Source organism: Panthera leo, chromosome B2 (assembly GCF_018350215.1).
Source record: "Panthera leo isolate Ple1 chromosome B2, P.leo_Ple1_pat1.1, whole genome shotgun sequence".
NCBI lineage: Eukaryota > Metazoa > Chordata > Mammalia > Carnivora > Felidae > Panthera > Panthera leo.
In genome coordinates this window covers 35,896,707-35,966,547 of record NC_056683.1, presented here as the reverse complement: position 1 = coordinate 35,966,547, position 69,841 = coordinate 35,896,707, and the positions used below count along the sequence as shown (strand labels likewise).

Below are 69,841 nucleotides of genomic sequence, written 5' to 3'. Positions count from 1 at the left end.
TTTAGAACAATTTATTTTGTGCCAGGCACTGTACTGAGCACTTTGGATGCATTTTCTCACTTAATCCCCCTAATAGCTCCGTGAAGTCAACTATTTTTGCCACGCTTTTACCCACAAGGAAATAGACCCAGAGAAGTTAAGTGACTTGCTCACAGTTGCTCAGCTAGTAAGCAGTAGAGCTGGGGTTAAAATTAAGGACTCCTGAATACCGCTGTCAATTAAACCCCTATAATGGTAGAAACAGTCTCTCTCCCTATTGTCCAATAGGGTGGCCACTGGTCATGTGCAACTATTAAGCCCTTGAAAAGTGGCTACTATGACTGAATTAGCTAGTGGCTATGTGTCAGCCAGCACAGCTATAGGGTGTTAGCCTTAGGCCCTCTTCTATGTCAGAGGCAGCACCAAGTAAGGGTGAAGAGTGTGGACCCTATAGCCTCTGGAGCCAGATTATCTGGTTTGATAATCAGTTTTGCCACTTATTAGCTGTGTAAACTTGGGAGAGTGACAACCTCTCTGTTCCTCAGTTCCCCCATCTCTAAAACGAAGATGATAAAGCTCCCTGCTCCTTTGATGGCTGTAAGTCCTGGGTTAGCCGACCGAAATGGAAATGGAGAGACGTGGGGATACACTGGCCTCACAGGGCTGAGTGGGAGGGTCCGTTGGGTACCCACTCCCACGGCGGGGACCATATGTGGCTCTGAAGGCCCGGGCTAGTGGTCTTGGACGATCCCTGAGGAGAGCAGGGAGAGCCAGATAATGAGCCGAATTCATCAAAAAGGCAGCAAGTCTCTGGGGCTCCCAGTGTGTGCGGAAGGGCGAGCCTGCGAGCCTGCGGGGCGGCCAGGACCCCTTTTTCCCTGACTGCGTCCTGCGGGGGTGGGGCGATTAGGCCTGGCGTGACCCGGAGGGGAGGGGGCGGAGGGTGGGTTGGAAGTGAAAGGGCGGGGGAAATGAGGCACAGGATGGGTTGACACCAGCTCGTCCTGGGGTTGGCTCCGAGCAGAGGGAGCTGAAGCGGGGCCACCACTTTGCACACTGGGGTGGGAGGTGGGCGCCATTCGTGTTGTATTCTGTGTAAATGGCGCCCCCTGGAGTTTATGGCACGCGGTCCTGTCCCTGTGTGTGCGTGGGTGTGTGTGTATGTGTCTATGATTATTCCACTCCAGATTTCCTGCCTCTCACCCCTTTATATGGGTCAAAAAGAGGTGATGACAAAAGGAACGAGAATTTGCTGGGGGAGGTTAACCAGAAAGGAAGCAAGAAGAAACACCTGCCTGGTACCTGGGCCCAGCCCTGGCCCTGTTCCCTCCCCTGATTTCAGCTTCACTCCCCGTCCTGCCCTTTCCTCCTTTCCCCACACACCCTAGCCTGACTTTTCAAGCTTGAGAACATTTGATCCGGCTTCCTTCCGAAGAGCTGCCCTGGAGAAGGTGAGAAAGACCAGCTCAGCGAAACTCGATGCTTTCCTTTGGGGCTGCTGGGGCCCTGGGAGCAGATGCCAGAGGACAGAGCCCCCTTCAGCCTGGCAGAGCCCGGGGTCTTCAGGAAACCCACCAGACCCCCACCCCCACACCCCTCCTAAAAAGCATCCCAGAATGAGGCAGAAGTGGAAAGTCACTTCCCCTGCCCCTTGTTTACGCAGGATTTCCCAAAACCTTCTGCCCCTCGTTTGCCTACTTCCCTAAGAATCTGCTTCCCCTCAGCCTGTACATAACACAAATATTTCCTCTTATATATTTATTATTTATATTTGTCCCTAATCTACATATTGTCTGGATAGTTTGGGCTTCCCTTATCCTGGTAATTCAGGTCTTGACCAGAGCCTGTTTTTGTTCGAGTTAGTGTAATCCAGATCAGCTCATTTTAATGAGCGGACATCAAGTGGCTACTGGGTGCTCAGCCCTGCACTGGGCTACCTAATAGGAGTGGGGCATCCACCCTGCCCTCGAGCTCAAGGCACAGGTAGAAACAGAGCACATGACACAGATGCCACCTTGAGCCTGGGGTCAGAGGTGACATCCATGAGACCAGGTGGAACCTTGGGAGAGTTGACCTCCAGGTGTTCTGCAATCCCTTCGGCCAGATGTGTCCCTAGGGAGGCTAGTGGACTGAGGCAGGGATGGGGTTTGTTGCTGGGCTGGGGCCTGGCCCCCAGAGAGAGTGGGTTTTCTTCCCTACAGGGGCTGACTGCTACATACCAGCCTCACAGTCTTGCCTCCAAACAGGCCTGGTTCCCAGGAGCCCAGAGAGACATTTGCATTAGGAGAAAATACCCAAATAAAACACCAGGCTGCTTCCCCTGGGCTTGGTTGAAACTTGGAAGGCTGCAGGCAACCAGGCTTAAAGCAGGGAACAATCTTGCAGTAAGAGCCAAGAAGTCAGTGTAACCAGCAAGATGTCTTCCTTGTTCCCTATCTCCTTAGCGATTACTTTATCACTGTTACAACATATCTGCTCCTAGATCTATATCCTGACTCCATTAAAAAAATTTTTTTTAATGTTTATTTATTTTTGAGAGAGAGACAGAATGCGAGTGGGGTGGGGCAGAGAGAAAGGGAAACAGAATCTGAAGCAGGTTCCAGGCTCTGAACTGTCAGCACAGAGCCCGATACAGGGCTCGAACTCACCACAAGATCGTGACCTGAGCCGAAGTCGGATGCTCAACCGTCTGAGCCACCCAGGTGCCCCCTGACTCCGTTTTTATAGCAGGATCTGTAACTCCATAGTAGCAGTCTCCTCTCTCAGACTGGGGCTCCCTGAGGCAGGGCTGTGTCTCCTCCCACAGACTGGGACTCCCTGAGGGCAGGGCTGTGTCTCTCCCCTCAGACTGTGTCTCCCCCTCAGACTGGGACTCCCTGAGACAGGACTGTGTCTGTCTTCAGACTAGGGTCTCTGAGGGCAGGGCTGTGTCTCCCCCCTCAGACTGGAGCTCTCTGAGGGCAAGGCTGCGTCTTTATTTGTTGATATCTCCAGCAGAATATCCAATATGATGAAGGGACAACACCTGGCTCAAGAAATATGTGTTGAATTAATAAACAGTCAAGAGAACCCAACTTTTTCAGCCTGTTCACCCCCTTTCCAGACCAACCCAGTGGGGAAGTAGAACCGGGTAAATCAGCTCCTTACACGCACTCAGAGTGGGAAGACCATGTGTTTTCCAAGCCGGTGTTAAAACCAAACTACTTTTGATCCATTGGAACATCAGCTCAAAAAAATTAAAACTCCCCCGTTCCAATATTAGTGTGGACAAAGGGAGCTTGGGACAGCTTAGGTGACCCTCACCTGAGAAGCACTGGCATTGATAACAGGACACTGACACAGCTCACAAGCATTTGGAGTTTGGGCTGGGAGCAATCTCAGGGGAGGCGGGGCACATCTGCTTGTTGTGAAAATGTGAATTTGGAGCCCAGAGATGGAAGGCCGCACAGTGAGGCATGACACGCTTGTGGAAAGGTGGCCAGAGAGGGGAAGGGACTCCTATCTCTTTTGTGTCCCCACCCCCACCATTCCAGGACTGGTATTTTCAATAATTAATTGTTAAGCCGGCCAGCAAATGTCTCTTTGGCTCAGTCTTCACATCTGTGAAATGGAGACCACATGTCTTACCTCACAGGCACGTTTTAAGGACCAAATAGGGTAGTGGGTGTGGAATTCCTTGGAAAGGTCAAATGTGAGGGTACCCTTGGTGGTTGTAAAATAATTTACAAGAGGACCCATATAAACTGGACTTTCAAAAGTGATGTTTCCCCGTCTCACAATCCAGCCCCATCAAGTTTTATGTGCCAATTCATATGACAAGCATTTATTGAGCACCCACTAAGTGCCTGGCACTATGCCAGGTGCGAGGGATACTGTGGTGCCCCCATTAGTCCCTTACACAGAGCCAGAGTGAGCCTGCTAAATTCAAGTCAGATCCTCTCCCTCTTCTGATCAAAACCCTGCCAGAGCTCCCATCTCCTGGGAATAACACCCAATCTCCTGCAATGGCCCTAAGGCCCAAAAGACCTGTCCCCTTAACCCCTCTGATGTCAGCTCCTACTACTCTCGGGTCACCTATTCAACTGCAGCCAAATCCTCTTTCACCACTGCGGGGCCTTTACACCTGCAATGCTCTTCCCCCAGATATTGGCACAGGTTGCCACCCCCCCCCCCCCCCCCCCCCCCGCTCTTCTTCAAGGTCATGACTCCAGTGTCAGCGGAATCTAGTCCAGATACCCTCTCTCACATTTTGGGCCTCCCACTGCCTCCTCCTCTTCCTAGCTGTAGTATTTCCTTGCTATCTAAATACGATTTCGTTTCCTTATTCATATAGTCTTTTGCCTGCCTCTTCACCAGAAAATAACCTCCTGAGGGTAGGCTCTGGTCTGTTCATTCACATTGAATCTGCAGTGCCTGGAGCAGTGCCTGGCACAGAGACGGAGATACTGGTTAAGTGAATGAATGGTGAACAGACAGGCTCCCACAGCAGAGGATCTGCCAATGAGGAGGGAGGGGAGGGGCTACAGAACCTGGGTGTCGGAAGTCTCCTCCTCTCCAAGGGTGTCATTGCAGGACTGCATTGTCACTAGTCTTGAGAAGCACGTTTTAGAACGGGAGTTAACTGCTTACTAATTAGCAGCTGGAACCACTAATTGGCTATTTGTTAGAGCCTGAATTAATAAACTGGTCTTCCTGCGAGGTCATAACTCTGCTCATTCTTTACCCCTCCCAGTCAGCCTTCACCCCACCTGACCAGAAAGTGTCTTGCCCTGAGATTGAATCGATACCTGCCACTGTATGATTTTCAGAGACAATCTCCCTCGCAAAGGCGACAACACCATTTCCACAAAGACTTCCTCTCCCTCTCTCTTTCTCTCTCTCTCCTCCTTCTCCTCCTCCTTCTCTCTTCTCCCAGGCTCTAACTTGCCTAAGGCAGGAGGAGATGGGGGAGCTTTCTAGGAAGGAGCTCTCACAATAAAAGCCCTCAGCTGCCCTGCTTGGCCAAAGTCTGGGGTTCCTGGTTCCCTGGCCTGTCACACCCCCCCCCCCCCCCCCCCCCCCCCCCCCCCAATCAGCAGCTAGTTCCTGAAATCTCTTGGAATCCAAGGACTGGGATTTCTCCGGGGCAGAAGAATAGGGTTTTCCTAGACTATCTTGGGTGGAACTCAGGAGTTGACATCAGGTGCTACCCACGGAGCCTCCAGGCAGCCCAGCCTCAGTCGGGCTCAGGTCCAGTGGTCTAGAGCTCATATCCCCACCCCTCAACAGCCCATTTGGGGCCCAGTGAATTGTTCTCCGTGTGTGAGGAGAATAGGAAACATTTCTTGTGAAAACATTTACTAGGCACCTAAGCCCTTTTCAGTATAGAGCAGTAGGAAAGAGCAGTGTCGTGGAGCCCAGCTACCTAGGTCAAAGCCCGGTTTGGCCACTTAGCTGTGTGAGTCACTAAATCGTTCTATGTTATTCTATGAGAATAACAGCCCCATCTCACATAGTTGTTATGAAGATTAAATAGTTACTGACATGTAGGGCTTAGAATAGTTCCCGGCCCATGGTATCAGCTCTTATCCACTCCTGTTTCTCAACCATTCTGTGCGATAGGGATCCTACTCACTTTACAGCTGGGGAAACTGAGGCCTAGAGAGGTTAGGACTGGAACGTCGGGCTGATGGTTCTCAAGTCTAGTACTTTTTCCCTTCTCCGGGGTTGCCAGACAGAGGGCCGTGTCAGAGGCAGCAGACCAGGCACACTTGGGGGAGGAGATGGCTGAATCTACAGGCACACGCAAACAGGATGTCAAGGTATTTACACTGCATACAATTAGCTGCAGAGTATTCACAAGTGAATTAGCTACAGCAAATGTTCAATCCCAGCCTGGCTCCCTCACCCCCCACCCCTCCTCCTGGTCTCTCCCTGACCATGAGTCTTCTCTCTCCTTCAGGCCAGTGTGTGTTCAGGGAGGGCAAACTCAAATGCATGTCAGCTGAGTCAGTGGGGTTCCCTGCTCCTCAGTAATACATCCCAAGGCCAAAGAGGAGCAATCAACTGCTGTCTGGGGTTGGACCAGCTAATTGAAAAATGGGAAGGCAGTCTCCTATGACATGGATACAAGGTCATTTAATTCAGAATGGGCGAAGCCAAGGAGAGCGGGGAATCACCCTGAGAGCTTCCTGGAGGCGGTGAGGGTTTCTAGGAATTTTTGAACAATGGGAAGGAGATGACAATAAGATATTCATCATCACACCCTCCATCGATGCCACTTCCTCTTCAGACTTCCCGTGGAGCAGGAAATGGATTTTTCTCTTTGGGGTATTGGTTTGGGGTGGAGCGTAGAAAGGATGGCTGTACGGAGGGTATCCTAAGTCTGTGGTCTCTGGCCTTATGATGGGTATCACTCATCCATTCATTTAGCAGATCTTCAGCTGGCCTCTGCCAGGTGCTCAGCACTAAACTGGATCCTCTTATTCAGCCTTGGATCCACAGGAAACGAAAGAGAGAGAAGGGGGTGGGGGGAGATGAAGAAGGAACAATCAGTTGGAGGGGGGCTGAAAAATAAGATTCTTCAGATGTTTTCGGACTTCCCAGGATGGACCGAAAGGGAACTGAGGAGGTGCCAACTGATGGCACACCCCCAGTGGCGGCCTGGCATTTCTCCCAATACCTCCCACTGCTGCCCGGTCACGTTCTCCGGTGAGCAGTCCCTTGAGGGTCAGGGGAGGGGGGACCTAGCAGGAAACAACCTGGGGAAGGGGTGGGTTTTATTATTTTTTAAAATTCATGTTTTAATTTCCATATTGAAAAATTAAATCTTTTTGGTGTAAGTTCTTTGAGTTTTGGTAAATGCAGAGTCGGGTAACCACCATCACAGCCCAGATACTGAACAGTTCCGGAGAGCGGGGGAAGGAGGGTTAATAATCTCCCCGCTTGTTAGCTGCTGCGGTTGTCCGCGCTCCCACGGGCCGCCCTGATACAGTCCTTGCGCACAAGCCGAGATAAATAACGGCGACAGGTGGAGCAGGTGAGATTAGCAGGACCGGGGTAGGGGGACGCGATCGGAGGCGCAGCGGAGGCAGCCCTCCCGGCTTCCCAGCCGACGCCCCCTCCCTGCTGGCGTTTGGGAGGAGCGCTCTCCCCACCCCAGCTCTTGGGGGCGGGGTGAGGTAGCGGAGTTCCGGAGTGTCTGACGCCCGCAGCTGGAGGGGGCCCCGGGCTTGGCTGCCGGAAGGGAGTGCTCCCCTGGGGCGCTTGGGGGCGCTTGAGGTCCTAAGGAGAGGCAGGATGGGGAGAGACAGGGGCAAGCCGGGGAGAATGTGGGTGGCCTCGGGGAGCTCCGGTGGCGGGGTCCTGCGGACAAACCTGTTGGCAACCTGTGGGCCGAGGCAAGGGCTGGAGCTCTAAGCGTGCGCTCTCCGCCCCCGGCTCAGCCAGCTGCTCTGGCGGTGGCCCCCACGCCCTACGCAGGGAGAGGCCGAGGCTGCCTGGAAAGGGGCGGGGGCTCGGCCGGGGGCGGAGGGACTCCGGGGCCGCGCAGACAGCCCTGCAGACCGACAGCAGGCGGCCGGCTCGCGCGCCTGCAGGACCCCAAAAGACGCGGGCCCTTGGCCTTTCCTTCCGACCTCCGCTGTAGTTCCAACCACCAAAAGTGCAAAACATTTACAAAGTGTGCAGTGCCCCGCAGGCTTCGGTCCCCGGGGCGAACGGCCGTGCTTGCCCCGCGAGCTTACTGGAATCGGTGTACCCGGCTCGGCAGCCAGTCTGGGTGTGCAAGGGCGGGCGAAGAGCGAGCGTGAGAGCGTGCGAGCGCGCGGCTGCAGAGCCCGCGCCGAAACCCACGTCCCTCCGCCACTGTCCTCGGGATAGATGGATCCATTTCTGCTTTCTGACATTTTCCTGCTGGGGGGGTGGGGGGGCGGAGAGAGGGAAAGAAGGGGGAGGGGCAGAGAGAGAGAGAGAGAGAGAGAGAGAGAGAGAGAAAGAGAGGGAGAGGAGAAAGCAGGCAGTCTGCTTCCCCCAGCCCTGTTTTGTTTTCTCTAATTGGTCCTGGGGGAGGCGAGGAAATTGGACAGAGGCTGGGCCGGGCGAGCTGGGCTGCCTTTAATTGGCTCCTTTTTTTAACTGGAGGGGAATCAAACAGGAGAGCGAGCGACAAAGGGTGGGAGAGCGAGAGACCGAACGAGGAGACGCGAGGAGGAGGGAGGAGGAAGGGAGGGAGGGAGGGAGGCGGGGGGAGCGCGGAATGAAAAGCTCCGAGGGGGGAAAAAGCAGCACAGCGAAGCTCAAGTTGCCGAGCGAGCGGAGCGCTCCCGCGGCCCCGAGCCCAGCGGCCGCCGCGCCCGGGAGCCCGGCCCGGCCCCGCCCGCTCGGGGCCCCCGCTGGCCGAGGCCGCCGGGCGGGGGCGGGGACGACCAACTTGGGGCGCGGCGCAGCCCCACTCTCCGGAGAGCATCGAGACCGGGAGCGCCACGGCCGCGGCCAGACGGCGGGAGCGAAGCGCGACGAGCGGAGGCGGCGAGCGGCGCCCGCGCCGCAGCCCCGGCCTCGCCGAGAGCGCGAATATTTTTCAAACGACTCAAACTTTCCTCCTTTCCCCGCTTTCCCGGGTCTCTCTTGGCTGGAATTGCTCTCCTGATTCCCGCGGGGCGCCGGGGCGCGATTCCTCCCCGGGGCTCCTCGGTGGCTCGGGTAACTTCGCGGACCTGGGGACCCGTGGATCTCGCCCCTTGGCCGAGCCCAGCCAGCGCTTCTCCCCCGCTCAGGAGGGCCGGGGCCGGGGCTCCTTCGCCTTTGGGAGGGCGCCCAATCCGGCCCCCCTGGGTCGGGCTACTGAGACTCCAGGACCCGCCGCAGGACTGGAGACCGCGGATTAACCCGAGCGAAGCCCGGGCCTTCCAGCCCCCACTCCGCGGAGGGGCGTCCCCTGGGCGGGGAAAAAGACAAGTTTGTCAGTCGTCGGTGGCCTGTTGGATCGAAGAGCCCCTGCCGCCGCAGAGGGGTCCCTGGCGCCCAGCACACGGAGCAGACAGCCCTGGGGACCCGGGGCAGATCGGCGGCCGGGCTCCTCGGGCCGGGGCGCTGGCTGCTGCGCCGGGCGCGCCAAGGCACCCGGGGCCGGGCCAGCGCCCCCTGCGTCCCCACGCGGGCAGCGGCCCCGCCGGAGGAGAAACCCGGGTCGCCGCCGCAGCCACCGCCGCCTCCTCAGTCTCCCGGTCTCCGTCGCCGCCCCCTCTGTCGCCTCTCGGGGAAAGGGGGGACGCAGGGGGCTTCGCGGGGCCCCGGCGGATGCGCCCCCCGCCACCTCTCGGGCTGCGCCGCCTCGCGGGGATGAAGCACCGGCCGTGAAGATGGAGGTGACCTGCCTTCTACTTCTGGCGCTGATCCCCTTCCACTGCCGGGGACAAGGAGTCTACGGTAAGATCCCGCGTCCCGCTCCACGCTGGCTTAGCACCGCGCGGAAACTTTGCAAGAGGCGCAAAGTGCGCGCTGCCGGGGTTTGGTGGGGACCCCGGCTCGGACTCCGGAGTGGATGCCCGGGTCCCCGCCCTTTTCAGGGCGCGAGGAGATCGAGCTCGCTGTTTCAGAGCACGGAGACAGGTCGTAGGGTCTGGCGTGAAGCCGGGGATGCCAGGGGGAGGCACACACTTCCTCAAACCTTGCCGGGGGCCGGAGTGACTCGAAACCCTTGAGAGCACCCAGTGGGCTCGGGAGATCCCGACTGACCCCAAACCCGAGCCTGGGGCAGCGACTTGCACGGAAACCTAGTCCTACCCTGGCTCGGCCTCCGGAGTACAAGCCGAGCGATGCACGATCCGGAGTTGCGCGCGGCTTGCGGGTGAGCTGGCTGCCAGCACGGCGGCGGGGCGGCGGGCTCGCCTTCCCCGCTCTCGCTGCGGCTTCGCTTCTTTTACTCGCTTCTTGACTGCCAGAGCGGATGCCAGCATCCCCTGGATTGGGCACCTAAAACCCCGGCATCCGTTTTCGGATCTAGCGTGAGCCAGTTCTTCCCATCCCCGGTTCCCAGCTACAAAACCCCAGCCCCACCTTCTTTCTCCCTGAGCGCATACACGGAGGCATTCAGCCACCGTCCCCAGGAAACGCAAACACGGCACGCACCCATCGGGCTACGTGTTCAAACTCTGCCTCCTGCCACGCAGCTTTGCTCCTGCGTCCCTACGCCTCGCTTTCCGGCGCTAAGGGGACTCTGGCTGGTTACCCCTTCTCCTGTCTCTCCCGTGGGTGTTCCTGGGGAGAGGTCCTGAGAGCAGGCATCAATGTCCAGGATCACCCCAGGGCTCACCACTCTCAGGGACCCTCCTTCTGAGTTCTAGTAGGCTTCAGTGCCCTGACCTTACAATCTCAGGGCCTAGTGGCCCTTACTCTGCCTTCTGACTGCAGGATGGTCTGCACAGATCACTTTTTAATATTGTATAGGTGGGGTGGGAGGGTTCCCCGTCCCTCTATCCTGAGTCCAGGGCCTAATTATTCATCTTTAGATCAGGGGAGAGTTTGACCTGTTCTGTTGGTGTGGAGGCAGAGACATTGTCCCCCCAGCTGCCAGCCTGGGGCGCAGATGTTAAATGCTTCCTTCTGGGGGTGGCTGGCGTTGCCTCCTGGTACCTCGCGAGAGGCAGGGGTGTCCTGAGGGGTGTCTGGGAGGTGACATGCTCCTGGCTCTATACAGCTAGCTGGCTTGGGCATAATTCCCTGGGGAGGCCGGCCCAGGCATCTGGCCAAACTCTGCTCTTAATTAGTTTGTGTGTCTCTTACTGCCTGGCCCTTTACATAGGCCAGAAGAGGAAAAAAGAAGGAAGAATGTAGCAGGGACCTAGAGAGGCTGGGTTGTGGGGAGGAGGCCACTGAGCTAGCCCCAGAGGCCTCCCCGGGGGCAGAGGAAGACACCAGAGGGCTGGGGTGGGGGTGGGGGTTCTTTTTCTTCGTTGTCCCCAAGGTTTTCTTGTAGCTTCACTGCCTCCTTAAGAGGTGGCCTAAGGATGGATGTCACTGAGGTCTTTACCTCCTCACCACACCCCAGGGGCTCTGAGGGTGACAGAGAACCCTCACTATTCCCTACTGTCCTCTACTCTGCCCCTCCCCCCTAAGTGTCCTTGGGCAGATCTGGCGAACTATCTCCTGGTCATCCCTCTCCTTGGTCCCCTCCAGCTTTTCCAGACTTCTCCAGGGCTGCACAGGGCCCATGTTGGGGAAGCCCCTCTGAGCCTAGCCTGGAAACCCCAGCAATAAGGGCAGGGTTGGGGTCGGGTGGGGGCTATGGAAGCAGTGTCTGTAGACCCTGATTTCAGAGTCCTAGGGGACCAGGATTTAGCCATTGGCTTATCTGCCTCTCATTTTCTGTATTTTCTCCTCCCTCATGTGCCTGGATCTCACTTTTTGTTGCTCTCCACTTAGAGCAAACCAAGCTGGGTGTACTGGGGCCAACCCCAGGGCTCTAGGGTGACAGTCTTTGCATCTTCCCTTTGAGGTGTTGGCTCCAGGGCAGGCTGGGGCCTCAGGGAAATTGCAGAGTGAAGCATCTTTATTGGGATAGATGGGGAAGAGGTTAAGATCTAGTATGAGAAGGAGGATGGCAAGTGGCTGCTGAGTTCTTTGTGATGCTAGAAGCTTTGGCCAGAGACAGCAGAAGGGGGAACTATGGTACTACCGTAGTTCTTCTGCCCACCCCCCCCCCCCACCCTGGTTTCCCTCTCTGCCTAAAGCAGATGAAGCAGCGTGAGAAAGAGTAGAGTGTAGGGGTGAGAGATGGCCACTTGTGTCCATCATTGTATCCTGGCATCCAACATGGTGCCGGGCACACAGCAGGAGCTCGGCAAATGTTTGCTGCAGGAATGAAGGGCCATGGTTGCAGGTGGCAGGGCGTGGGGGGAGGTTGAGGAAATGCTTTTTGAAATTCTTTCTCCCCAAGAAGTCTGTCTAGGATGTTTTCCAGCAGGGTAGTGGGGCACACTCTGAGGGTCTCTGCTTTAGGGAGAGTCACAGATTCCTAGACTGGCAGCTGTAGGAGACCTCAGGGAGGAGGAGAGAGAAGAGGCTGAAAGCCCAGTGCTGCCTTGGCAGTGAGGAGAGGCCGGTTTTAGCCAAGGCACAAAAGAAAACATGTGTCCTGGGGAGGGAACCCGGCCCCTTCCCCTCTGCCTAGCCCTGCGTGGCTGAGGGAGGGGTAGATTAACATGGAAGCTGAATCGAGAGGGCAGAAGAGCAGGAGGGCAAAGCCGGCAGGATCTATCTAGCTTGGGCTGTGGGTCTCTGTTGAGGCTGGTAGGAGGCAAGTGTCCAGAGCCTATTGGCTGCTTCCATCTGAGGGTCCTGTTGCCGGGGTCTGAGGTCTGCTGTCTACAGCAGGGCTGGGGAGGTGCTCTCAGTCTGGCCAGGTGGTTTTGCTCCTTCTTTGGGACACAGATGCTACGGCAGCCCAGTGCTGGACCAGATGGTCCATTTGGAGCTGATCTCCTCTTCCCTCCCTGCCTCCCAATCTCCTGGCCCGGTTTGTTGTGCTCCGTGGTGGATTCTGCAGTCTGTTTTCTGGCCGGCCAGGGGGGTGGGCTGGCCCCAGAGGCCTACTCCTGGGCAAAGGCAGGAGCCAGGTGATGGAGGAAGGGCATCCCGTGTGTGGAAAGCATCAGAAAACACCCGCTCCTCCATCCTGGCTTCCGCTTCTCCCCGTAGCTGCCGGACGCCCGGCCAGGGCAGGTCAGTGGGATTCCACTCCCTTACAAAAACACAGCAAACCTCTGGATTATTTAATATGCAGGAGTAGGAATTGACATTATCCTTAAGACAGGTTGTTTGCAACTTACTGGTGGAAGTCAAAATATTTCACCAAAGGTGTCATCAGAAACTACCATCCTATGCTAATTTTTGTGGGAACATGAAGACAGATGTTGAATAATTTGACAAGAGCAACATAGCTTACAGAATTATCACCAAGTCAGGGTTTTTTTCCCCCTCCTCTGAGGGGTGCAGAGAAAGAATTTCAGGAAGTGCGTCTCCCAGTGCTATCTTCTGGGTGTTGATCCTGGCTGTGGGCACTCTTGGGATTTCTCACTAGAGTTTCTACCACAAGTCTTGAGTCTGGCTGTCCAGATCTAACCCTGCCCTTGGAGAAGGCATGCCATCAGAAAACTGGTCCCCTAGGGCTAATGGAAGGCTCTGGGGGTTTCTAAATGTCCTCAAGAAGGTTCCAGCCTCTGTTCCTTCTTCCTTCCCAGTTATGGAAACTGCATGAGAGAGAGACGGAGCCTTGTGCCCACAAGTCAGGCTGGTTTCTTTGCCTTGCCAGCATTGTCTTCCCACCCCCCTCCACCTTTCCCTGCTGAAGTTGATGTTGGCCCCTGAGCCAGCCTCAGGACTCCCCAGGTCCAGTAGCAGAGCCTGGAGAGCCCCACTTAGGGTCAAGATCTGCACGGTGCCCCATCCTACACTGCAGGCAGGGGATCGGTGTTTCATGGGTGGTGGTGGGGCCCTGGTGAGGGGGTGGTTAGAGAGGATTTTATTAGCCAGGAAAGCACCCTTGAGGGAGTGTGCTGGGGACATGCTAGGGGCCCACTTGTAATTGGCCAGGCTTGGCTGTGAGTTGCTGGGGCCGGGCGGCAAAGCTTCCTTTAGAGCCTGGTATTAGCTCTGCTTTGCTAGAACAGGGAGGAACGGGGCGGGGGGGAAGGGGTGCTGTTGGCAGGGGGAGTGCTCCGGAGGGAGAATGGAAGGAGCTAATCACGGCCGCCAAGGCCCGGCAAATGAATGATGCAGGAAATCAATACCTGGGGGCGGGGGTGGAAATCCGGGCAGTGGTAGCAGCCCCAGCGTCTCTAGCTGCCCAGGAGGCACGGGTGGGCCTGGGAGTAGTGAGATAGGCTGAAGTGTGAAGGACCCCTCTCTGCTACCTCCTCCCTTCCTCCTTCCTCATCACTTCTCTGCCTTTCTTCTCCCCCACTCTTGTCTTCCATCTCCATGTTGGGTCAGGCAGTGCTGCACCCCACAAAGGCAAGGGGCCTGGGAGAGAGGACCTTGGGCCTCTCAGTCCTGGCAGGACATTGCCCTGCCCCCTACCTACCGCTGGACACCTGAGCCTGACCAGGCCCCAGGTGCAGGGAGCGTGCGTAGCTGCCCAAGGACTGTACCTGATGCTGCTGGCACTGCCACTCCAGATGTGGCCAGCAGGGGGAGGGCTTGGCCACCACATTGCCTTTTCTGGGCTCCCTGGGCCTCAAGCCTCCCGGTGGGATGAGTTATTCCAGTTCCTCAGCCTGGGGTCTTTGGGAGCTCCTTAAGGCCTTCTGATGCTCTAGGCCACCTCCACCTCCCACACACCCAACCCCCTGTCACAGGGCATTTGCCTGTGGCCAAAGCCACACTTGCTGTGCCCCATGCCGCAAGAGAGCTCGGCAGTAGGTCTCAGCTCTGTGGGATCCTGCCCAGGTGGGGCGGTGTGCAGAGCTGGGACTGTATCCGTCACAGAGCTGCCTCTTTGTGAACCTGGGGTGTGGCCCCTGTTCTTCATCTTCCTCCCCTTCTCAGAACACTCTGCTTTGCAGGCACACAATCTGCCCATGGCAGGAACTAGGTATTAAGGGACCCTACTGCATTTGAATGCCGATACAGGAGTCGAGACCAATGCTTAATAACAGAGGAATCTTTTTTAAACAATGGAATTGTTACCCCCACCCCCCACCCCCGCAGTCAATGAGTAACACGTGCTCTTTGCAAAACAATCAGAGAATACAAAAAATTATAAGGAAGAAAGTAAAGCTCACTTGATATCCCACCCTGCATTTGGTGATGGTTCTTTCAGGTGTCCCTTTATGCAAAGAAGAATGACTCTTTTCGAGAGAATCATTGGTTATTACAACAATCCCTCATAGGGAGTAAGTGTCATGTGCCTTTACCCAGTGCTCGTATGCCTCTGATTCCCGTAAGGTTCTGAGAGGTTAGCATAGCATGTCCTATTGTCCGCATTTAAGAGAAGAGGAGACAGACACTTAAGTGACCTGCTCAAGGTTACACAGCTGGTAAGAAGTGGCCACGAGGCTCCATCGCTGGGGACCTTCTGATTTGGAGGTAGGAAAGATGGAGTTTCCTCCCTCAAGGAGAAGGGGAGAGGAGTTACACACAAGATGGTTCCTGAAGATCTTGGTAAATGCCATGTGGCAAGGGCAGATAAAGGACTGAGGGAATTCAAAGGGTTAGGAAGTTACTTCCAAGGTCTTGTGAAGGGGGCGTTTCAACTGGCTCGATGAATAGAAGTAAGGCCTGAGGAGAACATCACAGATGGAGGGCTCACTGTGGCAAAGGCATGGAGGGTAAAGAACCTGGTCTGTGCAGGGAGTAATGAGTTGTTCCGTCGGGCTGGAACATCGTTTGAAAAAGAATGGGCACTTAGAGTTGGCACAGCAAAGGAACAATCATAACAATGGCTAATGTTTACTGCCTGGGCTGAGATCACAAACGTGCATTCACTACAAACATGCAGTCACTACAACCCTTGGAGTGAGTCATTTTCAGCCCATTTTACCAAAAAAGTAAACTGAGGGCTCAGAAAGATGAAGTCACCTGTCCAAGTGCTGGAGCTGGGCTCAAACCCATATCGGATTACGGAGCCTGTGTTTGGGTGTAGGAGGCTGGAATTCTGGGTCTGGGAGAAGCTGTCAGGAAGGTCCTGAGCAGAGAAATGGGTTGATGTCAGCCATATTTCAGGCTGCTGTGCAGCTGTGTGTTTTGAAGAGGGTATATATGGTCAGGAGGAGGGAGACTGGTTGGGAGGTTCCGCGGTTGTCTGGGGAATTCATAGGGAGAACTCCATCCAGGGTGGTGGCTGTGAGAATGGACAGGAGGTCTCAGGTACAAGAACCACAGGGAGTAAAGGCTCTGTATGGAACACGAGATATCTGGCGAGAGAAATAAGCTCTTACTCTCTTAGAGTTTGCATTCACGCTGAGGGGAGACAGACAGTAAACAGTAAACAAGTATAAAATGCATCCTATGGTGATGGGTTCGATGAAAAAGGGGAAAGGAGCTTAAGGGACAAGGAGGGGTAGACTGTGGTTCAAGTTCACATACAGAGTGGCTGGGAGGCTTCCTTGTATAGGTGCCACCAGAACAGAGAGCTGAAGATGCGGAGGGAGGAAGCCCAGTGGATATCTGCAGGAAGTATATTCCAGGCAGGAGATTAACCAGTGCAAAGGCCCTGGAGTAGGAGCCTGCCTGGCCTGTTTGGCAACAACGAGGAGTCCAGTATGGCTGGAGCAAAGTGAGCGATGCAGGGGGCGGGGGGAGGAGGTGGCGTGAGAGAGTTAGTGGGGCCTGGTTGTTTGCAGTCTTGAAGGCTATGTAAGGATGTTGGCTTGTATTCTGAGAGGCGTGGGGGAGCCATGGGAGGCTTTTGAGCAAGAGAGAGACATGAGTTGACACCTTTTTAATAGAATCCCTCTAGCTGCCATGTGGAGAATAGACTGTAGGGGGTAGGGCGTGGGGGAAGGGATCCGGTTAGAGATTGTCGGAAAACGCAAGAAATGAGACTGTACAATCATTAGGGTCCAAAAGGGCTTCAGGAAGAGCACAGGCAAGAGCTGGGGCTGAAAATGGCTGTGAGGTTTGGCACACAATGGCAGAGCAAAGGCCACAGAAGTCAGGCAGGTTTAGGGCAACGGCGTGACGTAGTTAAGAGCTTGGAATTCGGGGTAAGAAACCAGGGCCGAACCCCAGCTCTGCCCGGCACCAGCCACGAGAGCCTGGAAGGTTACATCAGCTTTCTCAGGCATGGCTTTTCCGCTTGTCGGAATGTTTACTGCCGACAGTAGTAAACTGCGGTGGGTAGTCGAGCCCACCGCACGGGTTTGTGATAAGCATGCCATGAGACCGTGCTGGGGAGCCCTGGGCACTGTGCTCGGCACTCAGCCAGGCCTCAACACATCGCTTTATTCTAATGACTGACGCCCGTGCAGTTTTGAACTTTATGGGATTGTGGTGTGGGATGTGTGGGAGCCCTGGTGGTGGGGTAAGTGGACACGAGTGTTCATGCTCAGGAGAGAGAGCATTCTGAAAGAGGCTGATTTGCACACGTGGATTTATGTGCACAGAACAATGTGGGTTGAAATCATGAGTGGACTGAAATTGCCAGGGAAGAGAGAGTAGAGTGAGGGGCACTGGACTGAGACCAGCACCCTGGGGGTGGAAGGAGTGAGAGGAGACAGAGTAGAAGGCATCAGGGAGGAAGAAGGAGACCTAAGAGGGGACAGGGATCAGAAAGCCAGGAGAAGGGCCAGGGTCTGTGGGAGGAAGGGCCATCTAAGGTGGAGGAGGAGACAGAGTAAGGGCCATCTGGGGACTAGGAGGTTGGCAGAGAGGCAGCAGGGCTCCTCGAGATCCTCTGGGGACTTGGGGAAACCTCAGATGCTGATTCAGTGGGTCTGGGGCTAGGCTGAGATTCTGCATTTGTAACGAACTCCTCGGTGTGATGCCCATGCTGCTGGTCCAGTCGCTCTTTGGATAGCAAGGGCATACAGGAAGGAGGTCAGACTCAAGCGGCAGACTTGGGATAGAGGGCCAAGTAGGTGGCTTGCTGCCTGTGAGGGGCTGTGGCCCAGTAGCCTCACCTCCGAGCCTCAGTTTCCCCATCTGGAAGGCCGGTTTAGGCATGCCCGCCTCTTAGGATTCCAGAGAAGCCCAACAGTGATAATGCTTTGCAAGCTCTCAGGCGAACTCTGGGGACTCTGTTTCGCGAGAGCAGAGGGGGTGGCAGGCAGATGGTAGGGAGCCCCGGGTGTGGGTGGCCTGTTGAAGCAGGAGGTGCGGGCTGCGCTTTTGAGAAACGTGGCGGGCCAGGGAGGGCTTGAACAGCAATTCCTGCTCCCCTTGCCTGGCCTTCCGCCTGTGGGAAGCTGGGCTGCAGGGGTGGGCGATCTGGGTCAGTGGGTGGTGACCTGGGCAGGCATGAGGACGCTGCTTGGCCAGCTTTGGAGATTCCACCCCGCGCTCTTCTGGGTTCCTTTCCAGTCCAAGAAACTCTGCTGAAATAGACTTTGATTATCTGGAGGGCTGGAAGCTGCGTGGAGAAGTGGTTCTCAACCCCAGGGGCATGGCAGAACCACCTGGAGAGCTTTTTCAACGACAGATGCCCGGCTCCACCTCAGACCTCCTGATTCAGAAACTCTGCAGGTGGCATCAAGGCAGCTGTGGTTGTAAGAGCTCTCCATTCGATTCTCGGGCACAGCTGGTGTAGACAGTGCATCCGAATGAGTCAGGCCCAAACAGATGTCTTCTTCCCCTGGGTTTTCTGAGGGCATTTCTGGGTTTTCTAGGTCACCGCCCAAGCTTTGTTTCAGCCAAGCTCTGGACCCTGGGGTTTTAAAAAAAAAAACCCTATGCTTATTATTCTGTAAATTAGGAGCAGGGAGGCTTTCTAGTTTAAGAGTTCTAACTGGCAAGTGCAGGTCATGATCTTTGGGAGAATGGCCCCTCCCTCTGCTTCTGACCACGGGATTTCCAGTCCCGAACCTAGAGAGCCTGAAAGAAACTGCCCCAGAAATGCTGTTTTCATTGATTTTCAGTAGGTAAATTCTGTTACCATGTTGAAACGTTACCCTTTTGTTTATTCTTTCCTCTTTTTGGTTTAGAGAAAAATGAAAATTTCAGAGCTGGACCACATCACAGCAATTCAGTGTAAACCAAGCAAATATTTAATGAATATCTATCTGCCAAGTGTCTGGAAGGGTAGTGGGTGCCGTGGCTGCAGGGGTGAAGGGCACCTGCCCCCGGGGAGCTCACAGTGGAGCAGGAGAGTGCAGTCCTTTCCAAAGCCCTCATTTTGGAGAAGCTTGAGTGATTTGCCCAAGGCTGTAGGGTTAGCAGGTAGTGGAGTAAGGATTTGCACTCAAGCCTGCCCAGTGCAAAGTCTAGGGTCTGCCTGCTGCCCCACATGTGAGGTTCCTGAAGGAAGTATCTGGCCATTTTTTGTTCCCCAGCCTGTGTTGTGGAGGATGGGTTGGCTGAGGACCCTCAGTCTTATATCAGATAGACATCACATTCTGTTGCTAGAAACAAAGTCTTGACTATGGAGCCTCCAACAAATTAAAGCTGACTTTCTTAAGTCGAGAGGTAGACTATCCATGACTGCTATGGTGACTCCCTGGTCAATGCAGATCCATTCTCTTTCCATCTTATTGCTCTGCTCTCTTTACAACGGTGCTTCTCAAACTCTGCCACGTGTTAGAATTACCAGGTTGGGTGCTTAAAAATCCTGATGCCTAGGTCATACCTCATACCAGTTAAATCAGAACATCTGGGAGTAGGAACCAGGCATCAGTGTGTGTGTGTGTGTGTGTGTGTGTGTGTGTGTGTGTATGTGCACACACACACACACACACGTTCAGCATAAAGAACTCCAGCCTTAGAGCATTTTGCTTCAAAGTCGCCAAAGGGCTGCTGGGGCTCAGCCATCGTGACACATTCCAGGCAGGAGGAAAGGAGGAACATTTAAAAGGGTGGACCTGCCAGCTGAGTCAGCTTCTATTAAAGAGCTTTTCCAGAAGCCCCCTCCCAATGACTTCTGCTTGCATCCCATTGGCTATTCTTAGCTGCAAGGGACGCTGAGACATGTAGTCTTTTAGATGGGCACATTGTCACCTAGGAAAATATCAGGTTACGTTAGAAAGAAGTGGAGAATGGGTATTGGGTAGGTAATGAGTAGTCTTTACCACAAATCCCTACCTTGGGGCCAGTTGGCATTTCTTGAAATGAGAGAGGATTTAGATGGATGTCAGCGCTGCTCTCACCCCTCCCTGCCAGCCTAGCTCAGGGGCTCTGGCTGCTCTGAGGATGCCCAGAAGAGACATAGGGAGGAGAGACATAGGGAGGAGACTTGCTTAGGGTCACCCAGACATTCATGAGGGGTCTAGTTTCCCATCTGCCAGTGCTCCTTTTTTTTTTTTTTTTAAGTTTATTTATTTATTTTGAGAGAGAGAGAGAGAGAGAGAGCGCTCACACAAGCAAAGGAGGGGCAAACAGAGAGAGAGGGAAAGAGAGAGAATCCCAAGCAGGCTCCGAGCTGTCAGTGCAAAGCCTGACGCGGGGCTTGAACTCATGAACGGTGAGATTATGCCCTGAGCCGAAATCAAGTGTCAGATGCTTAAGTGACGGAGCCACCCAGGTGCCCTGTATCTTCCAGTGCTCTTGTTCCTTCCTCCCCACCCCAGCACCATTCACACTTGCTTGAGGTTGTTCATTTCTGCTGGTCGATACCCCTTTCCACTAGCAGGTAGCTCTTTTTGCTCACAGCCACCAGGAGGGCACTGTGGATTTTTAGACCAGAAACTGAAGGTCCATACTAGAAGCCAGGGACTGGAGAGTACTGTAGAGGTGATGATCTAGCTCATTTTCTCCCTCTCAGGCCCACACCCATCTGGGACCAGGCTACTCCATTGCTGTTTGCTCAGTGTCTCTGGTCCTTGTTGCTGGAAACTTCTCATTGTCTGACCCTATTTCCACTCACCTTAACATAATCTCTTATCAGAAAGATACAGGAGCTGAGGCCTTTGAGCTGAACTTGAACATCTCTTTGGCCCTGAGACTTTCCCTATGTGATTCTTAAGGAACTCTTAATGAAGGCACCTTTTCCCATGTCTGAGAGGGACATCAGGAGGGTAGAGGTAGGGAGCTGGATTCTGGTGGCCCCATCTGCCTGTGTTTGGTTCTGGCATTTCAGTAAAATGCAGAGGGACCTTGGGGGAGGTCACTTTAACTTCCAGTAAAGTATATAAGCCCTCAAGGCAAGCTGGAGGTGGCAAGGCCTGGCTTTACTCTCCTTTCTGGAATAAGGCCACAGAGTAGACAGAGGGAAGGCCATGAGATGGGGTCTCAAGGTGTGGCAAGGAGTGAGCTCATCTGCCAGGCAGTTGCCTTAAGTAGTGACCCAGAAGCAGATTTTCGAGATTCAGTGCAAGAAGAAACAGACCAGTGAAGGTAAGTGGCTTGCCAAGGTCACACAGCAATGAGGTGTCAAAGCTGAAGTTAAAAGCCAAGGGACTCTACAGCTGCATCTTTCTCATTCTCCAGTATCACCTCGTAGGTTCAAAGAGAAGCCAGGACCTGTCTACATGGTATTTACAAACTTTTTTATGTCCACACCTTTATAATTCTCCCATCACCCCTGTGAATGCTATGTCTCATTCCCAGGCCTCATTACATCTGGACTGTAGGATCTGGGGCTCATTCTGGGTCCAGGGCTCCTGCTTAGATGTTAGAAGTCCTTAATGGAAAAGTCAGGGAGGCCCCCCCTTGTGGGTAGAGGAAGCAGTTGGCTTGGCAATGTGAACTGCTGCCAGTCCCCACCAGGCCCAACATCTCTGTCACACTGCCTAAGTCTCACCTTAGAGTTATTGACAAGTTAGCCAGCAAAGCATGGTCTGTGTTACCAGAAGGTTGTTCTGGGAGTACCTGGCAGCCCTCAAGCCTTCCTCCAGTGGCCCAGGTTGGTTGATCAGATGAGTTGGATCTTGAAGTGTTGGTATTCATGCAAGGAAGTTTCCAAGGAAGTCATGGGTGGAGGTAGGGAAGCATGGTAGGTTATGTGATGTTGGTGGGTGTGATTGTTAAGCAGTATGAGGGTCCTGGGTTGTGGCCATGTGAGAGATTTAATAGTGGACACCATGGTGATCAGGATTGGCTTGGGCTCCCTGTCTTAGTTTGGGCTCCCCAGAAGCAGATGCCGAGATAAGGAGCCAAGTGAGGTAGTTTATTTGGCAGGTGAGCTTGGAAAACTCTGGTAGGGAAATGGAGATGTAAGACAGGGAACCAAAAAAAGGTGCACCGTCAAGCCAGTCACTACTGTGTCCCATTGGGGACCTCTGGGACACCATGTAAAACACTCTCCCACCATGGTGAAGGAGCTGGGGCATGTATACACCAACTCCTATCTGTGTTGGTTGAAGGCTGCTCCTGGGGGTATTAATTTCCTGGTACTTCTAGCCCAGTAGGCATGGAATGTAAGCTCTAGTGGCCAGAGATGGCCTCAGGCAGAGAGAAGCAGGTTCTGGCCAGTGTGCAATGAGGTGGTCAGGGGAGAGGATGTGGTGCAGAGAGGGGAGGCACCAACAGCTGTACGACATCCTGCCTAAGCCATCGGTCTTGCTTTTTCAGATCCAGCCTGTCTTGCTGAGCTCTTTGTTCTTAGGTCTTGCCTTCTAGATGCATGTATAAGCCCTGACTCCGGGATAAAAACTCTCCCTTGCGGCCATCAGACCTGTGAGCTGCTCATTTACTTCCTAGGATTTTGTGACCAGAACCCCAGCACATCGATTTCCCCAAGACCTTCCTGATAGAGTCCAGGCTCTCCCTGATGGATTGAAGGGGGCCTTACACTTGGGGAGGGCAGGGTTGGGGGATCACTGAGGACAAACTCAGAGTCTACAGGTCTTTTGGGCATTGCCACGAGAGGCATGATCTTTAGCTACCCACCTGCTGAATTCAAAACTAAGAAAGAGGTGGGGACAATCTCTGAGACTAGATCTCCGCAGGCAGAATTCTGTGTGGGTGAAAAAGTAGATTGCTTTCTGTCCACCTCCTTCTCCAGGAACCAAACCTCCTCCCGTGGGCAGACTAGCCTGTACTCCTGAACATCCCTGGGCCTAATGGGTCCAGATCAGAGCACCTCCATCCTGTTGAGAATTTTTGTGTCTCTTCACTACCCACCTGAGATTAACTAATTAGTCAGATATTTTATTGAGCACCTCCTATGTGTCAGACACTGTTCTCAGCACTGAGGATACGGCAGAGAGCAAGACAAAGAGAAGATCTAGAATCACAGGCTTGTAGAGTCAGAGCCAGGAGGGATCTTAGGGCAAATCTGATCATTTGTTCGGGAGAGAAACCTGAGGCCGAGAAGGAGCAAGAGAAGCCTTCATGCCACAGAGCAAATAGGGAGCCCAGCCTGGAATCATGGAAGGTCAAAGATAATGGGCTAAGAGGTCACCTTTCCCTAACTGCTCAGTTTTTAGAGGCAGAAACCAGTGGCCAGAGGCAAGAGTCACACCAAGCTAGTGGCATGGGTTTTGCCTGCCAGTGAACACAGCATTCTCTCCTGCATCCCTTCCAAGCCAGACTTGGGCTCTGATGTACTGAAGGGAGTGTGTGTGTGTGTGTGTGTGTGTGTGCACGCACGCGTGCATGCATTGTGCCTGTGCCTGTGTGGCTTTACATGGGCTAGGGCAGCCAGCAGGAGATATGAGTGGCTTTCCAGTGATCAAGACATCCCACCTCCTTCTGGGACATACAGTGAGCTCTCCCCTCCTGCCTCCTCTAGCTCTCCCATACAGCCATGGCCCCTGGCACTGCCCACTGCCACAGTGACCTCGGGCAATGCTGGGAGGGTTCAGTCCTGAAGGATGCCCTGATGTGCCTGAAGCATCAACATCCCTGACTGCCTCACTCCCTTTTTCTGGAGCTGAAGGAGCAGAGGCTGTGAGGCTGTCCAGGGCAGGGGTGGGATGCATGCCTCCCAGTCTGCTCCCCCTCATTCTGTTGGAGCTGGGGCAGGTGTAAGGAGTGGCTCTAGAGAGCCAGGCTGAGAGGCAAAAGGGGAGGTAGTTCTGTGTGCTGGTAATCAGTGTGTGTGTGTGTGTGTGTGTGTGTGTGTGTGTGTGTGTGTAGGACCATTGGCATGAGATAAACTGCTCCCACTGGGTACCTTGATAGGAGCTAAAATACACACACCCCCCCCCCCGTTCTCTCTACCCTGTGCATGTGCACTTTACATGTATTTTTTGTGTACCCGTAAATACACCAGGGCATACATGTGCTGAAAGTGATGGTGATGTACAAGAGCCTGTGTACAGGGGACCAGATGTGTACATGTGGGGAGACTGCTGACCTCTTTCGGGGGCCTTCTCTGGGTCTACCTTTATCCCACTGCCTCTCCAGGCAGCCCTTGGCTCCCAGGCAGGGGGCAGGAGCGGGCATCCAGCACTCTGGGCCGCCAGCTCAATGCTTATATCCAGCCTGGGTTATGGCTCACCTCCCCCCACCCCGCTTCTAGGAGACCTGAAGTGGGGGCCAGGGGCAGGCCGAGGCTGGCCTGGAGCTCCTGGCTAATTTTCCCCGGCCTCCATCGATCCAGCAGCTTCTCCTGAGTCTATTAGCAGTCGGCGAGTGAAAATATCCCCCATTGCGAGCCCTGACCTGAGACAGGGAGGAATCCATAGCAATTTGTTCAAACAGAGGAAAGCGTTTCCTTCTGATTTGTATTCCAATTTATTCTAGGCAGGAAGGGGGTCAGGGTGGGAGGGGTGAACCCTGGCTCACCAGTGCTGGGCCCGGGCCCATCCCCCTCAGCCCCCCATGCCAGCCAGGGTGGCAGCTGGTGCTCCCCATGGTTCCTGGGGTGGGGGCTGAGGAGGGGAGGGTGGGCCCCAGCAGGGGGACGGGAAGAGAGGCCCGCCAGCCTTCCCAGCAGGCCCTGCTTGGCTGGAGAGCTCAGTTGTGGATTTGGTTTTCACAAAATACAAAGCCGCCTGCTCGGAGCCTCTCTCCCGGGCACTGGGGCCTGTGCCAGGCGTGCGCTCACCCGCTGCGCCCGTGCCAGGATGGGGGCTGGGCCGGGCCCATGGACAGTGGCCCCAGCTGAGCTGAGTGGCAGGAGGGTCTATTCTCCTGAAGCCCTCCCCAGCCAGCCTTGCGGGAACAGAGCCGCTCAGGCTCTGAGGGGAGCTGAGACTTTGGAAAAGCTGCTGTGCAGGGTGGAGAGCCCCTCTCCACGGGAGTCCCAAGTGCATCTTCCTGGCGCAGTGCTCAGGCTTCGAACCTGGTCTGAGCGAACTGGGGCTCACTGCTGTCCTGCCCAGGAAGACTCTTTTGAGCACTTATGATAATGACAGCTCTGACTGACATTCATTAAGTACCTACAGTTTGCTGGGCACTGGGCTAGTGCTATTGAGTAACCAGTCCTTGCAGGTGCCAGGCCGCCTCGTGTGCCTCAGTTTCCCCCTCTCCCACATACTTCTGTCACCCCGCCCCCCATCTCTGCTCAGTCTCTCTCACTTCCTCCTGAGAATCACTTCTCCCTTCCACCTGAGGGTGGCCCTGGTGACAGAGTCTCAGTACTGACGCCTCTGCAGCCCCCTTTTCCAGAGGGACCCCATGAACAGGCGAGCTCCTTTTCTTTCAGGTAGCTTTCCTTTGGCCCCACCTCACCCTCACCGCCAGGACCCCGGCCTCTGCAGAGGTGGCACCATGGCAACAGGAGACAAGGATTCTGGGAAGGGTCAGCCAAGTGGTCCTACAGCCACCCCCCTCCACTGCTTTCCTTCCTTCTTGGGTCAGTGCCCGCAGGGAGGGGAGTAACCAGAGCCGTTCTTCACACCCAGGTGTCAGCGACTCGCAGCTCTGAGGTCAGCTGTTGCACATGATTTGCCAGGCTCCATGACACCACCAAGCCTAATTTCAGAAGCCAGCAACTAAATATACCAAAGCTGATGAATAATCATCTCTCTCAGGTGGGAGCATGCGGCCTCAAGGAGCAGAGGCTTCTGAAACAGATCTGGGTTCAGGTTCTGCCTCAGCCGCTCCCTGGCTGTGCGATCCCGGGCAGGTTGTGCTCTGTGCCTCATGTACAAGATGGCATTATAATAGCACCTTCCTGAGGGGGCAGTGGTGAAGAGGGAGTGGGAATGCATGGGAAGCCATTCTTTTTTTTTTTTTTTTTTTTAATGTGTTTATTTATTTTTGAGAGGACGAGCACGAGCAGGGGAGGGACAGAGAGAAGGGGAGACACAACCCCAAGCAGGCTTCGTGCCATCAGTGCAGAGCCCGATGTGGGGCTTGAACTCATGACCTGAGCCGAGATCAAGAGCCTGACCCTTAACCGACTGTACCACCCAAGCGCCCCTCGAAAGCCATTCTTTGCCAGTGTCCGGCGCATGGGAAGTAAGTGATGGCGACTGTCCAGGGGAGGCCCTGCTAAGTGGGTGCTTCCAGTGCCTGGGCCTGGCTCAGGAAGCTAGTGAGTCACAGAGGCTGCCACCAGGGAAGTGGCATGTGAGACTCTGTGTACGGGCATGTGACGCATTATCCGGAGAAAGAGGGAGCAAGACCGAGACCCTGTTCCAGGAGAAGGGGTGGCAGAATTCCAGCCCTCCTCCCATCTTCCTCTTGGAAGTTTATGGCAACAACGTTCCCTTTCAGCCACTTTGTAGGTGGGGAGACAGGTGTGTTTTGCACCCAGCCCTTTACTGCACCACTGCCTATTCCAGACCTCAGTTTCCTCCTAAGAGGCAGCCGCCCCCCCCCCCCCCCCCTCCTCAGCCCCTGGGCACTTCCTAACAGCAATGACTTTTCCGTCTCTGGCTGTGATTGAACTCTGGTCCAATTGGCCTCCCCCATCCCCAAGTTCTTCACAATTCTCCCCCGACCTACTGGGTTCCAAATCATTTACAAGTTGTTCAGAGGCTCAGCATTATAATCAGATCCTACGGTGCAAGCCACTTACGTGGTTTCTAAAATTTTAGCCAAAAAAAGGAGTGAAACCCTTCAGTGATGGAGAAAAAAACAATAATGAAAATACTTAACAGGGGGGCAGGTATTGCATTTCTTGATTTATAAATGTACTCAATGCTAAAGAAAATATGTTCCCAAACTTTATGCTTCCTGAATTGACTCTTGGAAAAAAGGAAAAGAAGATTGTTCATCCTTTTCAGGGATTTCACATGCTTTCCCTCCCAGGGGTGTTTGCCTTTTGAAAGGGACACAGAAAGAGAATAAATGAGTGACTGTTTAATATGCAAGGTGTAGATGAGTGTTATGAAGAACACAGCAGGGAAGGGATTGAAAATGGTAAAAGTGGGGGCAGGCATGCTGTTTTAAATGGAGTGGTCAGGGAAGGCTTCTCTCTCTTGAAAGAGCTGTAGGAGGTAAGGGAGAGCGAGTTCTGGAAATCTGGGGAAGAGCAGTCTGGCGGCAGGAGCTGCAAGTGCAAAGGCCCTGAGGTAGGAGTGGGCTCGGCCTGCTTTGAAGAACAGCAGAGAGAGCAGTGTGGCCACAACGTGGAGTATAGTAGAACCCAAGGGAGCAGATGACAAGGTGGCATGGTAGCCTGTTGAAAAGGCATTGGCTTTGACTCCACATGAGATGGAAGTCATGGTAGGGAAGAGGAGAGGAAGCAGAGGAAGGATGGGACCTTAGTGTTGTAAAGGGATCCTCTGGCTTCTTGCAGAGAACAGACTGAACCTGGCAAGGGAAGAAGGAGAGCAGACCTATCAGGAGGCTGCTATGGTAATTGGGGCAGGAGGTGGTGATGGCTAAACTAGAGTGGTATCTTAGGGGTCAGAGTTAGGATCAGTTTTTTGTTTTCAAATTCATTTTGAGAGAGAGACCGTGTGAGTGGGAGAGAGGCAGAGAGAGGGAGGGAGGGAGGGAGGGAGGGAGAGAGAGAGAGAGAGAGAGAGAGAGAGAGAGAGAATCCCAAGCAGGCTCCAAGGCAGGGCTAGAACTCATGGACCAACAGTGCAGAGACTGACACGGGGCTTGAACTCATGAAACCATGAGATCATGACCTGAGCCGAAACCAAGAGTCAGATGCTTAACGGACTGAGCCACCCAGCCGCCCCTTCGAGTTGGGAATCAGTTTTGAAGGTCAAGCTGAGAGGGCTTGCTGATGGATTGGGTGTGGGGTGTAGGAGAAGGAGAGAAGTCAGGGAGGACTGTTTCTCGCTGACAGCAAGGGACAGAGTGTTTTCACTAATGGGGGTGGGGATGAGGAATGGCTCTTCCGCCTTGGAGTCCTGGGCGGGGAAGTAAGTGCTGTCCTTCTGAGGTCACTGGATGTGGAGAGAGGCGTAAAGTGAATCAGGCCCTTACATCTCTGCTCCCTGATTTTTAAACCTCAGAGCTAATCTTCCTGCCCCCTCTGAGCTGGGGTGAAGGCCAGCCTGGAGGGGCCGTGAGACATTTGAAGCAGTCAGGTTGTGGCACCTATAAGTCCACCCCACGGCTGGGTGGGATGATGCCTGGAAACCCACAGCGGCCTGGGGCGGAGTGGGGGTGGGGGTGGGGGTGGGGTGGTCAGACTGCTGTCTGGCGGTGGTAGGCTCTCCAGAAACACTGTCCTTCCCTCCCCTGCTTTCCCATCCTGGGGTCTAAGGCCCCACCTGCTCTTAAGCCACAGGATTGATTTTGCTTTCAGGGTTGTTATTGTTATTATTACCCACTTAAACAACTTCATAGGGGAAAAAAAAGGAACCCAATGACCATCAAACATTAACCATTCATTCTAAATTCCCTTCCCATACCTGTCAATACATTTTTACATAGCGGTAAACAGTCGTCTGTTCTGCTTTGTCGGCCGACTTTATCTCCTACACACGTCTCCTGGTATTGACTGAGACCTCGGACCTGTCACTTTAATAGCTACAGGGCACCCCCTGCATCGATACTCTGGAGCCTGGTGACCATCTCTCTGTGGCGGAGTGTTTGGGCAGGTGCCAATTTCCCCTTCTTCTAAATAGCTCTGCCGTGAATATCCTTATGTGAATGACTTTTTCCTTTTAAATTATGTCCTTGGGGCCTGTTCCCCAAAGTGAGATTGCCTAATAGGTCATAGGATAGGAACAGTTTTATGGTTCTCATTTTGCACCGCCGGGTCGTGCGACAAAGAGTTTGAGCCAGCTTTGCACACAGCCCAGCCGCAAAGGATTTGATCCTCCTAATTTATTTTCACTGGCTTAATAGGTGCATTATGGCTTGTTTCTTAACTTCCAATTTTCACTTCCTGAAGCCACGTTTGGGTCTTTGAGCACCCAATAAGACCTGATCTGTGCAGAACTTCAAAGTTTACATGGAGCTTGCTGATATGTCACCTCAGTTAATAAGGCGCTGTGAGTGTAATATTATTGGCTTCTGTTTTGTATGGCAGGATGGGAGTTTAGTCAAGTTAAGTGCCGTAGCAAAACCTCCAAACAGTTCTTGCGGGTTTGTTATATAGGATTCCCACCCACCTGTCCCCATCCCATTCCTTCTGTGGGCCCAGGATCCGCAGGTACCCATTTCAGCCCAAATATAGTGCCCTAGCCCTGTTGTTTCCCATTGGCTCCCACAGCCAGCATGGGCCAGGCCCCAACCAGTGCCCTGCGCTGCCAGGTTGGGTCTCAGCTCCGTGGGGCTTAGAGGAGGCCTCTGCATTTGGGGGTCAGGTGTGGCTTTGGGGGTCCTTCAGCAAAGCCATAACTCTTTCCATTGCCTGGCCTAGGACTGGTCCAAGCTCTGTGTTCTGGGTTGGGGGTCTAGACCTGGCAGCATGTCTCTGGTCCCACCCAAGATGTGCCCCAGGCCCAGTGTTGTACCTAACACAGGTGCACTGGAGCCTCGGTGCACCTAGGGACAGGGTCACTCAGGGAGCTGTTGGGCTCTACATTGGAAGCTGTAACTCTCAGACCAGGGGCTTCTCATGGCAGACACACCAGAGCTGTGAGTTTGGTTTTATTTTGCTCCCTTCTAGCTATAATTCTTGAGTATCTACTAGGCAGCATGCACTGTGCTTGGCGGATGGCATTCTTACCGTATTTCACACTCACAATAGAGAGCGCGCTTATGCCCATTTTATAGTCAGGAAACTGAGGCTCTAGACTAGAGGGTTAATGATTTGCCCCAGGCCACACAGCAACTACTGCAATGGCCTGGACAAGAACCCCATGCCCAGGGCTGTGTCTACTCCAGTAGGTTTGGATCCTTCCATGGGTTTGGGTCAATAGGTGTGGGGGCTTGGTCATATCTAGTGTCCAGTCTCCTGCCAAGGTGGGGAGCCAAGTGAGCGACAGTGATGGGGTCCCCAGGACTGGCAGAGCTTGGCAGGGCTGGGTAGCTGGGACTCAAGCAGGAGAATTAACACGAGTGACCCCGTGTCCCTGGGCCACACATCCCTGGGCCCGGCAGCTGAGGTCCTGGGTTCTAGAAGCCATTCTCTGCCCTGATGGGTAGCAGACTCTCTCTCCCACTGTCGTCCTGTATGTTCTCTTGGGGAGATCTTTCCTTCCCATGATTACCTCCGTTAGCCCACCTTGCTATTCTTATCTCTTGAGATCAGGGCTCTTGGCATTCTCCCTAAAGTAGACCTCTTCATCCAGTTTTACATTTTCTTTTCGCAGGCCCTTTGAGCAGGTTCCCGAAGAGTCTCGGGCTATATTATCAAATGGAAAAGGGACTAACATTTGTTAGTACCTACTAGATACTAGTCATTGTGTTATGGACCCAGTGTACGTTTTCTCATTTAATTCTTGCAACCCAGAAGTTATCTCCCCTAGTGCCTGAGATGTATTTTCTCCATTTGCAGATCGAAGAAATTGAGGCTTCTGTTTCTTATAGTAATTAGATGAGAGATGGAGTCCTGCCTTTGGCCCCTCATACCACACCATCCGGGCAGCCCCCCAGGCTTACATTTACAGCCTCAGGTCAAGCAGAGCCAGATTTAGGGCATGTGCCTTCCTCCTCTCTCCCCTGAGCATCCTACCTTCACTGCTTAGAGCTGCCCTAGGTCCCCTCACTGTTGAGAGTTTTGATCCTGGTCTCCTGTGACCCAGGGAGAACATCCCTTATAGCTACCCTCAGGGACCTCAGAATCCCAGTTTAGAGGGCTTTCCCCATGGCCTGTCCCGACATCCCAGAGTTCCCTAAGTGGTGTGCCTATCACACTTCTGTTGATGCACAATGAAGAGCCCAGGAGGATAACCTGGCCCTCTCGACAACTATGTGCCTTCTCATGAGGCCAGGATATAGGTGCAAGGGTGCTGAACGTTCTCTGGGCCCCGGGGCACAGGTGGACTGGCCACCACTTCCAGCAGAGGAAGTGTGTCAAGGGCACCAGGCTGTGCCAATGGCACGAGACCCCACCCCCAGTATCGGCTCCTGAAGATGGAACCAGGCCCTGCAAATAGTGTCAAGCCCTGCCTCTGACCACGGAAGCAGACTTTTCATGCTCAGCCGTGGTGATAGGGCGGCAGCCTGTGTGCTGATCCTTCCTGCGATGGCTGCTCTCGTATTCAGTGACAGCACCTTGTACTTGGAGGTCAGAGACAGATACGCTCGGGTCGGGCAGAGATTTTTGTGGTCAGAGAGGAGGTCGGCTGCATATGGGTTTGGTTCTGATGGGCAAAAAAAGAGCTTGCGGTGGGGAGCAGACTCTACTGTGGTCTGCCGCAGAGCGAAGACAGAAGTTCCTCACTGAGGATGGCTCTGCCTGATTCGGCTCTGATTCTGTCCGATGCCGGGGCAGGACATTTCACACAATAGGTGCTCAGGAAATACCGCAGAACAAATCAATGAATCGATGGCAAATAAACAGGCAATGTGTGTGTCTTTGAAGCGTTGGGAGGCAAGGAACGAGAGGGAGGGTGGTGAGGGAATCAGCTTGCACTGAGGTCTAATGGCCCGAGAGAATGACCGGAGTGTGATGGTGCTTCCCCTCAAGATGACCAGCATTAAGGTGAGGCCAGAAGAGATGGGACGGGATGGGAGAGACTGTTTCAGACTGGTTTTCCCAGCGTAGAACTGGAGCCTCCCTTAGACTTGGAGTGCTCCTGAGAGGTCACCTGGTTCATTCTGGATGGGGAACAGAGGACAGGTATTAGCTTGCTCCACAGACAGCCAGGGCTAAGGGGAGGGCAGGGCAAAGCCCTGCTGTGGAGAGCACAGAAGGGCTAATTTTCCCAAGAGGTCCATGTTTGATGGTCCATGGTCTGCTGAAGAGGTACAGAGCATTGTCCCGTGCAGAAGGATGCCCAGGCCGAGCTGGCCAGGTGCCCTGCCCCGAGAGCCTCCTCCAAGACCCTGGCCACCATTCTTTGAGCGGCTAATTAAAAGAGAAAAACCTGTTAATATTTCAGCACTGTTAACTCTGCTAAATTATTAAGTGTCCATTTGCATTACATGTATAAAAGGATCAATAAACATGTGCATACCAGGAGCTGGGAGGGCGAGGGAAGGATAGCTTCCAAGGATGCTGCCTGGGACTGGCTCAGGTAGCGACTTGGAGACTGTGCCCTGCACCCTGAGCCCTAAGTCCTCAGCACTGTGTCAGGCACTTAGGACCTGGAAATGCATGGGGCTTGGCATAAGAGTGAGAGAACCAGACTCTAAATCGGCAGGGCATCCTTGAACAACGTACTTAACCTTGCTGAGCCTCTGTACGCGTCCCTAGTTCTCCCTGGCATCAAGCTCAGCACCTCATATCCATAAGGATGTGTTGATCAGAGCGCAGATCCTGATTCCGTATTGCCTGGCCCAGAGCACTCAGTGGTGCTGTGGGAGGCTGTTAGGATGATGGCATTCACCCTGTCCGCTGGTAACTGGGCGGAGAGAACCAACTCCAGGCTGGGAAGTCTGCAGCCTGCTTCCTTTCTCTCGTCCCCACCTCCTCTGCAAGTGTCCCAGGCCTCCTGCAGACGCACACTTTCCCTGAAAGAGTCAGGGGCAGAAAGCACGACAGCAGCCCATACCTGACTATGATTAATCTTTTTTTTTTTTTAATGATTAACCTTTTTTTTTTTTTTTTTTAATTTTTTTTCAACGTTTTTTATTTATTTTTGGGACAGAGAGAGACAGAGCATGAACGGCGGAGGGGCAGAGAGAGAGGGAGACACAGAATCTGAAACAGGCTCCAGGCTCCGAGCCATCAGCCCAGAGCCTGACGCGGGGCTCGAACTCACAGACCGCGAGATCGTGACCTGGCTGAAGTCGGACGCTTAGCCGACTGCGCCACCCAGGCGCCCCATAATGATTAACCTTTCTAAATGTGGGTTAGGAAACCTGAAGGAAAGCTGATGGAGCTTTAAATTAAGGTTTTCCAGGGGCACGTGGCTGGCTCAGTCAGAAGAGTGTGTAGCTCCAGATCTTGGGGTCACGAGTTCGAGCCCCACATTGGGTGCTAGAGATTGCTTAAAAAAAAAATAATTTATTAAGGTTTTCCTATTCATTTTGCTATCTGCCTGCTTTACATGGCTCTACGTCTTACCGTCTCATCCTTGTGCATTTGATAGCACCCTCTGTACCCTAGCTCGTGCCGGGGAAGAAATTCTCTGATGAGGGATGAGGTCCTTGATGAAATTTCCCTTCCAGGTTCCGGTGACAATTCTCTTCCAAAGCCCAGTGGGCAAGTTGGAATTCGTCTTAACATGAGTCCTTGAGAGTTTGTGGCTTCCTCCCTGGGCCTGCTGGGTGCTAGCTGTCCCTACCCGCCCCTCACCTGGAATTTGGGGTCTGTGTTTTTTTTTTTAGGGGAAAGGAGTACGCAGATAGGCCAGAAGCACTCTACCAGGGACTCACTATTTCTGCCTCAGCTGAACTCCTTACGATGTTGCCCGGTGGGGAACATCTCTCATGCTGGCTTGGCTGTTCTCGGACACAGGCTGGGGAAGGCCATGTTATTTGTCTCCATAGCCATTAGTTTTATATACTGAGCTTTGGATCAACATTTCTCCACTCATTTTACACAACGCTTCTAGCTGTCACGATACTAAGAGATCCTCTGTGAAGAAAGCACTACACGGTCAAATTTCTTTGGAAGGCACTGGCTTAACACCAAGTTACATAGGTGTGTTTACTGCAGGACTTTTCAGAGCCTTTAATAATACACACTTGGGTGCCGACACACTCTGGGAAGGAGAGAAGACACAGCATCAGCATACTTACTCCACAGAGGACTATCGATCAACACCTTACGGCACACAGCTTGGGAGACACCATTCTCCTTTTCCATGGGGGTTTGTGGCTAGAGCTCAGGAGAGTGAAATAGGAAAAGTCTCATAGACAAGAGGCAGGGAAACATACTTGTTTCCAAAATCCCGCCCTATTTTCTACCGATGTGGTGTCAAGCAGAGGGGATCAAATCCAGCCTCCCGAATTTCCAAGAAGCTTGTTACAAATACAAACTCTGAGGCCCGTCCCTGAAGAGTCAGGGCTGGTGGTTCTGTACTGTGACAGGCTCCCTGGTGACACAAGGCAGGGGTAGGGGAGTCCGTGGAGGACTGGGACAGTGAATGGAGTGCCAAGCTAGCAGGTGAAAGGCCTGGGTTCAAGTCCCAGCTCCGCTCCTGTCCTGTGTCAGTGAGTGACGTGGACAGGGCATTTTCTTCTCTGGGCCTGGGTTTTCTTCTCTGCCGAAAGAGGCTAAATAGGACTTGCTCCTTCTGCCTCTCTGAACGAGGTGAGGAGCTTGGAAATACACACAGTGGACCGCAGGAATGTATCACTCCTCACCATCTGTGGCGGATAAGGCAGGGTCCTCTTGTGCAGAGGGCTTGCAGGCCCCCAGGGAGGTGGATTCTTGAAAGGAGTGCAGGATCATTTCTAGAATAATGATGCCAACATGTGTGGATGGTTTACTGTGTGCCAGACACTGTTTTAAACACTTTGTGTGAGTTACTGATGTATTCCTCACAACAACCCCGTTTTACAAATGAGAAAATTGAGGCTTAAGTAACTTGCTAAAGTCACAAAGTAACTTGCGAGAGCTAGACGTGCTCGATGCTAAGAGGGATGCTCAGAGGGGTCCCATCCCTCCCCTTGCTCCCAGCTCCTCTGAAGCCATGCACAGCCCGCGACATGAATTTTAACATATTCGTGAAACATCCCTGTCGGCTTTCTGTCTGTTTTGAGTGTCTCCGTGCTGGGATATAGAGGGAGCCACAGAGGGTGGTCTCCTGTCCCCATCTCTTGTCCCTATTTAATCATCTCAGGAACTGTCATTTATTTATTTATTTATTTTTTATTAAAAAAATTTTTTGACGTTTATTCATTTTTGAGAGACACAGAGAGAGCATGAGCGGGGAAGGGACAGAGAGAGGGAGACACAGAATCTGAAACAGGCTCCAGGCTCTGAGCTGTCAGCACAGAGCCTGACGCGGGGCTCGAACTCACAAACTGTGAGATCCTGACCTGAGCCGACGTGGGACGCTCAACCGATGTGGGACACGCAACCGACTGAGCCACCCAGGACCCCCTATTATTATTATTATTATTTTTAAGAGGGAGGGAGTGGGGGAGGGGCAGAGAAGGAAGGGAGAGAGAATCTTAGGTAGGCTTCATGCCCAGCATTAGCCCAATGTGGGGTTCGATCCCACGACTGTGACATCGTGACCTGAACCAAAATCCAGAGTCAGGAACTCAACCAACTGAGCCATCCAGGCGCCCCAGGAACTGTCATTTATTGAGAGAGCACGTCTTGTTGGGCCAGATGTTTTACAGGTCTTGTATTAAACCCTCACACCGGCCCTGGAAGAAGGCATTTTTGTTCCCATTTTATGAATGAAGAGGCTGAGGTTCAGAGAGGTTAAGTAATTTGCTTAATGTCACTCAGCTAGTAGATGGCAGAGCCAGGAGGAATTAGTCCCAGATTGTCTGCTTTTCCCATTTCTCTAAACCATGTCTCTCCTCTGCTCACTGTTCCGTGACGCATCCCTTGCTCTAGAGTAGTCTTAGCACTTACAACACTCTGAAACCACCCTGTTCATTTCTGTTCCCTTGTGTGCTATCTCTGTCTCCCCAACAATGCTCTTTCATTGTTGGCTTTTCATGACAGTCTCTCCAGCACCCAGCACAGCAGCCCCCACTCGGAGCATTTGTTGTTTGACAGACTGAATGCAGGGATTATGATGTCATGGTGCCTCTTGACACAGGCCCTGGCCTAGTTGCCTTTGGAACCGAAGATGCTACTGCTTGCTGGTAGTGCCTTCCTGGGGTGTGTGGAGCGGGAGGTTAAGTGGGACAGAGTCCCATTAGGGGCCCGTGAGTTGGTGGGGACCCTGTTGGTTCGGGGTCCAAATCACAGTTGTAGCCACTCCAGAGGTGACCAGAGTCAGAGAGGCTGATTCATGTTAACAAAGCTCAGTGGGAGGTGATGGGGAGATTGAAATGCCAAGGCTAAGGGGGCCTGGGCACCACTTGCTCCAGAGGGAAAATCTGCACTGTGAAGAAGTCAGCCATGGGAGGCAGCTCATCAAGGAGTCAGAGTGAAGGGAGTGGGTAGGGTAATGGTTAGTGTCAGCAGAAGGAACTGGGTGATCTCAGTGGGCAGTTTTTAAAAACTGAAGTGTAACTGAGGTACAGTAAAACCTTAAGCAAATAACCTGACACATTTTTACATGTCTATCCACTCATATAACCACCACCCAGATTAAGATGTAGACATTTCCATCCCACCAGATGGGATCTCATCTTCTCCCCAGAAACTTCTTTTGTGCCTGTCCCGGTTAATAATCCCTATCCCCACCCAAGGGCAACTACTGTTTAGATCTCTGTTGCTTTAAGATGGGTTTCTTCCAGTTTTGAATTTCAGATATATGAAATCACATACTCTTTACTCTTTCGTCTCTGAGTTCCTCCACTCAAATTGTGCATGTGAGATTCAACAATGACGTTGTGTCTATCAGTTTTGTTTTTTTTTTAGTGTAATATTCCATTGTCTGATTATACCAGAATTTATCCATGCTAGTCTTGATGGACACATGGGCTGTTTCTTGTGTTTAGCTATAATGAAGAAAGCTGCTATGAATATTCTTGGACCTATTGTTTGTTATTTTTAAAAAAAATTTTTAATATTTATTGTTGACAGAGCATGAGCAGGGGAGGGGCAGAGAGAGAGGGAGACACAGAACCCGAAGCAGGCTCCAGACTCCGAGCTGTCAGCACGGAGCCTGACGTGGGGCTCGAACCCACAAACTGCAAGGTCATGACCCGAGCCGAAGTTGGACGCTCAACTGACTGAGCCACCCAGGCGCCCCTATTGTTTGGTTGTTATAAGCACTCGTTTCTACTGGGTACGACCCAGGAGTGGGATTGCTGTGTCATGGGGTGTACCCTTGAACAGCTTGAGTAAGTACTGCCAGATTCTCTTCCAAAGTGGTTCCATCATTTTAGAGTTTGATGTTCTTAAGAGTCAATGTCATCAAAGGGAGTTGGGTAATCTTCATGATGTCATCATCCATGATGCCCCATCTGCAGTGAGGAAACTTGTCAGGTGGCCAGAGGCCTTCTGTCTGCTGGCCAGGCCCCGTTTTTTCCTGGCCTGTGCTGTCCAGACCCTGAGAAAGTATGGCTCTCCAGCTCCTTTTCAATATTCCTTATCAGTCACCAAACCTTCTGTTGTGACAACACTGCCTGGCTATTGGCGAGCCACAGTGTCCAGGATTCCAGCTTATCTTCCACTGGAGCCTGTTAAATCAATGTCTTCCTTGTTGAGAGGCACCCCAGGCTTCTTATAGACATCCACGCGACCTTCTGGTCTTATCAGCAACTGGCATGCGCGTCCTGCATTGGTGGGTCATTTCCTGACGAGATTGCTGGGGACCTTGGCCACAGATGGCTCTCTCTTCCATGGTGTGGTGATGTGCCTGCATTTGCATTGCAGGGAGGTGTGTGGGTGACAGTTTCAGACCCCTTCCCCAGACTCTAGGGTGCATCTTCTATATGGACTATGCGCTGATTACAAAATTCATAGAAAGTGTGAGTTGAAAGGGATCTCAGAGGTCATCTAAACCCACTCCCGTGCTATATAGGTGGGGAAACTGAGGCCCAGGAGGTCTGACTTGCCCAAGGTTGCGTAGCTTATCCCCTGACGACTAGCCTAGGTTCATTTTTCTGTGGCAGCCCGGTGGTCCAGAAGGTTGTCTGGACACGCAGACTCTGGGTTCTTGGCAGCTGCCGCTGTTCGCAGGAGCCGCTGCTGTTTGCAGAGACTCTCCTGGTTAAACATGGCCCTGTGTTGCTCCCTGTTGCTGCCCCACAGCTTCTTGACCTACAGCTGGGCAGCCTCTGTGGACCCACCTCTGTAATTAGTTCCTGACTGCCCCAGTGGTATTGGTTGGAGAGGTTCTGTTGAGGTCTACTTGCGGCAGCTCTAGAACACATTAGGGGTCTCCTAAGCACTTGTCATTTTGCCTGTGTTACTGTCACACCCACCCCTGTGAGTTCTCAGGCCTGGCAGCATTCTCTCTGTTTCAGAGATGAGAAACCGAAGGTCCAAAGACCACTAAGGGTTTACTCCAGGTAATACGTATTAGATGGGACTCTGCCCGGTCAACCTGCACAAAGTCCCTTGTTCTCTGAGGCCTGGTTAGAAGGCTATCTCTTCCATAGAGCCTTCTGTGATGCTTTCTCTAGCAGACAGTGCTCTCTCTCTCTCCTCTGACCTTCTGGGCCCCCTCTCTACCTCTCTTACAATGCTTAGACACATTGCCATGGGATGTTCTTGTAAATTCATTCACTCAACATTCACTGGGAACATCAAGGTGAAACTCATGGTTGGGTAGGCAGAAAGACAAGAATCCTGAATCTGGCAGACACACAGATTGATGCTTTGTTGTTGTACTGGGATAATGATGGATACAGAAGGAGGGAGGGTGCAGGTGAATCATGGGATGATTCCTGGAGGAAGTTACACATCTTATGCACAGGCTTTATCGCATCTTTGTACACCTCTTTAGGGCAAGGACTCTGTTTTCACCCCCTTGTGCCCCGGATTAGCCTTCCTACCTCCATTTTCTCTACCCTCACCTGAGAGCAGACAGGTAGGAACTCGGGAGGTCTTGCCCTCCTTTTCCAAGCCCAAACATTGCTGGGCTAGGGGCTAGACACTTAGGGAGGGACTGTGTACTTTCCCAATCCAGTCATTTTCCCTTTGGGTGTCCCAGCCACATCCTAGCCCTGGTCCCCCAGCCCTGGTCACGTGAGAAAGGCCAGGGAGGAGCCAGTCTTTTGGAGGCTTCCAGGCCCTTGGAGAGAGGTTCTGTCCCTAGAAGAAGAGGTTGGCCTGCTCAAGGAGCAATGGGGGAACAGTAACAGGCCTTTGGGTGAGGGCAGTGAGCAGTCTGTGGGGCTGGGAAATATGTTAGTTAAGCTCTCTAAAAGTAAAGGCTGGATGGTTGATGGGGTATAGTTCAGGCAAGTGATTTGCTGGGAAAGTGCTCTCAGGAGAAACTGGATGGGGAGGCAGACAGACAGTAATGTGGTTCAGTTGTTTTAGCCTCAACCTATTCCCAGGGGGGCTCTGGAGTGCAAATGGCACCATAGTCATCCCACCAGGAGACGGGGATCTGTCAGCCATTGGACTATGTGCATATGCACTAGGGGAAGGGGAGAGCTCCCAGGCATTTCTGCTCCCACTGGTGAAGGACAGTTCCCAGGGGAAGGTGAGCTGTATGTGCCTAGCAGCTGGGGGATGGATGTACCCGGCAGGTATGGGGACCTGGGGGAGCGCCAGCAGTCTCTGCTACGGAGGCTGCTAAGACAGCGATGCTCACGGAGAGATGACCCATCTGTATGGATTACTGAGCCCCTCATACTCATCAGCTCATTGAAAACACAGAACTCTTGCAAGGAGGGTGGGATGAGGAGGAACTGCCCCTTTCCTGAGTCCTTGACCTTTCTGGGCCTAGCCTGGGACCCTGGGAGTATTCTTTCCAGAGCTCCATAGGTCAGGCCTCTAAGGAATGGCCTGGGGAGTTCTGGGCTGACATCTCCCCCTAACACACTCAGAGGAGGGAGCCTTAGACCCCCGCTGGCCTTGGTGCCTCTTACCTAAACCTGCCCCCTCTCCCGCCAGCTCCCGCCCAGGCTCAAATCGTCCACGCGGGCCAGGCGTGTGTAGTGAAGGAGGACAACATCAGTGAGCGCGTCTACACCATCCGGGAGGGGGACACCCTCGTGCTGCAGTGCCTTGTCACCGGGCACCCTCGGCCCCAGGTAAGCCCCACCCTGGCCTCGCACGTGCCTCCCCTGCCCTTACCTCCTCACTCTGCGCCCCACTCTGGGCCCAGAGCTAGAGAAGAGGCAGCAGGAGCTGGGGGTAAGAGGTGGATGTTGGCCAGTAAACCCAACACAGAAGGCTGGGGCTAGGAAATAGCTGGAAAATGAACGCGGTAGGGAAGGGCTGGAGTCTGTGAGCTTATTCACCTGAAAACATCGACGACTGAGGGAATAATTCAATGTCAGTTGTTGAATTCTACTTCATTCCCATTGTATCTGTTGTGCAGATGCTTCCTCACACGCACCTCCAACCTCCGTTTGAGGGAAGACCACGTGCCAACACTGTGCTAGGTACTTCCTCCAGTGTTTTCTTGTTGGAGCCTCACGACCATGCTGTGAGGAAGACATTAGGGCATCCACTTCACAGCTGAGGAAATCAAGGCTCAGGGAGGTTGAGTAAACTCCCAAGATCACACAGCTCCTGTGAGGGTGGAAGCAGAATTTGAATCCAGAACCAGCGTCCGCTGTAGCTTTAGCGCACCTCCTCCCAGTGTGTCCATCTTTGGGTTGGAGGCTCCAGGAGTTACCAACAACATATAATACATTCTCTCCTTCAGGAGGCTTCAGGTAGGCAAGCCCCACATTCTTGATGGTAAAAGCCTGAAAGCAATTAGAAAGCAGCAGAAGATGAGTAAATTTACCAGAAGCCAGGTAAATTTTGTCACAGACCATGTATATGGTTCCATCAGAAGCGTTGGCCAGTTCTCACCAAAGCTGGTGGCAAGAGGCAGGAGCCGGGCTGGAGGAATGATGGAATTTGCTGGTGAGCTGCCGTGGCATTTTAAGAGCAGCAGAAAATTTTTCATTGGATCCTAGGGAGGACAGTGAAATGCAAAATAGTTTTTTGGGATAATCTTGGGAAGAGGGATGGCTTTGATGGGTTTGGCCTTGAGACCAGCAGATGGACAAGGAGACCCCTAAAGACTCAACCTAAAACCATTATCACTGCTCGCTTCTTCTCAAAGTTTTGTTTAGAAGTGACAACAATGCTGCCAGCCTTCAGGTTGGTGTTTGTATCAGGTGTGACATCGGGATGGTCCTCCCTAATGCAAGGGAGGCAGCTGGGCCATCTCTCCCTAAGGCTGCACTGGCCATCTGCGTGTGTGCCCTTGTGCATCGCGTTTTTGAGTCGTTCGTGTCTGTGGCTGTGCATGCACACACTCTTTTTTCTACTTCCATCCATGATTTCCTTGTTCCTCCTGCTACCTAGGCTCAAGCCCTTGGGCTAATATTTGACTCTGCCTTCTCATTCCCCACATCTAGCCAGCCTCTGAGACCTCTGTTTTTATGTCTCCCGCATGGGTCTTCTGCTTCTATTCCTCATTACCTCTGGAGGCCAGACCTTCAGTCCTATCCCTTGGACCACTGCAATAGACTAACTGGATCCCCATGCTTCTGCTTCTGTACCCCATTCCCAGAATCATCATCTTCAAACCTGCTCTGTCCTATCACTCCCCAGCTCAGACACCTTCGATGGTTTACCTATTACCTACCAGACCCATTTCAGGCTGCTAGGGGTGGAAGTGAAGACCTCCCATAGGCTGGCCCCACCTGCCTTTCTGCCTGTCTGACCTCCACTGCCATCCTCCTCACACCCTGTGCTCCAGTCACACTTGCCCAAGTACACCCTGTTCATTCCTGCGTTAGCCACTTCTGCTCCCTTCTCCTGAAATGCCGTCTACCTCCTTGTTTGCTCAGTTCATTACAACAAATATTTATGGAGCACCTGCTATGTGCCCAGCACTGTGATGGGTCCTAAAGATACAGTTACAGTTCCTGTTGTCATGGAGCATCCAATCTAGTAGGGGAACAGGGAAGCAGCATCTCATGGCCCACTTTGAGGTCAGGATGGGGGGCTGAGTGGGCATGGAATTCCCCACTCCAAACAAGTAGCAACAGAGAGGGAATCTTGAGGGCCAAAATGAAGGATCTAGAGCAATGGCAGTGAGCAGAAGGTGAAGAACTCCTTGGAGGGGCTTGGACTGCGTACTCACCTCAGGGATAGTAGCATTAACACACACATGGGGGATGTGAGTTGAGGCCACAGGTCCATCTATGCTTGGAAGTTAGACCTAGACTCTCTATCTAAAGCAGGAAGCTGGACAAGGCATCACCTGTGAATGGGGACCAGAAGAGCTCTGTCCCACATCCTAGAGTCACAGCAGGGATTAGATTCTGCTTCAGGGCATGGGTATAAACAGAGTCACCCACGAAGGAGCACAACCCTTAGGCTGTCTGTGTCTTGCAGTATCCAAGTGGTGAGGAAACCCTAAGCTGAGAAATTAGTATAAAAACTAGTTGGAACCTGTGAACCTATGTGTCTTGGGCATTGGGAACCATAAAAGCTATACCACAGACAGGCCTGTGAGGGCCTAAGTGGGACTTCTGTGGAAGAAAACTCCCATGAAATGCAAGCCTGTGGAGTAAAAGTTTCCAAACACATTTGAAAATACACTGCCAGGAGAGCCAATCCATAGACCACCCCCCCCCCAACAAAAAAAATTGAGCAATCCACATCTGAGGAAACAGAGATAACAGAACAATCTGAAAGGATCTTTAAAATAAATATGATTAAAGTGTTTCAAGAGATAATGAAAGGAATATAATCCACAAGACAAGAGATTATACAACCCGATCAGTTAGATATGGGGGGAAAAAACAAATAGAAATCTTAGAGATAAAAATAACACAGTCTTTTTAAAAACTTGGCCTCTGTGCATAGAGATAGCTAAAGAGAAAATTAGCGAATTGGATGATAGATCCAGGGAAATCAACTACAGTGTGGTCTGGAGGAGACAAAGAGATGGAAATGTGGAAAGGAAGCTGGGAGGCATGGAGAATAGAATGACAAGCTCCAACATAAATGTAGGCATTCTGGAAGGACAGACTAGAAAAAACTGAGAGAAGACGACATTTGAGGAGGTAAAGACTGAGAATTGTGCTGACCTGAAGAAAGGTACAAACCCTCAGGTGGATAAAACAAAGCAAATCCAAAGCAGTTTCTAAACACATCCCATCTAGATAAATACAGTAAAACTGCAAAATGTCAAATGTAAAAGAAAAGATATTCTCATGGCCTTGGTTTCTCTCCAAAGCACCCTCTGACCTAAGTATGAATTGCCTGAAATTGCCTATAGCCTTCTGCAGGTTTTGTCCCCTCTACATCCCTGAGGGAAAGGTTGAGGGTGGCGGGGGGATGACAGTAGCAACAATGAGGCCTGCAGTGACGCTTCTCTGAATGAGAAGGTTGCCCTTCACCCACTTCTCCTGAGCCTTGCTGTTTTTGTGCCCTATTCACCAGCATCAGGCACCTTGCCCTGTCTCAGTAATAAGCAATTCTCCCCAACTTTAAGATGGAAACTTCCCTACCCCACCCCCCAGTCCTCAAGACTCAATCATCTGGAAGCGATCAATTTTTCTTAAACGTCTGGTACCCTGAGGAGTAGCTCCAGTTTCTTGTGTGATCCTCAATAGTTTCCCACAATTTAGGGCAAATATAATAATAGGAATTTGTGGAATGACTAATATGGGCCAGGGGCTACCTCACAATGACTCTGCAAAGTGAGTATTATGCTATATGATAGTTACAGTTATCTATTGCTGCATAACAAATGCTCTAAAACTCAGGGACTTAAAACAATAGACACTTAGTGTCTCACAGTTCCTGTGGGATCAGAATCCAGGAGCAGCTTAGCTGGCCAGTTCTGGCTCAGGGTATCTCAGGAGGCTGCAGTCATTTGAGAACTGACTGGGGCTGGAGGACCCACTTGCAAGCTAACTCCTGTGGCTGTTGACCTGAGGTTTCCATTATTTCCCTGTGGACCCCTGCACAGGGCTGCTCATGACAGCCAGATGGCTTTCCCCAAGACGGAAGTCACAGTCTTTTACAACCTGGTCTTGGAAGTGACATACCATCATGCCTGCTGTGTTATATTGGTCACACAGACCAGCCCTGGTACAAAGTGGGAAGGCACCACAGAAAAGGACTAGAGGCAGGGATTACTGGGGCCATCTTGGAGGCTGGCTACCTCAGAGACCTCTTTCACAGATGAGAAATCTGAAGCTGAGAGAGGAATAGCCTACCCAAGGCTACTAAAAATTTTACCAAATTCTTAGTCTTACAGGCACTAAGGCACTAAGGCACATGTAATCCTCCCAGTAACCGTAGGAGGGCATAATGTTCTCTATTTTACCAATGAAGAAAGGAAGGCAGGAAAGGTTGGGTAATTTGCCCAAATCCATGCTCTTAACCACTGCACTACACAGCCTTATTTAAAGCCTCCTCCATCCGACCCCAGATTTCCCAGGCTCTTCCCTGAGGCGTCCTACCCCATCTGTGTATCCCTGGGAGTCTGTCTGGGTTAGTTTCCCAGGCCCGGGTGTGCCCCCCGCACCCTCACTGCCACGTCTGACCGTGTCCCACCCTGCCGGTCCAGGTGCGCTGGACCAAGACTGCGGGCAGCGCATCCGACAAGTTCCAGGAGACGTCAGTGTTCAACGAGACGCTGCGCATCGAGCGCATCGCACGCACACAGGGCGGCCGCTACTACTGCAAGGCTGAGAACGGCGTGGGCGTGCCCGCCATCAAGTCTATTCGTGTGGATGTGCAGTGTGAGTTGGCGCCGTGGGTGCCCCCGCGTGCTCAGCCTGGGAAGAAGGAGGCGGGTGGAAAGGAGGCTGAAGAAACAATAGCTCCATGGAAGAAGACAGTAGAGACCTTCTTATCTCTCCCGGACGAGAGGGGCATATCTGCTGTTCCTCCAATGTGCATCATCCTATACAATTCACACATATCCGTCCGTAATCTGTATGGACCTTGCAACGTCCCTCTAAAGTGGTCAGGGAGGGGCCTCTGGGTGGCTCAGTCGGCTAAGCCTCCAACTCTTGGTTTGGGCTCAGGTCATGATCTCACTGTTGGTGAGTTCAAGCCTTGTGTGGCTGTCAGCGCAGAGCCCGCTTGGGATTCTCTCTCTCCCTCTCTCTACCCCTCCCTCCCTCTCTTGCCCTCAAAGTAAATAAACTTAAAAAAAAAAAAAGTTGTCAGGGAGGGCAGGACAGTTTGGATTATACTCTTTTTCACAGATGATATGAAGTACCAAGGGTTTGTGTTTGTGACTTGTTCACCTGCAGAGGTGCTCTTGACTCTGGTCCAGTGCCCTTCCCACAGGACCTCATATCTCTGCTTTTGTCCCAAGGGTACCTCTGAATCTTCCCTACCCCTACCACCTACATAACCAAGCACCCCTCAGTCCTTGCTGCTGGTTGAATGAGAAGCCCCTAGTCCCTACCTACCTTCCATGGAGATACCCCATTAACCCCAAGAGGCTATTTTACTGCTTGCCACCTGCCTCTGTGCTCACCCAGGCTGACCCTAGGTACCCAGAAACCGTAGAGCCAACCCAAGGGGCCTCTCTGGCACCATCTTAATTTCTGCAATGATTCTACCCATTAACTATGCCTCACGCCCCCCGGTGAGACCCCCAAGTGGTGGCCACTGGAACCTTAGACCCTTCTGTCTCCCATCAGCCACCCAAGGGCCTGCCAAACCCTGGGGCTGAGGATCATTTTTTAAGTTATTGGTGCTGGAAGGGGCTGGCAGGCATGGCTTAGGTGTCATCAATGCCTTACCTCCACCTATGGTCTTTGTTATGACTTCTGTCCAAGGGGGCTGTGCAAGGAAAGAGTGATGGGATGTTGGAATGCCTCTTGTGGGATGTTAGACTGTGGGTTGTTGATTCCTGTGGTTCACAACACTGGCTGTACATTAGAATGTCTAGGGGCTCTTGTTTTGGTTTAATGTTTATTTATTTATTTTGAGAGAGAGTGTGTGTGTGTGAACAGGGGAGGGTAGAGAGAGAGGGAGAGAGAGAATCCCAGGCAGGCCCTGTGCCATCAGTACAGAGCCTGACATGGGGCTTGATCCCAGGAACTGCAAAGATCATGACCTGAGCCCAAATCAAGAGTTGGACGCTTTACTGATTGAGCCACCCAGGCCCCTCCTAGGGGATCTTATAAAGAAAATACTGATGCCTGGGTCCCACTTCCAGAGATTCTGATGTAATTGGGGGTGGGGCCAGCATCGGGATTGTTTTCATTTCTTTTTTTTTTTTTAAGTTTATTTATTTTTGAGAGAGAGAGAGAGCGTGAGCACAAGTGGGGGAGGGGCAGAGAGAGCAGGGGTTGGGGGTGGGGGGCGAGACACAGAATCTGACTCAGGCTCCAGGCTCTGAGCTGTCAGCACAGAGCTCGACGTGGGGCTCGAACCCACAGACTGTGAGATCATGACCTGAGCCAACATTGGATGCTTAACCAACTGAGCCACACAGGCGCCCTGGGATTTTTTCTTCAACTTTTTTTTTTTTTTTTTTTTTTTTTATTGAGGATTAACTTACATCCAATAGAGTTAACTAATATTTTTTTAAATGTTTACTTTTTAGAGCGAGAGACAGAGTATGAGTGGGGGAGGGGCAGAGAGAGAGGGAGACACAGAATCCAAAGCAGGCTTCAAGCTGTCAGCACAGAGCCCGATGAGGGACTTGAACCCACAAATCGCGAGATCATAACCTGAGCCGAAGTTGGACGCTTAACGAACTGAGCCACCCAGGCGCCCCTAGAGTGCACTAATCTTAAATGTACAGTTCAATGAATTCTTATGTGTATGCCTATGTAAACACCAACCAGGTCAAGAGCATTTCCAGGACCCCCGACAGTTCCCTCATGCTCCCTCCCAGTTCAGTAATCTCCTTAGAGGCAATCATTCTTGTGACTTTTGACACCATCAGTGAGCTCTGCCAGGCTTTGGTATTAAAAAAGAAAATCTCCATGTGATTCCAGTTTACCAGTGAAGAAAGAGGCCCAGAGAGAGAAGGGACTTAGGCAGGCCACACTACAAATTAACAGGTAACCTTGGATTTGGACAGTGCCCTGATTTCCAGTGTGCCCTGCTTCCTCCATCCCATGATGGGAGGGTGAAGGTAGACACCCCCATGCAGTTCCTGTGAGGGACAGCTAGGAAGCCATGAAGTCCATTCCCCTGCCTCTAACAGGTTGGTCAAGCAAGCAGGGCTGGGACGCCATCTGACTCTCCGGAGGCATCCCTTGAGGGTGGCTTAGCTTTCCTGGGGGGCTGCCGGGAGCCCAAGCCCCCCACCATGGGGGTCACCCAGCCCTGACCTCGCTGGGGCTGTGTCCTTGCAGACCTGGATGAGCCTGTGCTGACGGTGCACCAGACGGTGAGCGACGTTCGAGGCAACTTCTACCAGGAGAAGACGGTGTTCCTGCGCTGTACTGTCAACTCCAACCCGCCTGCCCGCTTCATCTGGAAGCGGGGCTCCGACACCCTGTCCCACAGCCAGGACAATGGGGTCGACATCTATGAACCCCTCTACACCCAGGTCAGGATGGACGGCAGCTGGCCTGTCTCCTCACGGCTCCCCCCACACTCTTCCTTGTGCACCCAGCAAGGGAGGGGAACGTGGGGACTGAGGCCTCATGATCTGGTGTTCCAGGGGCTGCCCTGACTCTAATGATTCTGTTCTGACCTCAGAAGCATGCGTTCTGATTGGGCTTCAGAAAACTTGGGCCAGATGAGATCAGGACAGAAAGGTCAGGGAGCAGTGGTGAGGACAGCAGAGTCCCCAAGGCAGCGTGTCTTCCTGGAACATCGCTTGTTAGAAAAGTCACCCCCGAGGGGCGGATGTGTCATCCCTGCATGCACATGGTGGGGGGGGGGGCTCCTGGGCAGGCACAGCAGGAGTTGGGGGGCAGAGAGATGACTGCGCTTCCCATGGGTCCCCTCCAGTCCCAGGAGATGGTGATGAATCTGTCCTGCCAGGGGAGTCTTTCAGAGGTGGCTATCCCTGGTGGCTGTCAAAGCTCCCCATGTGGACGTGGCCTGTGGGCCAACCCCATGTCTGTATAGGTTGTAAGACAGGGCAGGATTCCTTCCTTATCCTCCCTTTCCCAGAGCGGGAAAGCTGAGGCGTGGTCCTGGCTGTGTGTACCAGGACATCGCATCCAGAGACGCTCAAGCTCAAGCAGAGAGCACAGTATCCATCCCAGGCTCAGGCTCCCTGGGGATAAACGGTGTGGAGGTTGGAAAGATAGGAATGAAAATAGGAATTTGCTTCAGCCGCTGGTGCTGGGTGAATGTGTGCGGGATCCCCAGAGACCCAAGCAGGCCCCTCAGCCCAGTGATGTGCTCCTGCCCTAGGGGGAGACCAAGGTCCTGAAGCTGAAGAACCTGCGGCCCCAGGACTACGCCAGCTACACCTGCCAGGTGTCTGTACGCAACGTGTGCGGCATCCCGGACAAGGCCATCGCCTTCCGGCTCACCAACACCACGGGTACAGGACTGCCCTGCCCATGCCCTTTGCCCACCTGGCTCACTCCCCAGCCAGGAGAAAGTGCCCCACCCCACACAGGACTCCAGGCACGTCACCATTAGTGCGTCCCCTCCTCCCCCACGCCTGCTCCCTGACTTCTCCCCTCTCTTCTCCCTCTAGGCCTTCTCCAACCCCATGGTTTCCCTGGACCCCACCCCTCCCCCAGCCCTGCCTCATGGTCCCCTAAGACCCCACCTCCTTGTCCTCTTAGCACCACCAGCCCTGAAGCTGTCTGTGAATGAAACTCTGGTGGTAAACCCTGGGGAGAATGTGACGGTACAGTGCCTGCTGACAGGCGGTGATCCCTTACCCCAGCTGCAGTGGTCCCACGGGCCGGGCCCGCTGCCCCTGGGTGCCCTGGCTCAGAGCGGCACCCTCAGCATCCCTTCAGTGCAGGCCCGGGACTCTGGCTACTACAACTGCACAGCCACCAACAACGTGGGCAATCCTGCCAAGAAGACCGTCAACCTGCTGGTGCGATGTACGTGGGTCCAGAGGGGTGGGAGGGAACTCGGGAGGCAGACAGCGTCCCTGTCCTCCAGGAACTGCCAGTGACCTAGGAAAGGGGCCTGTCTGCTTCCTTTATGGGGATGAGATATGCCGAGGAGGCGTGTTCCAGGCACTGTGATTTCCCCGCAACTCAGGTGTCTGCCCGCGGGCAGCAGGACCACAATTTGTAGAACGTTTTATTTATAATCTCCTCTCCCAAATATCATCTCAACAATGGAAGAAGGGAGAAGGGCTGGCGTTGATTACCTACATTTTTTTTTTTAGATTGGGAAACTGAGGCTGCGAAAAGCTAAATGTGGACATTCCAGTCTGCAAGAGAAATTTCCTCTCTTCCCGTACAATGGTTTCTACCTTTTTATTTTTTTATTTTTTTTTATTATTTTTTTAAATGTTTATTTATTATTGAGAGACAGTGAGAGATAGAGCATGAACATGGGAGGGGCAGAGACAGGAGGAAACACAGAATCCGAAGTAAGCTCCAGGCTCCGAGCCGTCAGCACAGAGCCCGACACGGGGCACAAACCCACAAACCGCGAGACCATGACCTGAGCCGAAGTCGGACGCTCAACCGACTGAGCCACCCAGGCGCCCCTGGTTTCTACCTTTTTAATGGAGTTAAATGAAAGTAACATACATTTGCACATACCTCATATGCAAATCTTTATTAGCAAAGCGTGTCAGTGAGTCTGAAGGTAATTAGTAAATGTAAAAATGATACAAAACTTGGGGGCGCAAATGAAGTACAAACACTTCCCTTATGAAACTTCAGCCTTGTTAGCTGCTCCGTGTGATCTTGATTTTGCTCATGTGCTTTACAGAGAGAACTTTAAATTCTTCTGACTTAGGAGTAACCTTAGGTTGTTTGTTTGTTGTTTATTTGAAAATTTTAAAGATCTCGGCTTGATTCCAGCTCTTTAGCACTTGAAAATAAAGTACAGCTTCTGTCAAATTCAGTGGAGAATCTTCTGATGAAATGGACTTTCCTTTTGTTCTTCCCTCACCAACCAGTCTCTCTCTGACTCTTCTCACAAAAAGAAGCTAGCTCTCAGTGATTTTTTACTCAACCAGAGCAAGAAACACAGTAGCCAGATTGTTGCTGATGACTATTTCTTCCTCTGATGGTTCTTCTTCTGTCAGATTAGTTTTCGCCACCTAATTACATTCAGGGCCTTTAAAACCTGGGTTCGTGAGGTTGCAATTTACATCAGATACTTACGGTTACCTCTTAGGGTGACATACAGCCTGCTTTGCCCGGGCCAGTCCTGGTTCATGGCCATTGTGCCACGGACCTATTGAATCAGCACCCAAATATTAAGAATGCTGTCTACCTCTTGGCTACGTCAGACAATATTCAGGTTTTTCTTTTTCTTTCTTTTTTTTTTTTTTAACATTTAGACTTTTCAAAAAAGGCTAGACCTTCCATTTTTCCAAACTCTGTGTTTTTATGTAACGTCATGTAAAATTATCGTATTAGGCTTTCATTATAAAAATTACACAAACTTATTGCAAAGACTCAAACAGGACAACAGGATAAAATGTGCAAATTAAAATTTCCCCTCAGTTCCACTCTTTAGATAGAAGTACTAGTACATTCTGGCACATCTTTCCAAAATTTGTATTTTGCATATTCAAGGTTTAGAAAAGAACAAAAATAAAGCAGCACAGCCGTTAAGAGCGTAGGCTGAGTCTGAATTCAAGGTTGGCTACTTCTTCGGGCAAGTTCCTTAAACTGTCTGAGCCTCAGTTCTGTCCTTTGTAAAATGGGGACAGGAAAGTGCCTCCCTCAAAGACTGTGGGATGGGTTAAATGAGTCAACCCATGTAAAGGGCTTAGAACAGTGCCTCTCACATAGTGGATGTTCAATCAACAGTGGCTAGAACAATTACTAAACCTACTTTTCTGCAGCCAGCTTTTTTGAACTTTTCAAAATGCATCTGAACAAGCAGAACAATTTCCAAGTAAAGTGATGGTTTCTCTTGGGGGTGGGATGGGGTTGTAGCCCCCAGCCTGCAGGGAGGGCTGGTTCAAGGAGAGAAGCTGGGTCTGGATGGGGGTGGGACATAGAGCCTTGGCTTTGGGCCAGCCCCAGCCACCCTTCCCTCCCCATCCACCTGTAGCCATGAAGAATGCTACGTTCCAGATCACCCCAGACGTGATCAAAGAGAGTGAGAACATACAGCTGGGCCAAGACCTGAAGCTGTCATGCCATGTGGATGCGGTGCCCCAGGAGAAGGTGACTTACCAGTGGTTCAAGAATGGCAAGCCGGCACGCATGTCCAAGAGGCTGCTGGTGACCCGAAACGACCCTGAGTTGCCTGCCGTCACCAGCAGCCTAGAGCTCATTGACCTGCACTTCAGTGACTATGGCACCTACCTCTGCGTGGCCTCCTTCCCAGGGGCACCAGTGCCTGACCTGAGCGTCGAGGTCAACATCTCCTCTGAGACAGGTGGGCAGCTGAAGCAGCATGGGGTGTGTGTGTGAGGGAGCTGGAGAGGCCCATAGAGGGGAGGTGGGGACAGTAGCTTGAAAAAAGGAGGCCACAGTGAGGGGAACACCATTTGTTCATGTTGCACACATTTATTAAGCACCTATTATATGCCAGGCATTGTGCTAGGCTCGGGGGTAGAGTGGTGGGCAGATAAGCTCTGCTTACATCGAACTAAGTGGGAAGGCAAACGTTGTTCAGATAGTCTCACAGATAAATATATGACTGCAAACAGTGATACGTGAGAGTCAGGAAAGAGTTTCCTCAGAATGTTTGATCTGAGATCTGAGGGAGGGGCAGGTTTTACTAGGCAAAGGAGAACAAGGGAGGGTGGAAGAGAAAGGCAGGCCAAAGAATCAGCATGTGCAAAGGCACTGGGGCAGGTAAGCGCATGGGCCATTTGGAGCACCCAAGGAGAGTGCGACTGGGAGAATGGAGTGAGATGTGAGAGAGTGGAGGGGCCAGCAGGGGCAAGATCATGCAGGGATTTGGGTCTTTATTCCGATAATAATAAATAAGAATAATGAAATAATGACTAACATTTATTGAGTGTTTACTATGTGTTCTGATGATTTCATATTGATGTCATTTACCTTCATGGTTTACCTTATGGGATAGTTTATCATCAGTTTTGAGATGAAGAAACGGGCTCAGAGAGTTTAAGAGACTTTACCTAAGGTAACAAACAATAAGTGGTGTAGCTGGGATTCAAACTCGAGCAGTCTGACTCTAGAGCCACACCTGAAGGGTTTTCATCTTATGCATGACGGAAGTTTGGAAGGGATAATTTCCGAGAGAGTTTCTAGAATCGTATCTCCAGCCCCTAGCCCCTTGCACTGAGGAGCTGGCTGACTTTGACTAAGCCTCTTTAATTCTCTGGGCCTCCGTTTCACCTCTGTGAGACATTGAACCAGATGGCCTCGGAGGTGCCTTCGAATCCTGACTTTTGCACAGGGAGACGACTTCGTGTCCGGGGAGAGTATCCCTTACAAGGGGATCCCATAGCTGGGATACAGGACGAGAGAGGGAAGATGAGGTGGGAAAGGCAGAGACGGGAACAGGACCCTTGGGTTTGCAGACGCGAGGAGTTTGAGTTTTAGCCTGAGGGCACTGCAGCCTCAAAGCGGGGAGACAACAGCCCTTTAGCGTGTGAGGGCACAGAAGGTTGGGGAGCTGGGATGTTTTAGAAACAGGGAAATCAACGGGGCGCAGGGCCATTTCCTCCATTTGGCTCATCAGCCTGATGCCTGTGGCACGGAAGCTTTTTAAGGTCTTGTGGAAATAATTCAGACCCGGGAAAAGAAATTAATTGGCTCCAAAATACAAAGAGAAAACTGTAAAATTAAAGCCAACACATGTATAAATGTTTACAGAGTATAAATTATGCTAACTAGATAACTGGACCTCAGCTTGCCTTGTAGAGTTATTTATAATTCATATTTGATGTCAGACATTTTAATTTGGTCCATGTCATGTGGGATGGGACCCATGGAAGTCTTTTAAATTTTTTTTTTTAACGTTTATTTATTTTTGAGACAGAGAGAGACAGAGCATGAACAGGGGAGGGTCAGAGAGAGAGGGAGACACAGAATCTGAGACAGGCTCCAGGCTCTGAGCTGTCAGCACAGAGCCCGATGCGGGGCTCGAACTCACGGAGTGCAAGATCATGACCTGAGCCGAAGTCGGCTGCTCAACCGACTGAGCCACCCAGGCGCCCCCATGGAAATCTTTAAAAGACTCTCCAGTTGGGTGATGTGTTGGGTTGGATTAGGTTTGGCGGTGAATAACAGAAAATCCCGAAATGCTACTAGTGGCTTAAATGAGGTAGATGTGTACTATTTTTTCTGGTAAAAGTGAGCAGTCTGAGCTGGAATAATGGCTCTGCTCCACCAAATCCTCAGGGCCCCAGGCTCCATCTTGTCTTGTTACCCTTAGCGTGCACCGCCTTGTCCACAGTGGCAGTCCCAGCTGCAGCCATCAATCTGCATTCCAGCCTGCAAGGAGAAGGAAGGGAAGAGGGGTACAGCCTCTCCCTGTGAAGAACCTTATTTTCTGTCACATCCCATTGGCCAGAATTTGGTCACATGGCCACAGCTAGCAGGCTAGGGGACATCATGGTTATTCTGGCTGTGTGCCCTGCTAAACTCCAGACATTCTATTACTTTGGGAGGAGGGGTAAGGATGTTGGAGGACCGACTAGCGATCTGTAATAGCACTCCAGAAGACAAGATGGAAGCTTTAATTAGAGCAGGGCCAGTGGGCAGGAGAGAGGGGGTTGAGGGAAGGCATCCTTTGGTAGAACTGTTTAAAAGTGGAACCCCCTTTTGTTGGGGTAAAGGGAAAGAAGGAATAGGCCAGGATGACTTCAGCCCTTTTTCTGAGTTGGGAGACCCTCGGGGGTGCAGGAGGTGGGGAGAATGGGGGGAGGCGAGTTGTGCTTTGGAGATGCTGAGGGATCTTTGGGACATCAGGGATGCGCGAGGGAGGCTCCTAGGGGGAGGGGAGCAGAAGCCTCACGGCAGAGGCTAGCGGGGAGCTCTAACCTTGCTCCTACCCGCTTCCCCACCGCAGTGCCGCCCACCATCAGCGTGCCCAAGGGCAGGGCCGTGGTGACAGTGCGGGAGGGCTCGCCCGCTGAGCTGCAGTGTGAGGTTCGAGGCAAGCCGCGGCCGCCGGTGCTCTGGTCCCGCGTGGACAAGGAGGCAGCGCTGCTGCCCTCGGGGCTGCCCCTGGAGGAGACTCCGGACGGGAAGCTGCGGCTGGAGCACGTGAGCCGCGACATGAGTGGGACCTACCGCTGCCAGACGGCACGGTATAATGGCTTCAACGTGCGCCCCCGCGAGGCCCAGGTGCAGCTGAACGTGCAGTGTGAGTCCCATCGCCCCACCTGGACCACATCAGAGCTGTCCCTCCCGGTTCGCAGCCTGGCCTGCCCCCCTCTTCACCCCTTCGTACACTCCAGTCCAACCAGCCTCCGCCAAGTACTGCGGATACCCCTAACACCTTGCCACCCCCGTGTTCTAAGGTGGGAAGTCTGACCCTTGTCACACTTCCAATACCAAGTGCCCCTCACCCCCATCTGCATTCCCAGGGACCCAGTGAGCAAAGAATAACTGATTTTGACAGGTAGACACGGGAGTTTGAAAGACTCTCAAGGGAGCACGTTGTGTCTGAGACTATAACGATGAGAGTTAACTCACCTTGTGCCAAGCACTACTCTAAGAGCATTTTAATGCATGAACTTATTTAACCCTCCACAGCCCTATAAATAGACTCTATCATTCCCTTATTTTTACAAATAGAGAAACCGAGTCCCAGGATAAATAACTTGCCTAACGCCTCACTAGCTAGTTAGAGGCAGGGCTGAGATTTGAACCTAAGGCAACTAGCTCCGGGGATCATGCTCTAAACCCCGACGTTATGCTGCTTTTTCGCTACACGGTGGGGTGAGGGGACCCTTTGAGGCAAGACTAAAGGCCCAGTCTGGGAAGCACGGCTGGAGGAAATGGCCGGGAGGGGGGTGGGTATCTGCAGGTCAGGGAGTTCTGAGCGTGGCCATTGTGTTATGTTGCGAGCGTGTATCCGCTCTGAGATCCTTCCAGGCTGCGGGGTGCGGGAGCAGGGTCGAGTGCGTCGCTTTCAATGGGGCCGCTCCTCAAACCCCACTCGGCCCCGCTGACCGCCGCCCCCGCCGCCCCCACCCCCAGTCCCGCCGGAGGTGGAGCCCAGCTCCCAGGATGTGCGCCAGGCGCTGGGCCGGCCCGTGCTGCTGCGCTGCTCGCTGCTCCGAGGCAGCCCCCAGCGTATCGCCTCGGCTGTGTGGCGCTTCAAAGGGCAGCTGCTGCCTCCGCCGCCGGCTGTCCCCGTCGCCGCCGAGGCTCCCGACCACTCCGAACTGCGCCTCGACGCCGTCACCCGCGACAGCAGCGGCAGCTACGAGTGCAGCATCTCCAATGACGTGGGCTCGGCCACCTGCCTCTTTCAGGTCTCGGGTGAGCGTCCCGTGGGTCCCGCCCCACCCAACCGCGCCCACCTGGGACCAGGCTCCACCCCAACTCCAGCCCCCGCCCACTCCCGGACTGGGCCGCGCCCCTTTCCAGTTGCTCGTACTGGGTTCAGGCCCCTGCCTTCCCAAGACCCGCCCATGCCGGGTCTAGGCCCCGCCCATGCCGCCCGGACCTAACCATGATGTCGTTTACAGCCAGATCCCCTCCAGACAGGCTAGATCCCTTCTCCCACGCCCACTCCAGGTGTAGATCGTCTCAAGGTCCGCTTGTACGTGTCCTAAGCCCCCCTCCCCCCGCCCCCGTTTTAGCTCAGCCCCGTTCCTTGGCCTCGGACAGCCCTGCCTGTCTCAAACCCCTCCTTCCCCGGGTTTAGGCTTCTCCCCTCCAGCCCCTGGAGCTCCAAGTTTGGGCCCTTCCCTCTAAAGACCCGCCCACACCACGCCTAGGCCCTAGTTGCCTGACGCATAGGCTTCACCCCTTCTAGCCTCGTCCAATCCCAGCTCTCCATTTCTTGCTTTTTTTTTTTGGTAGCAGGTACGCTCCAGCCCCACCCACACCAGGTTTAAACCCGCCCACTCAAGTCCTGGGCACCGCCCCATCCCAGCCATCACGTTTCAAGCCCCTCCGCTTTAATCCGTGGCCCCAGAAGCTGCGGGTGGGGGACTCCCTCTTTTCGTGACCGCAGGCCCAATATGAGGGGCCAGAGCTGTAGCTTAGAGGAGAGAAGACGACCCTCAGCAGCCTCTCTGGAACGTCGTGGGTGGCTCTAGTCCTGCCAGCACACATTTCCTGAGCTGTCACCCCACAGATTCAGGCCCCTCGGTACCCAGAAATCCCTCTCAGCCCATCTCATCATCAAGTCACTCCCGGGTGGGCTGTTTGGGGCTGCAGGCGGGCCTGGGTGAGTCAAAGGGCTGAGGTGAGGGCCGAGGGGAATGCATAGTGGCCAAAGGAGTTGCTGATCCCCCCCTCTCTTCATGAGGGAGAGTTGGTTCCCCACCACTAGACCTGGTGGCAGCACCCCAGGAGGAGAGCCACAGTTGTGCCTGTGCCCTTCTGCACCCCAAGCTCTCCCAACAGACCCTACTGACTGGGTGCCCCTTTAGTCCTCATTTGGATTTCCTCACTCAACAGCAAGGGGCCAGGACGGGTCACTTCCCAGCCCTTCCCCACCCCACCCAGCCCTGCCAGCCAGAGGCCCCTGTGACATTTCCCACCTCCTTCCCCTCTCCCCTGTTCTCCCATACTTTCCTTGTCTCCCCACCTTTTTGTCTCTCTCTGTCCTTCTCCTTTCTCTTCTCTTCCTTGTACCTCAATATCCTTACCCTTCTTTGTGTCTTTTTCCCCATCCTCTTTCCTGTGTCCTCTCTAATATCCCTCCCCCGTGTCTTCCCAAATTTCTCTTTTCTCTGGCTTTTCCTTGGCCTTTCCTCTCTGTTCTCACCAATACTACCTCTTGGAATTCCCAATCTCCCTTTTCTCCATTTCCCACCTTCCCTGTGACTGCACCTCATTCTCCCAATCTCCTCCTCTCCCACCGTCTCCTCTTGTCACTATATTCCCTTTCTCTTTGTCTCCCCATGCCCTCCTCTCTCTGTTCCTCGCCATCTTCCTCTGTCTCCCTTTCCGGCACTCCCTCTCTCTGTATCTCTCCCCATCCCCCACCCTCCCCGGCCCCACGCCCCCATCCCCATCCTCTCAGCCAAAGCCTACAGCCCGGAGTTTTACTTCGACACCCCCAACCCCACCCGCAGCCACAAGCTGTCCAAGAACTACTCCTATGTGCTGCAGTGGACCCAGAGGGAGCCTGACGCTGTCGACCCCCTGCTCAACTACAGACTCAGTGTCCGCCAGGTGGGCCAAGGGGGACAGGGGCCCGGGTGCAAGCTGACCCTGGGAATGTCCATCAAGCCATGGGAAGGGGTTGGAGGCAGGGCCTGACCCCCTTATAGACAACTCTTCAGACCTAGAAAGTGTTCTGGACACAGCAGCAGAAACTGGGAGGCTCTAGGGACCTGCCCCCTCTGGACTCCTGCTCTGGGCACAGGCTTGAGAATTGAGCTGGGTCTGCTGGATTCAGACAGGAAAAAGGGCAGAGCCACCAGCTGTGTTCCCAAAATGTAGAATCTGCTCTTGGGTCAGGAGCTTAAGGTGGGGTGTGGGGTCAGTCTCGTCCACAGGATCTCTAGAATGCAAGGCCAGAGCTATGCGGATGTTTTGTATACTCTCCTTCGGTGTAGTTCTGCCCAAGGGGCATTAGGTGTGGAGGGTAAAAGTGTGGCTCTGGGGCAGACTGCCTAGGCTAGAATCCAGCTCTGTATGAGCTAGGGCAAACTGCATCTGTTTGGCCTCAGTCTCTTCATCTGTAAAATAGGAGTAATTATAATGTTCCACCTCATAAAAGTGTTATTTTGAGGAGTAAATGAGTTAATAATGGCAAATTACTCTGAATAGCGCCCAGCACACTTTTGTTGTTCGGTACGTGTTGCTATTGCTTACTAAGACAGCTCTAGGAGGCAGGCATAGAAGGAGTGATTGTCCTATCTCACAGATGGGGAAACTGAGGGTCTGGGTTCTTAGTCCTTTATGCTTTCTGCTCCCTGACACTGCCCCCACCCCACCCTCCAAGTCTCACCAGGGCCTGGGCTGGTGCTCTGGTGGAGGGTGTGGCCCGCTGGGCATCTGGGAACTCCCTGTATCTACAGTTGAATCAGCACAACGCCATGGTGAAGGCCATCCCAGTGCGGCGCGTGGAGAAGGGGCAGCTGCTGGAGTACATTCTGACCGACCTCCGTGTGCCCCACAGCTACGAGGTCCGCCTCACACCCTACACCACCTTCGGGGCTGGTGACATGGCCTCCCGCATCATTCACTACACAGAGCGTAGGTGGTGGTGGTGGTGGTGGTAAGGGGGGGCCCATCCCATACCCTGGGGACCCCTTCCAACCTCACCACATGGGTCCAGAGCTTGGGTCCCCCCACTGTGTCGTGTTCTACTCTGTCACCCCTCTGGACCCCAGTCCTGGTTTCGGGAACCCTGTCCCCTGGTGCCAAGCCTGGGCACCCTCTGTGCAGTCCCACACCTCAGTTCTGACTTGGTTTTCCTACTTTGTTTCTCAGCCATCAACTCTCCCAACCTGTCAGGTGAGACAACTCCCTCCCACTTCTTCTTCCCTTTGGGGACACAAAAACTCCCGTGGTGGGAGGAAAAGACCCTGAGAGATACTCAGAAAATGGGTGGAGGCCAGCAGCTGGAAGGAGAAGCCAAGGGGAACAGGGCTGGGCTTGGAGACATGTATATCCAGGATTTATTCTGGGGCTTACAGGTGGTGTGGCGGGGGTAGGGGGGTCAGGGGTGGGAGACGTCTTGAACTCAGGGCCTTTCCTCTTCAGCCAGTACCATTCACAGTCCTTAAAAGAAAAATAGAGACCAGGCTAATCCACATCCCCTGTTCTCTCTGGCAGGGGTACTTAATCTGAGACCCAGGAAGCTGCTCCCCACAAAGGATCTGTGTATAGATAGAATTCAGGGGGGTCCGTGATCCTGGAACATAGAAGGGCATACAATTACTTCTTCATTTTCCCTAACTTCTAGCAGAAGTTTAACATCTCCTTCAGTGATGAACGTAGGCGACAAACCGCAGTAGTAACATCACTACCTGTGACTTTGTCATCAGTACAAACCTGGTGCTTTCACATCACCTTAAAGTTGTTACAGCTATTTCTAAATATCATTAACATTCATTAGAACTTCAAAATCACAGCAGTTATTAGACCCAACACTAGATCTTGTTATTTAATTAGATAATAAAGAAGCCCACTTATTATTATTATTACAACACAGATTTGTTTTTTAAATATTTTGACAGCTGTATCTCAACATAATTGATTTCCTTTGTAACCCTGTGTATTTCATTTTATGCATCTAAAATTATTATTCTGAGATGGAGTCCTTAGCCTTTACTAGATGACAGAGGGTCTGTGGTGCACAAAGGTTAAGAAGTTCTGTTCTGGGAACAAATTTGTCAGGGGCCCAGTTGCCTGGTTTCTCAAGCCCTGAGATCCTGGGTCCACCGTTTGGATGCACGGGACCTGCCTTGGGGTGGCCAGGGAGGGCAAAGCTGGACCAGGGGACCCAAGGAGCCTGACCCTCTTTGTCTCATCCCCACCCTCACCCCAAAGCAGACAACACCTGCCACTTTGAAGATGAGAAGATCTGTGGCTACACCCAGGACCTGACAGACAACTTTGACTGGACACGGCAGAACGCCCTCACCCAGAATCCCAAGCGCTCCCCCAACACCGGTCCCCCCACTGATATCAGCGGTACCCCTGAGGGTGAGGACATGGCCTGCTGCAAGGAATGAAGGACAGCATCAGGGAGGGGTCTAGTGCCAGGGAGGCCAGTCTGAGGCAGGGAACACAGCCCTTCCCTCAGGGAGCCATAGTCTGAGGGGGAGACACAGCCCTGCCCTCAGGGAGCCATAGTCTGAGGGGGAGACACAGCCCTGCCCTCAGGGAGACCCAGTGGGTGGGGGGGGGAGACACAGCCCTGCCCTCAGGGAGTCCCAGTCTGAGGGGAGACAGCACCCTGCCTCAAGGAACCCTAATTTGAGGGGGAGACACAACTCTGTCCTCACGGGGAGTCGGAAGAACAGAGAGTACAGTAGAGCTCAGAACTGGCCCAGACTCCGGTGCTGTGCTGTGAGGCAGGGAGGACAAGGTGCCGTGCGGGTCAGATGAAGTCAAGGCAGTGAAGGAATCAGAGGGGAAGAGGCCTGTGTGGGGTGAGGCGGAGGCTGCTGGTGCATCTGCCCCTTCCCAACAGGCTACTACATGTTCATTGAGACATCAAGGCCTCGGGAACTGGGGGACCGAGCCCGTTTGGTGAGTCCCTTGTACAATGCCAGCGCTAAGTTCTACTGCGTCTCCTTTTTCTACCACATGTACGGGAAGCACATTGGTGAGTCGGAGCACCAGGTGGTCTGCCCAAGCGTTGCTGGGGCTGGGAGGAGAGAGGGAGTCCACAGGAGGCTGGGTATTGGCCCATGTGAGGCCTGGGCTTCCCAGCTTAGCTGAATCATATCCTTGGAGGGGGTGTGGGCAGAATCTGGGCAAGGGAGGAAGGCAGAGCCAGCTTGTCTGAGGTTTTGAGATGATGAAGGCTTCCTGAGTCTGCAAAGAAAATGGCTCCAGCCGGACAACATGCAAGTCTTGGAGGAGACGGAGAAAACAGGTAAGAGGTTGCATGTATTGAGTGCCTGTCAGGTGCCAGGTGACCTCCTGGGAGCTCTGTCTCCGTGGTCTCATTATCTCTCACAACCAACAGGTGAGGGCGGTGTTACCATATAAATCAGAGAGGTTAAGCATTTTCCCCAAGATCACACAGCAACCGGAGTTGTCTTCCTCCCCGAAGCCCTAAACACAGAATTGGGAGGGTGCTGTTTTGTGAGCAATGAGGGGAAGTCCTGCTTCTTAAGTGTGGGTGTACATTTGCCCTTGGAAAGAGATGGTAGGAGAGTCACATTAATCAACGAACTCATCATTCAGCCGTCACTTCCAGAGCTCCTGCTCTGGGGCCAGGCATCAGGTGCTGCTACGAACAGGACCGACCAGTTCCCATCCTCGGGGCACCCGAAGTCAAGTGGGAGAGACAGGCATTGAACAGCTAATTGCAGCAGATAAGATTGAGCAGCCACTGTGACACATGTCCACAGCAAGACAGGGGCCAAGACAGCTGGTAACAGGGACTGACTGTGGGGCCTGAGTTATGGAAAACTCTGCTGAGGAAATGACAGTCTTTAAAATTTTTATTATTTGTTTGTTCACTTATTTAGGAGACAGGCCATGTATTTTGCATGGGTCAAAGGTACAAAAGGTACATAATGAGAGCCCCCTGCTCCTCTCAGTCCTCCTGCTGCCTAGAACCCTTTCCCACAGGCAACCACTGCACTTAGACTTGGGGGCAAGTTTCCAGAAACACTTTATGCCTACAGAAGCCAGTACATGTGTGTTTGATTTTGCCCCCTTTTATACACACTGTTCTGTGTCTTGCTTCTCCCTCTGAACTGTACATCTTGGGAATCATGCCTTATCAGACCACAGAAAGTTTCACAGTAGAGGAAGTGACTTTAAGCAAGAGTAGACCTAATGGCTCTTTATGGACAAGTCTCCCCAGCTAAAGTAGTGGGTCACGCTGAACTGATTAGCCAGGATGGGGTAGGATGGAAGGTTCTGCGTCCACTGGGGCCTCCAGACCATCCACCCAGACCAACGCACTCGTGGCTGGGTCTGGAATTTGTGGGAAGATTCCTGTGGGGTAGGTGGGTTGGGTGACCAGCCCTGCGCTGCCCAGGCCTGTCGTTTCCATTTGGCTCCTCATTTGGCCTTCCTGAGGAAGACTCTGTAAGCATCAGATCTGGACAGGAGGACTTTCCAGTAGGGATGCCATGGAGGGGCCCCCTGTCCCATGTCATGTTACTGCCCTGCCCTGCCCTCTTCATCACCATACTTTCTAGGCCTCCAGTACCTGATCCGGTCCCTGCCTCCTTCTCTGACCTCATTTTCTGCCACTCTCCCCCTTGGCTCCTACTCAGCTTGAGCACACTGGGCTCCTTGCTTTCCTTTAAATACTCAGGGCAGGTTCTTGCCTTAGAGGACTTTGCTCATGATGTTCCCTGGACTGGAACACTCTTCTCCTCCCCTCATTCAAGGTCTCCTCCTCAGAGAGGTCCCTGAAAGCCCCAACTAAAATACCTCTTTATTCCTTTCCCTGCATTGTTATCTTTATCATGCCCATCACCAATAGAATGTAAGCTCCAGGCAGGCAGGGGTCTTTGTCTTATTCACTGATGTATATCTAGTGTCTAGAACAGCCCTTGGCACGTAGTGGTGCTTCATTAGTTGAATGAATGAATGAGAGGGAGGTCTGAGATTCATGAACCCAAAGTAACTTCTAACCATGAGGCTCTATGGAAGTCCTTTTTCAGTTGTGAGGATAGTCATGAAAGGTTCTTCAGTCAGCATTTAATTATTGAGAACCAATACCAGTTTGATGCAGACTTTCCCTCAAAGAGTCAAATGAGGAGGAGATGTTAATCCCAATAACTATCACACCACAGAGCAGAGAGTGGTCTGGGCCTGGAGGGCTGCAGTTGAAGGACCCAGGGTTCACAGGACACATAGAGGGCTCCCAACTCAAGCCTAGGAAGACTTCTTGGAAGAGAGGACATTGCAAGAAGGATTTGGCCAGGGGAATGTGGTAGGGGAGGGAGTCTCAGGCAGCTGGAAAAGCCTGAGCAAGAGCCCAGAGGCTGGAAAGCTGGGGTATATCTAGGCTCCAGCACGTAGTCCACTTTGGCTTTGCAGGAGGCAAGGAAGATAGGGAAGAATGAAGTGAGCAGGCCCACCATTAAGGGAGGCTGAAGGTCTTGGGCCCTGGCTGATCCCTGTGAAAGGCGGTCCGGAAGCCCCCCGAGCAGGGGAGATGCTGGAGATGAGGGGGTGCTCAGGGGAGAGGACAGAAACCCAATTTTTGTTTAAGTAGTAAAAAGGAGGGGTTCCCCCATTAGTGTCCTGGGGGCAGGGTGGTGGAGGAAGAAGAAAAGGTGGAGATTGAGGGGGATAGGAACAGGGGGAAGAGCTCCAGGACAGGGAAGAGAGAAAGGCCCCTTTGGAGCTGGTGAGGAGCCTGAAAAGTATTGGGGCTTGCCTCCTGGCCCCCTGGAAGCTTGCTGAAGCCCTGTCGTGGCCCCATCTGTCGGTGAGGGTCCCCACCCAGGCCTAGCTCTGCTGCTTGGGAGGGGGTGTTTCTTGCTGTCCAGTTCCCTCCTCTTCCTTCCTCTGCTACCCCACCTGGCAGCTCTGGGCACCAGCTGTCCCCAGACCTTGTGTCTCGCTGGCTCTCCTCAGTCTAAGCCAACTCCTTTCATCTCAGGCAGGTAACATTTGGTGGCTCTCTCCCACCGGGGGTCTGTCTATCTGGTGTCACAGATGGTGTGCCTTTGTCTGTGGGCAGAGCCATGGAAATGCCAGCCACCGGGCACTGTCTAAGATTGATTCCCCTTCCCTCTGAGCCAGGTCTTTCACATCACTGGGGGCTTGAGTTGGGCCGGAAGAGCCAGGAAGGGGCATGACATCGCCTGGGTGCTCTTAGCCAAGCCATGATTCCCTCCTTCTTTTCCAGGGCTCCCAGCACCTCCAGAATTCCAGGCCTCTGTGGCTGTGGGCAATGGGCCTCAGCACCCTCCGTCTAATGCCCTCAAAATTGTACTTTCACTGTGCTTACCATGGCTGTGTAGCACAAATACTAACATCTCTCTTTAAAGAAACTCACTCCTCTTGTCTTAGCTTTGTCCTAAGCATCAGTATTAGAGAAACTGTGAGTTGGAAGGACTGGCTTTATTCATTTCTTAAAACATACATATAAGTATTGAAAATTTTAAAATTTTAAAGTCCATCCCTATGCCTCCAGAAATCATCCCATGTATCATGCCCTGCCAGGGGTATGCCCTGTGTGCTTTGGGAATCCTGCTTTGTGCTCAGTCATAGGCCCTGCTGCCCTGGGATAACTCCACTGTTGAGAGGAGGAAGGGGTGTGTGTGTGTGTGTGTGTGTGTGTGTGTGTGTGTGTATGCCGGGGTGGGGGGAGGATTAGTTGACTAGAAAGGAAGGGGAGAGGGGCACCTGGGTGGCTCAGTTGGTTAAGTCCAACTGACTTTTGGCTCAGGTCATGATCTCACGGTTCATGGGTTCAAGCCCCGCGTTGGGCTCTGTGCTGACAGCTCAGAGCTGGCCTGGAGCCTGCTTCGGATTCTGTGTCTCCCTCTCTCTCTGCCCCTCCCCTGCTCACGCTCTGTCTCTCTCTCTCTAAAAAATAAATATACATTAAAAAAAAAAAAAAAAAAAGGAAGGGAAGAAATGAACGAAAATTTGCAAGTTGTCCTGATGAATTGAAGCCCTGCTACTGTCTTCTCTTTCTTGTGTGGAGGTCCCTCCCCCGGGAAAATGGGACAGTGAACCAGTCTGGGATGGTGCTGTGAGCAGTGGCAGAGAGGAGGGTTTGGGGAATGTGGAAGGGTAGGGGTGTCCTTGTCCAGACCTCACTGCCCCCCCTCTTCATACCCACCACAGGCTCCCTCAACCTCCTGGTGCGGTCCCGGAACAAAGGGGCCCTGGACACACACGCCTGGTCCCTCAGTGGCAATAAGGGCAATGTATGGCAGCAAGCCCATGTGCCCATCAACCCCAGTGGGCCCTTCCAGGTGAGTCACCGGGTGTGGGGGCCCCCGAGGTTCTCCCAGCCCTTGGGCCATTGCTCTGACCAGGGAGCACTTAGGAGGACTTCATGCTCTTTCTGGGGAGCTGGGGAGAAACTCAGGCAGGGTAGGGGGGGCTTTCAAGTGGACTGAAGGGAAGGGATTGGGGGCTCTGCCTGGCAGAACACCCCTAATCCCTGCTCTCTGACCCCGCCCCAGATTATTTTTGAGGGTGTTCGAGGCTCTGGCTACCTGGGGGATATTGCCATAGATGACGTCACGCTGAAGAAGGGAGAATGTCCCCGGAAGCAGATGGATCCCAACAAAGGTGCCAGATGGGAAGGGATGGGGGAGCCGAATCTATGGGGAGCTGTGTAGGTAGGCACCTGTCCGTATCAGGAGAAGGTGCTGGTGTCTGAATGGTGGTTCAGAGTGACTAGGTGGTGGGATGTGTGCGTCAGTGACTATTTGAGCAGGTGTTGGTGTGTTTGGTACCCACCTTGGGCTCCACGTTGGCTCAGGTTATGGGGCATATGTAGGGCAAGGAGAAGACTAAACTCTGCCCTCCTGTGAACTTACTGAGTTATTTACAGTACCCGAGTGCCTCCTGTGTCTGCGTCCAGGTATGTGTGGGTGCAGATGTGAACGTGTGCCCCACCCCCCAGGGCCAGGTGTTTGTAGTTACAACAGCTGGAATTTGCTGAGTGATGACCATGTACCAGGCAAAGTACAAAGCCCTACATGTATCTGATCTCATTTAATCCTGATGACAGCCCTCTGGGGTAGCACTTACTATTAGACTCATTTTACAGATGGGGAAACTGAGGCCCACTGAGGCCAGTGAGCTGCAGAGCCAGGATTTGGACCCTCTCAGGCTCAAAGTTAACCCCCACCCCACACCACCAGACGTCTGTGCTTACAAGTATGTCTGTGCACAGTGAGGGCAGTGTCTCACTTTAGGTCCCCCAGAGAGAGGGGGAAGCCTGCTAGTCCCTGACATGCTGAGCTGATCAGAGCCCTGGCCTGTCTCCCTTTTCTCTCCTGTCACAGTGGTGGTGATGCCAGGCAGTGGAGCCCCCCGCCAGCCCCACCCACAGCTCTGGGGGCCCATGGTCATCTTCCTCTTGGCGTTGCAGAGATGATGAGAGCTGCGTGGCCCCCCCACCCGGCCCCCGGCACACCAAAGTGTCCGCATCGTACCAAAGACTGACCCCCGCCAGCCGGGGTGCCCAGGGGCAGGGCCGGCCCACCAGGGAGGGGGCCTGCATTGGCTGCGAGGATGAGCAGAGAACAAGGACAGAGGCCCGGCGCTGAGGCCCTGGAGACAGTCGTTTGACACACACACACACTCACACACTCATACTCACACACACAGAGATATATTAAAGCACAAGTTTCTATCCGACCTGCCAGCACCTTCTTTTCTGCGGAGACAAGGGACTCGCCCGAATGGCGTCCACCACCCCAGAGACCTCGGCGCCACATAGGCCTTGTCCAACTGCACCTGTGGCGTGTTTCTGACCTTCCCACATTCCTAACTCAAGGCTGAGCCCCGGCCCAGTGGCTTTACCAGACGGGAGCCAGCAGAGGAGCAGACTCAGGAGCCCCACCCTTGGCTGGACTCTGGGACTCCCTGGGATGGGGGAGGCCTGGGTCAAAGGAGGCCAGGGGGTACTTTGTGAGCTCTGTGAATGTCCCCGTGCAGGTGATGGCGAGGGAGGTCAGGCACCTGTTGCACGCACCTCTGTTTACAGGGCGAGAGCTGGAAGGTGGAGATCCCAGGTCACCCTGATCCCTTGACCTGTTCCTTGGACGTCATATCTCACCTCGATGTGCCCCTTTGAAGGGACCCAGCACAGGGTCCTGGGCCTGGGCAGTCTGAAGACTGACACCTTCCCTTCTACCCCATCCAACCCCCGCCCCCACCCTACGAGGAGCTGGATTCCTGAGAGCACAGTCCCCACCCTAGTCAGCTGGCCTGAATTCAGCACCCACCTGCATCTCCGAGGAGCCAGGAGGGGTGGAGGCCGGCTGTTTTCTGGGGTGAGGCTTGACTTTGAGAGGGACAGAGGAGAAAGCCTGCTTTTGTGAGTTTGTGCCCCCATGGCATTTGGGAATAGAGTGGAAACTTCATTTCTTATATACTTGGCATGAAGGAGTGCCCTGGATAGGAGGGTATACATAGAGGGGGTGCCCCTGCAAAGCACTGTCTAGTTGGCTGTTCCCTTCCCTGCCCAGGGTCAGTGAAGGGGTGGGGGGTGTGTGTGGTGGTTTGTAGAGCAGCAGCAGAGGGTGGGGCAGTTGCTGGCCTCCACGTTGCCTGGGAGCCGAGCTCATGCCCTGATCCATGAAAGGGCTCCCTGTCCTTGGGTTCTGGGATAGGAACCTAGATGGGCAGGGTGGAATCTAGACCAGTCCTTCTCAACATCACCCGTGAGACCCCAACCAGCCGTCTATGGGAGAGATGAGGACCAGCTCTTTCCAGGGTGAGCCTTCACGCTTGCGTACGTGTGGCTGTGTGTGCACGCACATGTGTGCACGTGCGTGGGCCGATCTGTGTCTGTGTAGCACTGTGGGGACGTCTCTGGGCAGCAGTGTGTGCGAATATGAGTCTGCATGTGCAATTACACATATCTGTCTGTGAGGCCGGGTCTAAACCCTGTCTCAGTGAGTGCCTGTGGATGTCGGCATGCACGTCCGCCTTCAGGAGGGACACGAGTGTTTGTAGGGGGCTGGTGGAATATACCACTTCCGGCCCTAGTCTGTAGTCTCAAGCTGCCTGCCACCGCCTGAATTTCTACCTTTCGTCCCCTCTGGATGACAAAGAGTTTACAGATGACCCTATTGAAATGCAAGCACCTTTGGTGGGGGTTGTCACAGGGATTCACCCGGAGCATTCTGCAGGGACAGTTGCCCAGAAGGGGCAGCACTGCAATGCCAAGAGGCAGGCAGGGGACCAGGGGACAGGCCTGTGTGATCATCATCACCCACAGCTGGCAGGGGGCTGGGCCAGGCCTGGAGCAGGGCCTTCTGACGCCTGACCAGCCCGGCTGCCTTCTTGGCCCAGCCGAAGCCTCGGTCCGAAACGAGTGGCTCCAGGTTCCCAGAACACGCTTCCATCACGCCGGCTGGGTATTGTTCCTTAATTGTCCCATCTGTGCAGGGTCTGCTGCCCCGACTAGACTGTGAGCTCCTCCTCTGAGCCTTCCAACCTTCTCCCCCACCCCCGCTCCCAACCTCAACGCCCAGCACAAGTGGGCCTGTTATGGAAACCACAGCGGGCTTTGCCCAGCGGGAAGGATGATATTAATCGGTGGTTCCCAGCCCTGGCTGCAGAAGAGAACCACCTGAGGGTATTTTAGAGAGCCATGATGCTTGGGTCCTACCCCCAGAGGTTCTGATTTGATTGGACTGGTTGGTGTTCAGCCTGGCATCAGAAATGTTTAAAAGCTCCCCAGAAGAACCTGGGAGTGGGAACCAGTGGCCTATCACCTGCCAAGTGCTTCCTTTGTGCCCTTGCTGGGGTGGGTATGGAGATCCAGGGATGAAAAGCACCAGGTACTTCCTCCTTGGGACACTGAGGTCCTGGGTCCTCACGTGTGGATGGGTGAGGCTGGTATGTGTGTGTGTGTGTGTGTGTGTGTGTGTGCGTGCGCGTGCAGGCAGGTCTGCAGGGAGTGTGGGTGTCACTGTGTATTAGCATTAACAGTGTGCGATGAGAGCACTTAGAGTGTGCCAGTCAGTGTGTGTGTGTGTGGGGGGGGAAGATGGGGTCTGCAAGGAAGGAGTATCTTTGTGCATCTGTGTGTGCCTGTGATTCAGCACCTCTGTATCAGTGTCACTTGTGCTGTGTGTGTCTTTGAGTGCCTGTGGGTGTCAGCACTGTTGTGCTGGTAGGTGGCCCATCAAGACCCCCAGCCCAGGGGAGACCAGGCTGGCAGGATCCAGTGCATCTCCCCCTGGGGCAGTCTCGCCCTCTGGGTCAGGGTGGCTGAGGCATTTTGTGGCCTTAAAACAGGGAGTCCAGGGTCAGCCCTCATGGTGTTGGGGTTTGTTCAGCCCTGTTGCCCCTGATTTGATGTTTTGGGGAGACCCCTAGGGCCAGGTGCTGTACAGTTAGGAGAGGGGAAGTCTCAGCTTGGCTGTCCTGCCCCTGGGACCACAGACAGCCCTCCAGGGTGCCCAGCTAAGCCTGCGGACCACACGCCCATCTCCTAGAATGCCCCTCCCACTTGCCTTCTCCGGGATATTCTGCCATCTCTTTCCCTTTCATTCTTTCTCCCTGTGCTCGCTGGCTCAGGCTCTCATGGCCAGGGTGGGCCTCAGAGGTCTGAGCCCCTCACCTTGTAAATGGATAGGAGCAAGGGTGGGGGGGCTGGCCCAAGGTCACATGGCTAGTTGGGGTGGAGCCAGCCTTGGAAGCCGTGCTCTACAGCCCCGAGGGTGTCACACTGCTGGCCACTGCCTCCTGCTGGCAGCCAGACTGCCCTGTCTCTGGGTGCTGGTACAGATGTGACTGGGCACCTGCTCTAGGAAAGGTGCTCCCTTCCTGCCCCAAATTCTGGCCTCTCATCCCAGGCCACCGCCCCTCCCACCCCAGATCAGGCCTGGGTGCCCTGTGAAAGCTGCATCCCTCTGCCCACCCAGGCTTTAGCTACTGCCCAGGTTCCCAGACAGAAGGGACTGTTTCCCTTCCCTGCCCTCTGTCTTCACATGAGCCTGGGCTCCGAATGAAGGTCAGTGTGTCCTTGTGTCCTCATCCTGTGGACTTACCCCTAAGGACCAGGAGGGCAGGGGTGAGAGTGTACAAATTCTTGTATTTTCTTCTCCCTGGATTCGAGGGGGTTGGGGGGGGGGGGTTTCCAAGGTCTGTCCCAAGGAATGGGGTGAATGAGCCTGCACTGGGGAGTCCCTGTGGGGCCCCTGGTTGAGGTTCTGGGCTCTGGGGAGCCCTCCTCATTTCCACAGGCAAGATAGCACACCCCTTTCTGTTGAGTCAGTGCTATGTGTGAGGCTGTGTGTCTGTGAGGGTGAGGGTGGGGGGTGTGCATATGAATGTGTGTGAGGGAATGTGTGTGTGAGGCGTGTGAATAGGTGTGAGGGTATGTGCTGGAGTAGAAGGACCACTCTTTCCTAGAGATCCCTGGACCCTTAGAGCTGGAAAGGACCTTAGAGACCATTTAATCCAGTGCCCACACTGTACAGGTGAGAAAGTTGAGGTCAGAGAGATGGCACTTGTCCACCATCACCCCTCCCTCATGTCACCTGCATTCGTTTCCCAGGGGCTCCGCTAGACGTGCCCTCCCTCCTGGCACCTCCCCACCCCCCACCACGGCTCCCATAATCACAATCTCAGCTCGACTCTGCAGGGCCCTCTGCCCCTGTGGCCTCCAAGCACCCTTCCTGCCCCAGGTAGCCAGTTCACCAAGGCCTTTATC

The 69,841-nt window shown here is 53.3% G+C and overlaps 1 protein-coding gene across 2 annotated transcripts; it reads left to right on the top strand.

The window, feature by feature from the left end:
• The first annotated feature begins 9,220 nt into the window (after positions 1-9,220).
• On the top strand, positions 9,221-66,346 carry MDGA1 (MAM domain containing glycosylphosphatidylinositol anchor 1). 2 transcript variants are annotated; one of them, XM_042938618.1, is made up of 17 exons: positions 9,221-9,387; positions 39,557-39,696; positions 44,196-44,370; positions 46,957-47,153; positions 47,972-48,104; positions 48,355-48,624; positions 50,771-51,100; positions 53,711-54,007; positions 54,847-55,131; positions 56,849-57,000; positions 57,852-58,029; positions 58,267-58,290; positions 59,332-59,484; positions 59,975-60,109; positions 64,279-64,409; positions 64,623-64,731; positions 65,454-66,346. In XM_042938618.1, exons 1-17 carry the CDS (start codon positions 9,321-9,323, stop codon positions 65,543-65,545), a joined length of 2,868 nt encoding a protein of 955 aa, XP_042794552.1. In that variant the 5' UTR covers positions 9,221-9,320; the 3' UTR covers positions 65,546-66,346. The 2 variants fall into 2 exon arrangements, with proteins under 2 accessions (XP_042794552.1, XP_042794553.1); XM_042938619.1 differs by lacking the exon at positions 9,221-9,387 and adding an exon at positions 35,591-35,679 and having other exon boundaries at positions 59,329-59,484.
• The last annotated feature ends 3,495 nt before the right edge of the window (positions 66,347-69,841 follow it).

Bases quoted from the DNA above. Each gene is read 5' to 3' on its own strand.
- MDGA1 (XM_042938618.1), top strand. From the start codon at position 9,321: ATGGAGGTGACCTGCCTTCTACTTCTGGCGCTGATCCCCTTCCACTGC. The intron at 9,388-39,556 runs GTAAGATCCCGC...CTCTCCCGCCAG, and splicing joins CCGGGGACAAGGAGTCTACG to CTCCCGCCCAGGCTCAAATC. The intron at 64,410-64,622 runs GTGAGTCACCGG...ACCCCGCCCCAG, and splicing joins ACCCCAGTGGGCCCTTCCAG to ATTATTTTTGAGGGTGTTCG.